Here is a 58,291-nt window from a genome sequence, read left to right on the forward strand (position 1 = left end):
CCAAGATCTACAAGAGTAAAGTCATCAAATTTGACGTTACGCTTGATATTATCAACCCACTTACACCGGAAAAGAGCAATCGTGAAGTCACAATAATCAAGCTCCCATATTTCTTGAATTCGACCGTAGTATGACAACTCTGCATCAACGGGTGATTTATCCTTAGCACTTGCAAACTCCCTTGACGATGCCACAACCGTTACACCACTGTTTTGGGTCGAGGATGATTTAAAATCTTGACGCTCAGTCCAAAATGTGTACCCATTTATGTCATATCCATCAAATGAGCGAACATCATCCCTAGGACCATAAGCAAGCCACCTTACTGTATCTGTGACATTCTCGTACTTTCCACCCATCACTCGATCACGAAACCAACTCACAAACTTCTTGTTGTGCAACTGCATCAGTGCCCTTTCACCTTTCGACGGAAACTCATCACGCAAACTAGCCATGTCTCGTCTAAATATGGGTGAACATCTGCAACATGGTGCAACACATAAAGGTGTGCTTGTAAGAACTGCTCTCGATCAGGTGACATTCGTTTCGACCCGATTGTGCCATGACCATCAAGTCTACCTTCATGTCGAGAAGTAGGAATACCAATAGGTTCAGCAACGGCTATATAGTCGGCAACAAAATTACCAATCTCCTCGGCCACGGTCCCTTGAATCATACTTCCTTCCGGGTGAGCCCGATTCCTAACTTTATCTTGCAATGTGCCCATGTGTCTTTCAAAAGGGTAGCACCACCTCATGAACACTGGACCGCACAACTTAATCTCACGCACCAAATGAAGAATCAAATGCACCATTATGTCGAAAAACGAGGGCGGGAAGTACATCTCAAATTTGCACAAAGTCACAACCACATCCGCCTGTAAAGCATCAAGGTTACAAGGATCAAGCACTTTGCTACATATTGTATTGAAAAACGAACAGAGGCTTGTAATAGCTTCCCTCACGTGCTTTGGCAAAATACCACGTATTGCAATTGGTAGAAAAACTTGCATCAGAACATGACAATCATGGGATTTCATACTTGTCAGCTTCAATTCTCCATTTAAGGATACAAATCTTTTCATGTTAGATGCGTACCCTGATGGAACCTTAATGCCATACAGACATTCACAAAACCTCCGTTTTTCTACCCTTGACAATGTGTAGCAAGCCGGAGGTAAATAGGCCTTCCCCTCTTTGGCTTTTCCCTCATTTTTCTTCTTCAACGCATCCGCGGCCTTTCCCTTTCCCTTGCTCTTCCCCTTTCCCTTTTTCGAACCCATTTCTTTTTCCTTTTCCTGTTCCTTTCCCTTACTAACCCTTTGCTGAACCCACAATTCTGGACGCACCCCCATCTTTTCCAAATCTAAACGAGCACCCTTTCCGTCCTTTGTCTTGTTTTGAATATTCATCAGCGTTCCCACAAGAGCGTCACACACATTCTTCTCTATATGCATTACATCAAGACAGTGCCTGACGTCATGTTCTTTCCAGTACGGGAGCAACCAAAAGATTGATTCTTTTTTAAACAGAGCAACTGATTCCGCCGCTTTTTCAGATTTCCCAAATACTGTTCGTACACCCTTGACCCGAGCGTAAACCTCCTCACCAGTCAGTGGCCTAGGAGCAGTCCCCTCCTCCACCGTCCCATCGAAAGCCTTTTTCTGCCGACAGTACGGGTGATCGCGCCTGAGCAACCTTCTTGTCCTCAAATACACCTGTTTGAAAGAATGATCAAGGCGTCTGCTTGGCGTATCATCAATACAAATGGGACATGCCTTTTTCCCTTTATTCTTATACCCAGACAAGTTGTCATATGCAGGAAAATCATTAACGGTCCACATAAGAGCTGCACGCAATGTGAACTTCTCATTCTTATGAGCATCAAACACGGAAACCCCTTCGTCCCACATCTTTCTCAAATCATCAACCAATGGCGCAAGATACACATTAATGTCGTTTCCAGGTTGCCTTGGCCCCGATATCAAGAGTGAAAGCATTACATATTTCCGTTTCATGCACAACCAAGGAGGCAAATTGTAGATCACTAAAAGTATCGGCCATGTGCTGTGCTGGGTACTAAGAGTGCCAAATGGATTCATCCCGTCCGTGCACAAACCAAGCCTTAAATTTCTGACTTCATCACCAAATTCCCCAAACTTCATATCAAGGTTCTTCCATTGCGGTGAGTCGGCTAGGTGCTTCAGCATTCTGTTTTTCTTTCTTCCCTCTGCATGCCACCTCAAGTTTTTAGCGTCTTTTGGTAAAGAGAACAGACGCTTAAACCTAGGAATTATGGGAAGATACCACAACACCTTAGCAGGAGGTCTCTTCGTACCAGCATTGCAACTCTTGCGCTTGTAGCGCGACTTCTTGCATCTTGGACACTCCTCCAAGTTTTCATATTCATTTCGGTAAAGAATACAATCATTAGGACATGCATGTATCTTCTTATACTCCAAACCAAATGGACACATGAGCTTCTTAGCGTAATAGTAAGACTTAGGAATTTCATTCCCATCTGGCAACATCCCACTTAACACGCTCAACAAGGAAGTAAAACTACTGTCCGTCCACCCATGCTTCGACTTAATGTTAAAAAGAGTTAGCAGCTGATAGTTTGGAGTATTTTTTGCACCCCGGATACAAAGGCTTTTTAGAAGCCTCCGATAATGACTCAAACACGTCACCTTCAAAACCACGCATCATCTCATCCACACCTTCATCCTCAACCTCATCCACATGATCATCCTCAAATCCCTCCTCAGCACCATCATCATCAATATGTTCATCATTCTTGTATTCCTCGTCCACATGGATATCATTGCTTCTATCATCATGCACATCATACCCAATAACATCCCCACTGTACTCTCCTTCTTCACCATGCCAAATCCACACATGATATTTAACCCTAAACCCACGACAAACTACATGATCTCTAATGATATCAACACTATTGACCACCTTCACATTATTACAATCAACACAAGGACAATAGAGGCACTCGAAACCCATTCTGCGCTGATAAGATGAAGCCGTCTCGCAGAACTCTTGAACCCCATTAAAGAATTCCAATGTATCACGTCTACCATACATCCATCCACGATCCCGCTCCATTAAGTAAATTGTCTCTAAACATGGCAACATATTACGAATAATGTATAATTGCTACATCTATTATATATACAAATCAAATTCAAACACACAACATGCATATAACATTCATATACATACAAAAATGCATATATGCTTCCAAAGGGTCCTTATCACTCCAACCTAACCCATCCTTGAACGTTTACTCTCACTAGTGAATGTATATCAGATTTCCAATTTTAAGGAAAATCCGGCAGCATTTCCCCCCAGTTCTCCAAGTACACGACGTAGGTAATTACTTACCCACATATGTACCCAGAGAACATGGTGATCGAGGAAATGCTAAGCCAAGATGTTCCTTAAAATCGAAAAAACTGACATACATTCACCACCTAAGTGAGAGTAAACGTTCAAGAACAGTCCCAACCGGGGACTATTCAAGACTTTCTCCTAATGAGAAAGCCTTGAACGGGTATCTAGGCATATGATGATACATGCAATCAATTAAAAACCACCACTTTAATCACACATCATGATAGAAGATGCACCAAAGTTATATCACACACCATCTCCACAAAATTGTGCAACCAAGAACTTATTTAAAGCACATAAAGTTATATATATATATATACCTGAGTACCTATAAAGGCTCAACACTCTCAAATAGAAGGTCAATGCCAAGGTCTATGCTTCGCCCAAAAATTCCTGATAATCTTTTTCAGTGTAACCTATATAGACACAAATAGAAAACCAGATTAAGGGAAAAGATAAGAATGATATTAGTGAGCAATGCAAGAACAAGGAAAGTCAGAGTAAGATACCATACCAGGATGTTTTCCGCCCACTCTCCAACCTGATGATCTTACCCTAGAAGCCCTTGACACCCATTTCTTAGCCTGAAACACGCATATATATAGTGAGAAGCAACTCATAAAGAAAAGTATATTCAAACCATAAACCCTAAACCCTAAACCCTTAACCCTAAACCCTAAACCCTTAACCCTTAACCCTTAACCATAAACCCTAAACCCTTAACCCTAAACCCTAAACTCTCAACCCTAAACCCTAAACCCTAAACCCTAAACCCTAAACTCTAAACCCTAAACTCTTAACCCTAAACCATAAACCCTAAACCCTAAACCCTAAACCCTAAACTCTCAACTTTGTTCTCTTAAATAAAAAGGACTAAATTATCCTATAAACAAAATAAAATTCTCAACTTTATTAGTGATGATAAATAAAGTTCTCATAACAATCTCATAACAATTTAGAAATATAGGTAAATGTAGCTTGTACTAAATACAATAACAACTGTTTTCTATCCATGTCTTTGGCTGAAATTCAGCAATGAAAGCAGCAACAAGGTTGAGGGCAGTTGGTGCATTGCTAAAATTTCATTCAATTCATTCGAAGCCAGTTTGACAGACACAATATCATCACAAACATCTGTCAAATTATAGTAATAAGATACAAGGGTATATCATCTTTTCAATACCAAGGAACTTCTAACTATAAATAACTCTATTCAAGTTCCAACATCACAGACCCAATTCATGCTAACACAAAAGACCAATTCTTGACAAACCCTAGTAATATTAACTAATTTAAAGACCAATTCTTCAAAAACCATAACAATGGAGGAGCGCTATTACGACTTACCTAGCAATAAGGAGCGCTATAACAATGGAGGAGCTGCTACATACTTCAATAATGGAGGAGCTGCTATATATGGAGGGAGGCAGAAGAGAAGACCTGAGTGCGTGCGTGCTTGAGGGGTGAAAGCAGAAGAACAGGGGAGTGCGTGCTTGAGGGAGGCAGAAGAACAGGGGAGTGCGTGCTTGAGGGAGGCAGAAGAACAAAGCCCTTCAATGGAAGCTTCAATTCAATGGAGGAATGGTTTGGGGAGAGGAAGGCGCGCGTTTTTGGAGGTGAAAGAAGAACGTTTGCACAGCTTGCTGTTTGTATTCAAAAATCCCGATTTTTTTTTTTAAATTGGCAACGGTTAACCGTTGCCAATCTACCCCTTTTAATTTTATTTTTTTTAAAATTTTATCAATTGGCAACGGTTAACCGTTGCCAAATAAAACCAAATTTTTTTTTAAAATGGCGCTCACAGCAAGTTGGCAACGGTTTTCATGAACCGTTGCCATAGGGGGGTTGCCTAATTCTTTTTTTCTACTAGTGCTATGTTATACTTTATAATAAATTTTGAATACAAAATATTAATATGTAGTGAATGACACATGAATAACAGTTTTAATTATAGGAAAATGAGTCATAAATTAACACATATTTTAATAATCAACCTCATGTCCCCATTAGTTTGTAATTTTAAAGAAGAGAATGAAAGTAAAATAGGAATAAGGATAAAATGGTACGCATACGTTCCCTCTAGGGTTACTCCTTGGGAGGGTTTTTTCTGGTTTCCTTTAAGGTTTCTCCCTTGGGAGGGTTTTTCTAGCCTCTACTGCTAGATTTTTTCTGTTTTTTTTTTTTTAAAAGGTTTTCCTTCACTCTTCTCCTTTTTTTCTCTTTCTCTTTCATCTATTTTCTTCTGGTCTCTTTTGTGAATCTTTGTAGGGGCTTCTATCGGTGTTTTTATCGATGGTAAGCCCCAAAAAACTTTTTATTTGCTTTCAATAAATGGATCCGATCTTTGAGATGGTGGTTATTCTATTAGGGTTAATTTCTTTTTCTGTTTGTCTGCCGAAGATTGAAGATTTAGGGTTTCATAATCTCCAAAAGTATCCATAAGACCATATGAGTATTTTTACTCAAACAAGTATTCATCAGTGGATCTCAAGCCGAATTAGTGCTAACTCACATATTGTATTGCTTTAGATGAAGTTTTTTATTAAGAGGATCGTTGATCGAATCTGCGATGTATCTAGTTTTAAGGTGATTTATACTTGTGTTGGAATTCTAATTTTCCTAGGAATTGTTTGTAAGTGCCGTTTGGCTATCTTTCATTAATGAAATCCTTTTTCTTCTTGTCAAAAAAAAAAAAGGAAAAAGAGAGTTAGTGGGGGTAAAAAATTAAAGGTGCTTAAACCAATATTATTTAGTGTGAAATCCATGAAACCTGCTGAATAGGAGGCGAAAAACCAATGAAGAAAAACTAGGCTACCATTACTAAGCTATCCAGTGAATATCTCACTCAAAGTTTCACTGGAGATCTCGAGGAGAAGGCAGAATCCAATGTGCAGCGAAATTAAGCTCAAAGCTTAGATCTATCTCCTGAGAATTTGCAAGCTTCTGTAGATAATTTGTATTTTTAACCGATTTGACCAGTTAATAGTGATACGTGTCTTGTTTTTGTTAGGTGTAATTCAAAAATTAAAGCTCCACCGACTCTTAACACTCACCTCCTCCCTTTACACCATTTTCATGTTTTTTTTTAAAACAGACCACTAAAAATTCAATACATGACAATTCTAACCAATTTACCCCGGTTATTATAAGCTAGGAATTGTTTTAATAAGGACACCCCCAAATTTGGGACCGCCATAAGTTAATCGATATAGTTGGACCATTTAAACAAGAATGTACATAGTTGAGACTAGTAACATCAATTTCTCTTTATTATTTTCCTCATTCCATTCATCACCAATGGCAAACCTTCTACGAGAAAGTATTAATGAAATTTTGTTAAGGAATTGTGTAAAATGGAAGTGCATTGGAATTAAATAAATGATTGGTGAAGTACACTTTCACTTTTTTTTTTCTTTTTTTTTTTTTACACAAAACGATCCTTTATTACTTAAGAAAATTAGCCAAGTCATTACCAAATGCCTCATGAATGGCATTCAGAAGTACAATTCACTTAAATAAAGAATGTTGCACAGATGGGGGGCAACTGTAATGAGAAAGAAAAAGCAAGGGGACTGATTCGTGCAAAATTGCAATTGAAAAACTAACCAATAATAATGCACACTGTTAATTTTTTTTTAACCAATCCGTTTATCTTACACAGATTGCTTACATAAGTAACAATTCAAAGTGCACTTAAAATTAATTACATGAACTTTAACTGTGCATCACTAAACATAATTTCATCGATTTGTAAAAAGTTCTTATCATCATGTATTTTGTACAGAAGATTCAAGTTTATAAGTCTGATTTGTAAACGGATACTGTAGTTATTTAATCTAATAAATTGGAAGTAGTTTTGTCAATTCATGCATTTTTCTTTTCACCTTTTTTTTTTTTTTTTTTTTTTTACATACAACGACATAGTTATTGATTTACAAATTTGTAAAGTAGTCCAATTAATGGAGGTTCACTCATTTTTTTCTTTCCCTTTTTTTTTTTTGGAAGGAATGGAGCCGAGGCTCGCTCGTTTGTATCATACTCCAACACTCCATTTTAAAAATAATTACAAAATATACAATTATACTCCCACAGACCACTCCACTAAAGTGATGACGATTGAAACCGTCCTACGACTAATAATAAATAAACTTGTCCCCATCATCCGAAATCAAATTGCTTGCTTATAGACATAGCAAGGAATAAATAACGTTAGCTTCACTACAAACACAAATAGAAAAGAGTATTTTCAACGCGATTATTCCCCACTCTATTTTCAATTGAAAACAACACAGTACTAAAGTACTATTTTAACAAAATAATGAAAGGAAACTTCCGATTACACTAACATCCAATTCTCCTTACACTTGTCTACTTGCTTCTACTGTTTCTTTTTTCAACACCTCCCGCCTGCCCGCCACCTCCACTTTCTTCTGCATTTTTTTTTTTTATCTTTCTCAATTCTCTCTCCTACTCCGATGTTTTTCCGGTGACGTTATCGTTGAAATTAGGGTTTTTCTCTCTCCATTTTTTGCCGACTATGGCGGAATCACGGCGGCAGTTGAAGGCGATGCTTCGTAAAAACTGGCTCCTTAAAATTCGGCATCCTTATGCTACTTTTGCTGAGGTTTTGATCCTTCGTTTTTTTTGTTGATATTTTGAATTTTTTAACTGAATTTTTGTTGTTTTCTACTTTTGATTGTTGCTTTCTGTTTGAGAATTTTGATCGTACTGTTGATTGTTGTTTTTGAGTGTCCTGTAATTCAGAAAATGAAAGCTTGATCATAGTTTAGTGTACTTTTTTTTTTTTTTTTTTTTTTTTTTTGAATTTTTAACTTAATTTTTGGTATCTTGCTTGAATTTGTGTTTTGAAGTATGAATATTGCCGTTTTTGGTTTATTTCTAGTGTTATAGTCTGAGCAGAGGAATGAATGAATGAAATGATTATAATTTTGTTTGGCAGTTAGATTGTGTTTACTTCTCGAATTAGGATTCCATGGAATGTTGCTAGAGGTGGATTAATGTTTAGAGTAGTTTGGGAGGGGACTACTAAGCGGATAGGAAAAAAATTAGTGTGCTACTAGAATTTTGGAAGTGATTATTGCTTAGTTTGCTCACCTTAACAACCTTGGTGTTTCAAGTTTGCGTTAAATGAGGCGTTTGGAGAGAACTGCCCTATTTCTTGCTTCCTTTAAGTGCTTCTCTGTTTCACTATGGTAGTTAGGTTGAGGACTAGGTTTTTATTTTTTTCAAAATATTTTTTAAAACAATTTTTTGGAGGTTTTTTAGTTTACATCTTAGATATTTAATTTATCTATCAATGGTCAAAGGTATGGTTCCTAGATACTTGAGTGACACAATGTGACGCTCAATTCTAATGCCATTTTACAATACATATGTGCTTCCTATATCTAATGTCTCCCATTGATTGTGGGTCATAGAATTTCCGAAAGAATAAAGCATCTAGTGGGACTTGGAGATGAAAATGTCTGATTTCTTGTGCAAAATTTGGATGATTATTTGTGAGTCACCTTTCTAGTAAGGCGCTAAGTAGCTAACTCTAAGCTGGAACAGGAACATTATTCTTGTCAAATGTAGGTAAACAATAGTTTTTTCATCCAGCATTAGCCTTTTGTTTGTAAATTTGGGGAATGTGCAAATTGCGATGATAATGTTTTCTGCAGACCAATACTAACTGTCGATTAATGTTAGATTGGTTTTTATTCTATGTATGCATTTATTTGACTACGGTTGATGTTCTGTGGTTTATGAATTATGTGATGACGGCAAGAAGCAGGAAATTTAAGATGTATTTTTTCATCTTTCTGAATTATTCATCATTTACATTTTCTTTTTCATGTAGATATTTCTTCCTACAGTTGTGATGCTGATGTTGATTGCTGTTCGAACTCAAGTTGATACACGCATTCACCCTGCCCAACCGTATGCTATCCTTAACTTTTGTTATTTTATTTTGATTTGTCATCTATTCTTTACATCAACATAAGATCATGCCATTTTCTGTTTGTATGGCTTAGCTCTTTTCTGATATATAAAATATTCAGAAAGAGCTAAATTAAAAGGACTAGAAACCAAATGGCTTGCAACATAAATGAATTGGAAGAGGGGAGCACTTTTCATCCCTTTGTTTTATCCAAATTAAAAGTTTTTGAGTGAAAACTTCTAATTTGAGGTACAATGTCCATGTTAAAAAGATAAGAAAAGAGAAAAAATACAAGATTAATTTTTTTAATCCAGACATGGTAGTAACTAATATCATTGATAATTTTTAGAGACCAGTATTGGAGCTAAGAGTTAGTTCCTTTGATCTGAACTCAGGAATTGAAAGATATTGGATATATCATTTTTTTCCTTATTGCTTATTTGTTGCAATTATGTTGGTTTAGTTTTTGGTAATTTTTATCCAAAGGAAATACTATGAATTGTATGTTAATATTAACATTTGTAGAAGTATAATGATACTTGACTTGCTAAATTGCTTATAGGAACATTCGGAAAGATATGCTCTTGGAGGTTGGTAAAGGCGATATATCTCGTCCCTTTGACCAAATTTTGGAGCTCTTAGTGGAAAAGAATGAGTATTTGGCTTTTACTCCCAATTCAAGTGAGACAAGAGCAATGATCAACATGCTGTCATTGCGGTTCCCCTTGCTGAAGGTTTGCATTGCTTGTCTCTACCGATTTTCCTTGGTTCATAAAATTTTCTTCAGCTTTTGCTAGTCTACCTTTTGCTCCAAATTTAAATTATTACATATTATGTATTCCTTTATGATTCACTGCTGCTGCAGTATTTGTGAGCTGAAACAAACTCTTTAGATATTAGCTGAATGAATATGGAGTTCTATTTTGGGAAGTTGGGGGATTTCTCTCTCTCTCTCTCTCTCTCTCTCTCTCTCTACCATACACTTTTGTCTTTATTCTTCTATGATGGCCCACATGGACACTCATTGTTGTAGATGAAAGCTTTGGGATTTAGGGGATGTGAGAAGTTGTTATGCACAATGATGGTGCTGTTGCTATTTCATGGTGGATGTGATAAGTTTGTGGGTCAATTTAGCTGGTTGGATAGGTCTCTCAGCAAGAAGAGGATTGGAAGAGTTTAGGATGGGGGGAAACTCAGGCTATGAAACTATTTTTGTGGGAAAATTCTTGAAATAGGGTTTTCTTGGAGGTAAAAATTAGTGGTGATCTATGTTCCAACCATGTTCTTGGGGGTTTGACCAGAGATTCATAGTTATTATTGGCGGCAATGAGAAGTTAAATCAGAGAAGGTGCCGGTGTGTCAATGATAAGATTGCTAGGAAAATTTTGGGTGATAGCTGCTAGTAGTCATCATTGAATTTCAAGGATATTGCAAAAACGTGACTTTTATATGCAATGTTATTTCTAGCACGTAGAATTCTACTTGTTGACTCGTTGAAGCATCACCAATGAAGTTTGTATCACGCACAAAATTTGAAATTCTTTATTTAATCAAAATCCATATTTTAGCTGAAACAAGGGTTCAAACCTTGGGAATGTTACCTATATAACAATGAAATTAAAACTAAAACTATTCAAACCATGATTTAGGTGGTCTACAAATCGTGAAATTAGATTGCAATCCCAATCAAATCCCAAAGATTCAAAACTAGATATTGAATTAAAGTTGTCTCATAACTAAGTCATTTATATAAACACTTCCTCACTCGTAGCCATATACCTTTACCAACCTAAAAACTTAAAGAGAAACAGGAAGAGAGATGGCTATTTAAAAATTAGAAGAACTGAGTGATTCCGAATTTTCAAATCCCATAACTATATATTTCCTTTGTTCTTTTTTACTTCACTTGTTTCTTTTATCACGCTTGCCAATGCAAAACTTTAATGATCAATATTTTTTATTCTCTATAAGTAAAAATTATAAAAGTTATATATTATGATAGTATTTATTGAGACGAATTTAAAAAGATCCCACATGAATATGTTTTTCCTTACATATTATTTACTAAAGACAGTCAAAGGAGGGGTGGTGAATAGTGTAAAAGTCAAAGCGGGTCAAGTAAAAAAGAACGGAGGAAGTATGTTTTTTCTTTGAGAACATTTTTGAGCATGTGAAACACGCAAGAACATAAACCAATTTAATAATTCCATTATTAAATAGTGACCACAAGGCATATAATTTATTACATTAAGATAGAGAAAGAGAATGGTAGTTGGATATATGCAATTTCACACCTGCTTACCTTCAGTAATTACTAATTAGTAATATAAAATATAACAAGTTTACAGAGTGTCCCTAGTGTTTAGTTTGCAACCGTGCATCAATAGTATTAGCAAGAAAGCTATAATGGAGTCAAATTGATAAATAAAAACTGTTATCTACTGGGTCTCCATGATAGTACACCAATAGAAAGACATCTAGCAAGGACATGGCCACATCCTAGAATATTGAAGGCAGAGTTATGTGGATTTTTGGGTTTAACTGGTTAAGTGAACATTCATAGCTAATTCTACTATAACGGAGCAACTTAAAAAGGATAGGGAAGGCTGATATATGTGGATTTTTGGGTTTAATTGGTCAACCAGGTGTTTATACTTTATAGCAAATTCTGCAACCTGCCTGTAACTAAACAATTTATGAAGGATAGTTTTGGGCCGAGTGTAGAAGTGACTCAAGCATTTGAGGAGCTCAAAGAGAGGCAATAGTGGCAGCCCCAATCTTTGCCGTGCCCAATTTTTCCAAACTATCCAAGCTGGCGTATCTAGTTATATTTTGTGTTTTTTTTAGTGATGGCAAGGCTGTTGTGGACCGAAGAAAGGAGAGGGGAGGGTTGTGGAAGGTGGTTATGGAAAGTTTATATTGAAATGTCATTATGCACACCCTAATTAAAGTTGAAACTTCCCTATACAGCCAACATAAAAGTTGGTGCAACTCAATACACTTGCTTTAGTTGGTGCTATTCTATCACTTCTATGAACCCCAAGCAATAATTGTTGTCATACTCCTCCGTTTGAAATAATGGTTACACTTCTCTTTTTTTAGCCGTTACAAATTAATGATTACACACTTATTCTAATTTGGAACATAGGATGTACAATATTTTATTCCTTCTTTCCAAAGGTTTACTCCACTTACCTTATATAGTAATTATTCTTTTCTTATGACATTCCCTAACTAAACATAATCTTATAATTTATCTCTTCACTTTTTTCTTTTCTTTTATTTTCCAATGATTGCCTTGGTTGTGATGAAAAGCAAATCGTAACCATTATTTCCAAATGAAGGGAGTACAAGACAAATTTTCCTTCTGAAAAAATGTTTCATCCCAAACCATGGAGCCAAGCCAAACCAGCAAACAAAATTAAGTCAGATAAGAACACTAAATATCCCATCACACAAGAAATTTCTTGGTTTGTATCTGGGCCATCTTGTTTTTCTAAACCTTCTTTGAAAATCTCTTCTACAAGTTTTCATTTACCAGATTTATATGAGCTTAAGATACTTCTAGAATCTTTATGAGCTTTTATTTATATTGATTTAATTTGTTCACAGTTAGTTGCTAGAGTCTACAAGGACGAATTGGAATTTGAAACCTACATTCGCTCAGATTTGTATGGTACCTGCAATCAAGAGAAGTGAGTATATTATATGTGTGTTTGATTAAACATTCCGTGAAGTTTTTGCTTACCCTTTTAGCATGTTCGGCTGATTAAATTTTGCAAATTTCCTGCGTCTCAGTACAGGAGATTTGACTATTGTAGGATTTAAAATGTGTGGGGTGCATGTGTGTGTGCCAAACCATGCCATGTAAACTCTTTTTATTCAGCTTGTTTTGCAGTGTGGACTCATGGTTTTTTTTTGTTTTGTTTTTTTTTTTTTTTTTTTTTTCAGGAATTGTCCAAATCCTAAAATCAGAGGGGCAGTGGTATTTCACAGTCAAGGTCCTAAGTTATATGACTACAGTATTCGCCTTAACCACACATGGGCTTTCTCTGGGTTTCCTGATGTTAAATCCATCATGGATGTTGATGGCCCTTATCTTAATGACTTGGAGCTGGGTGTGAACACCGTTCCAATTTTGCAGTATGGATTTAGTGGTTTCTTGACTGTATGATCTCTTCCCATTCCTATACAACCATTTTTGCACATTCTTTACCTGTTTGCCTGCCTCTTTGTAATCAGTCATGCAATTGTAATTAATTTTCTGGGAAAGAGCTTGAATGTAGGAATTACATGTGCAGTCCTGTGTTGGTATCAAGTATGGTAAATAGGAGAGAAAAAAAAAACACATTTTACAATTATGCATACTATATGCTTATAGAACAATGTATCTGAATTTATGTGAAACTTTTTCTTTCGTTTATGACCTTGGTGATATGGGTTAGTTATTGGACATGTGGGGGCCATGTATTAGTGTTTCATAGAGACATTGGTTCACTATTAGATTGTTAGTCTTTATGGTATTGGAATTGATAATGTGTGGCATTTAGTGATATAGAGTTCTACTGCACGATGTGAATATTTTTTTAGGCGAGTCTTAACAGTTGATCTGGAGAAACTCAAATCTTAGTTGCATTTGTCTCATAGGTCTCGTATTCATCAGAGAGACTAGGAGATCCTATAATGTAAAACATTGTTTAGAAACTTTAAGTATTAGTGTTGGTTATCACTTTTTTTTGTTAAAAGCAATGTCTTTCTACAGCTCCTTGCCACATGGAACCCCTTGTTTTTGGTTACAACATAGTGATTTGAGTTGGCACTTGATTAATTAATTGGTAGTGTCTTCTCATTATTATAATAGGATGATAGCTATGTTGAGACTTCAGATCTCTATCTTCCCAATTCTATGCTCTAAATTACTAAGCCGCATGAGCAGTTCGACAATTCTGTGACAAAATATATACTTACCTCCGTTTTTTTTTTAGTTGACATGTATTCCTTTTTAGGATGTTTTTTTTTAGTTGACACGTTTCCTTTTTGGGAAAGTTTTATACCTTGCATTTACTAGCTACCCCACTTGCTTTATCATTCTTTCTCACCCTCTCTCCTCTCCTTAATATGTGTGCCTAAATTGAACGCGTCAACTAAATAGAAACGGAGGAATTATTATTTTATTTATTATGTGGTGGGCAAAATGAACACGGAGCACACCACAACCTGTTAGCAATACAGTCATATTAAATAAAGGGAAAAATAGACATCCCATCTCCCTGAATCAAAGACATCATTTATACAACCACAAGTACTACTAACCATCTTTGATGGGTTTTTGGACCCTGAGTCTTGTATTGCTTCAGCATCATGGTAGAAGAGTGCTTTATCTTAGGTAAACATTGAAGTTTGGTTCAATGACAAACTCAATGGCTTTTGTATATTCTATAACAAACCAAATACCTGTAATTTTATAGTCCTCAACAAAATTTTACTTACTTTGTAGATCTAGGTTATATGACTTTAAAATTCTTTTATTGATTTATATGGAATTTCTGAAATTTGTGTGATTGTAGAGATTTCATGTATGCAGCTCATACTCTATATTCTGAAAATTTTCCTATTAAATGAAGAGTAATTGTTGACCTATAACAACAGAAATGGCGATTAGCATGATCGTATGTTAGAATGTGCTTTACATAAACAACTATGTTGAAAGTTATGACATCCCTTGCATTTCTTGGGCCTGGTTTGGGTTATTTGACTGTTGATTACGGTCCTCTTTTATAACTGTTGTGATTAAATCTTGCATATTGCTATCATCTATACCTGTAAACCCATTTGCCCCAAATTACTTTCATGTATAAACGTAGGACCGAGCTTCTATTTAATATTGAAGTTTATTACAATTCAAATAGCCAAATACCTAAGTGATTGCCAATGCTGTAAGTTAGGCCTCCAGCCGTGTTATGTTTCTATCTAGCATTTACTACAAGTTGCCTTCTTGGACTCTTCATTGTCGCCACTGTGTGCAGTATTCTTATGTTAATTATTATCACTGCAGGGTTTGATTTTTATTTATTTTAATTTAACTCTTGGTGCAGCTTCAACAAGTTCTCGATTCCTTCATAATATTTGCTGCTCAGGAATCTGATATTAGCAACATTTCTGATGGCTCTGAAGCTCATGTGTTTAATTCCTTTGACATACAATCCTCGCTGAAGTTTCCTTCAATGCAGTTCATTCCTTCAAACATACGGCTGGTTCCTTTTCCAACTCGTGATTACACTGATGATGAGTTCCAATTTATTATTAAGAAAGTGATGGGAGTATTGTATGTAACATTTATTTTCTCGTTATAAGCTTACATTTGCAGAATATAAGCCTTTAGTTGTTCACGTCTTTGTATTGTGATGCACAGGTACCTGCTGGGTTTTCTTTACCCAATATCTCGCCTAATAAGTTATTCTGTTTTTGAAAAGGTTGGATAATGAATGGGTGATACTTGAAACAAACAAATAATTATTTTGTATATCTAATACTTTTTAGTTTTGGCCTGAGCTTATTTTCATTCTTGTTATTCTAGGAGCAAAAAATCAAGGATGGGCTATATATGATGGGTCTTAAAAGTGATATTTTCCAAATCTCATGGTTTATAACTTACGTTATACAGGTATTTAATGCATTACACCTTCTGAAGTGCAACCATTAAATTTATTTTGCCGGAAGTGACCTGCTTGTTCTTTACTTGCTTCTAAATCTTTTTTCATCCTTTATAGTTTATGCATCTTTTCAAAACATCCTTATGGACGTCTCATAGAGTTGTGGATTTCATTTAATAGAATCTAAACATTGTATGCTATTGGGATAAATAATACTATAGTCCAACTATGCCCTATCTTCTTTAAACAATCTCAACTATTGATTAATTTGGGATAATCTCAACTTTGGGGGTTGTCTTTTCAAAGCAGTTCCTTATGACTTGAGGTCTGTTTAATAAGTTTAAGAAAAATTGACCTGATTGTTTGAATGACCTAATTTACTATTAAAATTTTCAAAGTACCCTAATACATCATTCAATTGAGGCAAAAAAAAAAAAGTGGTGTTATTTTGAGCCTTAATTTTCAGTTATGGTGAATTGTTAGGTTAGTTTTTGACTTGATGTCATTATGGTTTATTTGTATTTAGACAATTTTAATGGTTTCGTAATTACAAAAGTATTTAAAAAAAGATTTATAATTTTGATAATACATTTATACACAAACTCTTATATGTGGCTAGCCACACTGCGTGGCCGACCATCATGGGAATTACATCGTTAGTGTTACAAAGGTTACTTCATCAATGTTATAGAGAATGTTATAGAGGTTATTGGGGGGATTACTCACTCAGTAAGGATTACAAGGGTTACTCGCTCGTGTTATAATAGGGGTTACTTTGTTCTTTTACAAGCAACCACATGGTGTGGCTAGCTGCACACAAAACGTGATGTACATTTATATTAGATTATGGATATTTATAAAATAAATTCACATTGAAATATACCCAAACATTTGCCAAAATTTGAAAATGTAAAAGTGCTCTTAACTTGTAATTTAAAATTTTGTGTCGTGATATAGTATTCGCTATTCTCGACTTGTATTTGAAAATGACCCAATTTAAAATAAACCAAACTTGAAACCTACCCGATTGACAGTTTTGACAGATCTAGCTAGGAGCAGGGCAAGCTTAGGGTCTAATGCCCTCTATTTGGCTTGAATTGTTGTTAAGTTCTTTGAAAAGATTCGGCTTACAATTTTGTGAGTGATTTGGTTTGAGAAAAATGGGATTTTGTGGATCACTTGTCTAATGAGGTTGTAGAGAATTGATGGTATCTTGGGGGATCAAGTGTCTAATGAAGTGTAAATTTGGGGCAGATTGTGCTTAGCGTTTTTTTGGGCCCATTCTCATGGGCAATTCTTGGCATGTCTATTTCATATTTCATCCTGTTTATTATTTATTTATTTATTTTGAATTACAAATTCCAGACTTTACACCATTCATGCACTCTCCTTTGACCATTTTTGTGATTTATGCATAAGGAAAAAATACAGTCACAAAATGTTGCAATTATTGACGAACAAAGGAAGTATATAACTTGTGATTCGAATTGTTTTTCCTATATACTTAATCTTGGTGGGCTTTGGTCCTCCTCTGGCTGTAATTGATTTATGGATTATGTAGCCTGTAGTGGTTGCTTATTTTGCTTGTCTTCCATTTTTGGAATTTGATGAAATTTTAATTTGGTTTCTCTCCCAATATGCAGTTTGCAGTATCTTCCGGGATCATTACCGCTTTCACTATGTGCTCCCTGTTTGAGTACAGTGATAAGTCGCTGGTGTTTGTATACTTCTTTTTCTTTGGCCTTAGCGCTATAACACTTTCTTTCTTAATTTCTACATTTTTCACAAGAGCTAAAACAGCTGTGGCAGTTGGGACACTTGCATTTTTAGGAGCCTTCTTTCCTTATTACACTGTCAATGATCCAGGTGTACCAATGTCAGTATTGGAGTCTTTAATGATGGTGATAGTTTGTCAAATTTGTGTGCCTGTATCATTTCTCTAATTTTCTTTATTCCAGGGTATTGAAGGCTGCTGCATCGTTGCTGTCTCCTACAGCCTTTGCATTGGGATCAATAAACTTTGCCGATTATGAGAGAGCACATGTTGGATTGCGTTGGAGCAATATATGGCGTGTATGCTTACATTATTTATAAGATGCATTTTTCAGTCTGGCTTCCTACAATCATTAAAGTTTCTATGTTAATGGTTCATGTAGGAATCATCTGGGGTTAATTTTCTGGTCTGTCTGAGCATGATGGTGTTTGATGCACTGTTATACGGTGTGATTGGTAATTACTTGGATAAGGTATGATCATCAAAGCCTCATTGGATTCCCTTATCAAGGATGTAGGAATAAATGTGGTTGATAATTTATGCTTCTTGTTCCTTAGCTAACTTTTAATTGGCTAAATGCTTCTTAACTTGGAAGTACTCATTTGAAATACCAGCCTGACAATATTTTGATTTGTTTTCTTGAAAATGAAAATTGTTGCTTGCACAACGAGACTTTTCAGTTTTGTGCATCTTAAATGGATAATATTAGTCTGCCTTCATTACAAGATATTTTGCCACTTTGGTGGTCAAATAAATTGTGTTATAATGTAAAGATATCATGGTTAAGCTTGTATTAATGTTTCTTGCATTTGATATCGTTTTATAACTTAGTGGGCATGAGGGAACTAAATTACGGTCAAAAGCTTAACCGACACTTAGATCACAAAAGTAAGTTGTGAAATATGAAATATTGTTTTTTAAGAGAAGGCAGTACTAATGATTATTTGGAGATCTAAACCACTAGATAACTGTTGCACTTAATGTGTTGTCGTGTTTGCTGATATTGTCACGAGTCTTTCTCCTCCGGTTTAAGTAGAAATTTCATTGAACAGACATATGCAAGCTTGATGTAGAAAAGTGCCCTTTTCTTACCCTAGTTTCCCCCCTCCCGTTTTCTCACTTTCAACCTTTGTTAAGAAAAGAAAAACTATCGTTCAAGTATTAGTAAGTCTTTTTCTAAAGGCGTTGATCAAAAGTGTTTGTTGAATTATCTAGTAATTCTTCTTGGTTAAATGATTTTTGTATGGCTAATAACTTACAGATTTTTTTATTGTGTATTCAGGTATTACCAAAAGAAGATCATGCCAAATTTTCATGGAAGCTTATATTGCCTAAATGCCTCTGGAGAAATAAAGATAAAATTAAGCCTTATTCTTTTGAATCTGGATCGAAAGTTGAGGGTACTAGCTTGGAAATGAAACAGCAAGAAGTTGAAGGCCGGTAGGTTAGGTCATCCACGAAGCTATGTGACTAAAATTCCCTCCTTCCCCTTTACTTTTTTAAATTTAGCATGTTGATGTGCAGGTGCCTCCAAATAAGGAATCTTAATAAAGTATATGCTTCCAAAAAGGGGAATTGCTGCGCTGTGAACTCATTGCAGTTGACTTTGTATGAAAATCAGATTCTTGCTCTTCTAGGTATGCATGCAGGCAGCCCTTAACTCTATTTTTCACTGCTATTGTTAATTTGGATTGCTAGACTTTTAACAATCAAATATATGAAAATGTCTATTGATTATTGATGTTACTGGGAGATTTGTGATTAGAAGCTTAAGTATCCAGATACATTGCAATTTATTTACCAAATTAGTCATTACAGCCAGCTTTAGAATTGAAGAGGTCAGAATTCTTGTAGGATGGGTTGGGAGAGTTTTAAATTGCTGAACTATTAAGAGATGTGTCATCTGTGTATTATTGTTGACTTTAGTGATGTGCAAAGCAAACAAATATTTTCAAAAAATGATTTGAGAAAGCTAATGGCTTCCTAGTTCTCTGAGCCCAAATTGAGTACTCTGAAAACACATTGTTTTGTTTTATTTAAAGCAATGTTAAATACGAATATGAAGTAGACCACTTTATTTTATGTCATCTAGGAAGACTATGCATGATTTCTCTCTTTATAATATGTTTGTTTGTAGCTAAATTTCTACTTTATGTTATGTAGGACACAATGGGGCTGGTAAGAGCACAACCATATCTATGCTTGTTGGACTTATTCCTCCAACTTCTGGGGATGCTTTGGTTTTTGGAAAAAATATTTTGACAGATATGGTATGTGTTTCCTCAGAAGATTTTGTATAATTTAATTATAGGTGCTGTCCACATTTATTTTGTTATAATATATCTTCAATTAGGATTTCAGGTGGATAATGATGTCTGTTGATTTTGTGCTTTACGTATCAGTGTATGTACATCTATGTTTCATATAGTAATTTGCTTTCCAGAAAGGATGATTTTAATTTATCCGTCCAAATTTCTGTCTTTATACTGTAGCGACAAGATCACTCTTTGAAATTCTCTGAAAATATGAGCAATAGACTTGGGCATTCATAGATTTGGCTATTCTTGTAAAGACTTTCCACCCTTTGTTACTAGAGAATAGTAAAAGTTGTTTCATGATTAGATGTCATATTTTAACGCCGAGTGATTTGGTTTAAGGCCTCCCTCTTGGGTCAATACTCAATAGTGTACTTAAAAAAACGACCAATGTCCCTAGTAAAGGCATTGTACTTGTAAAATGTTTATGTTTTGATGAAAGAGGTTCAGATTTTCTGTGTATTGGTTATTTCATCATCCTCATATTAGTGGATATAGGAGGAACTCCTAGCTGCACATTTGTGTGAGATTTCCAAATAATTTTGGTATGAAAATTGCATATTTTGGTACCAACATACCAAGCAATCACATTTTTGTACCAAAATCAAAATTTTTTGTACCAAATTATGCGGGTTTTGTACCAAATTTTTTTGGTACCAAAATATGTAATTTTGGTACCAGAATTGTACTATGTGAGATTTGGTAATCTCACGCAGTGTGCTGCTGCGATCTACTCGTGGATATAGACAGAGTGAATGAGCTTATCCATTCTACATTTAGTGTTTCTTTTACTGGTTGTCTTACTTGGCTACATTGTTGTTTCTAAGTACTATTTTTCGTCTGATGCAGAATGACATACACAAGGATTTGGGAGTATGCCCTCAAAGTGATATTCTTTTTCCTGAACTCAGTGTAAGCATTTCAAGCAATTTGGATAGTATATTCCTTGAAAACTGTGTAAACATGAAAGTTCTTAAACTGATAGTCTAGTATGATGAAATATGGTGTATAGCTAGACCTCCTCAGAGCCGGCAACTGCACATTGGAGGTTTATTCTGCCTTTCAGAGGCGATAAGACTGTCATTGTTCTGTTATTTGGAGATGTGAAATGATTCGTCTCAAATCTAGTGATAGCTTCAAAATGTTTGTAGGCTAATGAGAACTATTTATGACCCTTTGAAGAGGGAACATGCACATCTTTGCATCCTAAATGAGGCAGAATAATTGAGATGGCCTTTGTGCTGGTGGTGACTGGTTCTGTATTGAGTCATTGCTAAGGAGTTGTAGGCTGATTTTCTGATGTCAATGTCTCTATTTGTTTGCTCTGTGATTTTAGCTTGAACACTTCCGCTGGTATGCTTTGACATGACTCAAATCTTTGTAGGTGAAAGAGCATTTGGAATTGTTTGGCGTACTGAAAGGTGTGAAGGAAGATGTTCTAGAAAGGGTTGTGACTGATATGATTGATGAGGTATTGATGTACTGATACTGTTCTGGGCTCCTGAATTATGCTTGCTGCTAATTTCTTCTTCTTCTTCTTTTTCTTTTTTCTTTTTTTTTTTTTTTTTTTTTTTTTTTTTTTAATATCTATTTTTTGGTTTCATCTGTTCATGATTTCTATCTCATTGATGAGGACTCACTGTCCCCATTTCTGCAGTATCTTTAGTTGTTTTAGTTATATCTAAAAGAACTCTATACAAAAGAGCCAGTAGAGTGCTGGCTAGCAGGATGATTTATCATAAATTGGTATAGTGGTTTCAATAAAATGCACTTTTGACTTTTGAGGCTATAACTTGATGTCATGAAGACAATTCATGTAGTGATTTAAACATTGAACTTGCAAATTGAAGGAATTTGTCTGGGCTAATGTCAGAGCTGTGCACTGATTCTTTCACATGTCAGTATTTTTCCGTCTGTTACATTTTTATGGATGGATTAATCTATTATGTTTCTTATAATTAGGGGCAATTAAGGGGCTGGAAGTTAGATAATTATTGATTTTAGACTGAAATTTTGTCATGTGTTTTAGACCCTTTTTAGAGGTTTCTATCTAGTTGGCTTCATGCACTTCCTTTTGAATTTTTGAGTATTCCTTGTCCTCTCTCCTGTAATTATTTCTCTTGGAGCATGCCTTTTGTTTCTCTTTATGGCCCTCTTTGTTTGTGCGGTCATTCTATGAGTTAAAATATGTTGATCTTTGCCTTTAAGCCTTTCTCCCATCACATTGCAATCCTTCGATAAAGATAATTTTTTTTTGGGAAATTCTACACTGTAACCCTCAGGTGTTCACTTTTCCACGCTGTACCCCCTCCTTTTAAAAATTCCACGCTGTAACCTCAAGGTCCATTTATTGATTACGCTGTAACCTTGTCGTTAACCCTCCGTTACATGTTGCCGTTAGTGGGGCCCACTTTACACCTATTTAATTTTTTTTCTTGATTTTCGTGCTAAAAAAAATGTTCCGTTAAAGGTTTTAGGGGTCATTTTAACCCTTAAGGATCCGAATTGAACTCGGATTTTGCTATAAAAGAACGTAGAAACCCCATTTTGTGAATTCGGATTTCCCTTAGTTAAATTTAGAATTCACAAAACAGGGCTTTTACGTTTTTTTTTGTCAAATCTGAGCTCAATTTGGACCGTTAAAGGCTAAAGTGACCCCTAAAACCTTTAACGGGATTTTTTTAAGCGCGCAACTCGAGAAAAAAAAATATTAAAAAGTGCAAAGTGGATCCCACTAATGGTGACTGTTACAGTAGGATAACGGCAAGGTCACTGGTGAGACATAATTGTAAGTTGAAGGTTACAGTGTGTAATTTTCAAAAGGAGGGGGCACGGCTTGAAAAAGTCAATACTTGAGGGTTATGGTGTAGAATTTCCCATTCTTTTTTGTGCAAAATAACCCTTCCTTAGACTTTGATGGTACTTTCTATTAGAAAACTTAGACTGAAGCTTTTCCATGAAATTTGCACAATATCAGGGTGGTTTTTCTTGAAGATGTAATATCCTTTTTAAAAAAAATTATCTTGATTCTTTTTCTGGACATTTTTCCGTGTTGGTAGTTATCTTTTCGCCTTGCTTATCATCTTTTGACAGGTTGGTCTCTCTGACAAAGCTAACACCCTCGTAAGCTGTTTATCTGGTGGTATGAAACGGAAACTCTCTCTGGGAATTGCTCTTATAGGAGACAGTAAGGTAGGGTATCCCTTTGTTAGGGTGATTTCCTTTTTTTTTTTTTTTTTTTTTTCGCGAATCTCTTTACAAGCTTGCTCATATGTTTTGCAGGTTATTATTCTGGACGAACCCACTAGTGGGATGGATCCTTATTCAATGCGCTTGACATGGCAGTTAATTAAGAAGATTAAGAAAGGAAGGATAGTTTTATTGACGACACATTCAATGGATGAGGCTGAAGCATTAGGAGATCGTATAGCTATAATGGCAAATGGCTCTTTGAAATGTTGTGGAAGGTTTCTTCTTATCTCGAGTCATCACTGTGAATAAAAAGTAGAACTAAAAAAAATGAGTAAATTGCTTTATATTTTTATTTTCCTTGTTCCGTTGGGTTCATGGTGTTGGTTATTACTTATTAGTGATGTTCTTCTCATGTGAAGAGGGAGAGGACTGAAATTTTTTCACCTAAATTACGGATTTATTTACGTTCACATAGTATGTTGCTATGTGTGTGTGTGTGTGTTTAAATGATTGGATTAGATTGTGAATCCCAGCTCCCTATTTATTCTATAATTGGATCTATTGTTGTTGCAGTTCCCTTTTCTTGAAGCATCAATATGGGGTCGGTTATACCCTTACCTTAGTGAAGGTTAGCCTCAGCTTTGTGCACATAAGGACAATCGTATTGCTTATTTTAACAAAAAAGTACATGGTTTCTCATTGCATCTTCTTTTTTACTAGCTTTGTGCACATATATATAATTTTGTTGCTTAGTTCCACAAAAAATTACATGAGATCGCTAGTCTCATTGCTGCTTCTTTTTTACAGACTGCGCCAGGCGCCTCTTTTGCTGCAGATATTGTTCATCGTCATATACCTGCAGCCACTGTAGTGAGTGAGGTACTTGATTATTTTCGTAAAATGTGGGAGAATAGCTTTTTGTGGCTTTGCACCTGAACACCACATAATGGAAAAACAGACTATAATAGTTGAATCCTTATTCTTGAAATTTGTGAAGATCTTGGACATAATCAATCAATCAATCAAAGCCTTAATCCCATAAGTGGGGTCGGCTACATGCCTACATGAACCAAAATCAATCAATCAATCAAAGCCTTAATCCCATAAGATCTTGGACATAATGATGTTTCTATTTTGTTATTTTTCATTCCATCCTGAACTACAGATGTAATATTCATATTTGTTGATAGGTTCTCCATATTAAGTGAAACTATTTTGGATCACATGGTTTAGTTTTTAAGGTTTAAGTACTTCATTGCATGCTGATATTGGGATTTATTTGATGTCTTAGGTGGGTACAGAGATATCATTTAAGCTCCCTTTGACATCATCATCTTGTTTTGAAGAAATGTTCAAGGAACTTGAAAGTTGTATGAAAAGGTCAACATCAAACTCTAAAGCTGGTGCATCTGAGGATGAATGTGTTGGTATTGAAAGTTATGGCATATCTGTGACAACTTTGGAAGAGGTATTTTTGAGGGTGGCTGGGTCTGACCTTGAAGAATTAGAGTCTGTAGAGCAGAAATCAACTCCCCATGATTCTCTGGTTACTTCAGCCTCTGAATATCAAACACCTAAAAAAAGCTTCTTTGCTAAGATTTGTGGAAGTTACATAGACTTTATGATGGTCATGTGTCTTATTGTGGGGAGGACCATGAGAGTGTTCTTTGCTGCAATCTGGTGTTTCATCAATTTTCTATGCATGCAATTTTGTTGTACTTCTGTAATTTCGAGGTCAGACTTTTGGCAACACTCAAAGGCATTGCTTAAAAAGAGAGCAGTATCTGCTAGGAGAGATCAGAAAACAATTGTTTTTCAGCTTCTAATTCCAGCAGTCTTCCTATTTTTTGGACTTCTTTTTCTTAAACTGAAGCCGCACCCTGACCAGAATTCTGTAACTTTTACAACTTCTAACTTTAATCCTCTGTTGAGCGGTGGTGGTGGTGCTCCAATTCCATTTGATCTAGCCTATCCTATCTCGGAAGAGGTTTGTTGATGAGGATTCTCTTTTAGATTTTTACAATTTCTTTTGTTTATTTTGTGAAGAAAATATGATGCATAAAAGCAAGTCAAAGTTTACTGTGAAGTTACTAGTAATAGAATTCATCAAACTACTTAATCAGAAAAGGAAGTCTATTTCAGATTGCATCACGCATAGATGGTGGCTGGATTCAGGAGTTCAAACCAAGTACATACAGATTTCCTGATTCAGAAAAGGCACTATCAGATGCCATTGAGGCTGCTGGGCCAAGTTTGGGACCACGCTTACTTTCTATGAGTGAATTTTTGATGTCTAGCTTAAATGAATCCTATCAGTCAAGGTATGAGCTCCACTCCTATGCCATCATACTTTTTGTTTCTATAATTCTGTTCTTGCTTTAGCACATTGGCTGCTCTACACGTGCAGTCAATTTCCTTTTATGGTTTACATGTATGCATTTCCGTAAATTTAGGTTATCTTACCTATTATCTCTATTAATAGAAGACAACTTAGGAATATCACTGCACTGCTTAGTTTCACCTCTGTTTGATGAATGTGAGGCCTTAACGTTCCTGTCCCTTGTACATTTACTTTTCTATGTGGGTGACCCTACTGCCTTTGTGTCCTTTATGTTTCATTCTTCTCTGTCTCTTCTATTGCTTGAACGCCTTAATCCCATAAGTGGGGTCGGCTACATGAACCAACATGAGGACTTCTCCGGAGGTCACCCATCTTAGTATTACTCTCAATCATTGTGGCTCATGTCACGCGTTACTTTTAAAAAGCATGAAGTTAAAACATACTCCTAGCACTAATGTTGATTGCTAAATTCTTGTCCTATCGATGGCATTATGTAAATAGTGTAATGAGTATCCATTTGCTTTCCACCTTCAATGCACATTTTTTTTTTTGTTATCAATATATTTAATTATGTATTGTTAAAATTATAAAAAGCTATTTTGAAACTACATGTCGAACGATTCTAACAAGACCCCACATGAGTTTGTTTTTTTCTTGCATTTCGGTGAATGTTCATGGTCAAAGTTTTGGCTGTTTTACCAAGACATTCTAAATGGGTTCATATAGTTCTTTAATTTGTGTATAATGATTTGCTTAATGATTTGTTTGGATTTATTATTGGTTGTATTACACCATGCAGATATGGAGCTGTTGTAATGGATAAGCCAAATGATGATGGAAGTCTAAGTTATACAGTGCTACACAACAGTACTTGCCAGCATGCTGCCCCAACTTATATTAATTTGATGAATACAGCAATCCTCAGGTTTGCTGTTTCTGATAGAAACATGACAATCCAAACACGTAATCATCCTCTACCAATGACAAAAAGCCAACACCTGCAGCACCATGTATGACCCCCAGATCCTACTCCAATGATAGTTTGTGCTCACTTATTCACCAATGATTAGTGACAAAGTTTGATTGGCTCAATTACCACAAATGTTCAAGTTTTCATATGCATGACTTCGTCTATGATAATTGTTTTTTAAGAGGTAGCTTAGGCGGCCGTTATGTTTCTTCAAAGTCTAAACGTGTTTAGCCTACCTTTGCTTGCCTGACTAGTTAGAGCTGGCTACAGAGGTTCTTATCGAAATCCTGACAGAAAGCTCGAGCTAGCCAACACCAGCCTATCTGAATGATTGACATATTAAAATTTTTGTATGAGATAAGATGCTTTGCAGTTAACAAAAATACTTCTGCACATGTACATATGGACTCTTTGTTATTGAACAAGTGTGGAAAAATCATCTCGCTATGCTAGTTCCGTTTGGTATTGAAAAAGTGTGGGAAAATCATTGTCCTAGTGGGATTTCCCCGTATGTGACTCTTTGTCCCTAAATTAATGAACTAGCTAGCTTTTTTTTTTTAAAAAAAAAGTTGCTTTTCAATTAACAATAATTTTTACAAATGATTTACCAAAACACGATGATCGAGGCTTGTTTCAAACAAGTTATATTTGTTACTACTCTATTTATCAACTGTTGTGTGACATATGGCATGCAACTCATTTGACATTCTCTAAGTGTCCTTAGATGCAACTGTGATTACATTGCATGCAACTCATGTTACACACTCTAAGTGTCCTTAGATGCAACTGTGATTACATGGCATGCAACTCATGTTACATTCTTGATTTGCAGGACTTGGATGCATTCTCTGCTGCAATTATTGTCACCATAGCTTTCTCTTTTATCCCTGCTTCATTTGCTGTTCCTATAGTAAAGGTATTTGTATTAGCTGTATTTAACAGGTTTTTATTATATTTTTATATAGTAAATGCTTATATTTTGGTTTACTGTCTTGATAATAATGAAACAGCTTATAGAGGCAATAGAGCTGTTTGTTGGTTACTGTACTTGATGGTGCTATGGACATTTAAATTAGTGTGCAGCGAATTAATTATTGCTGCCGTGTGATTATCCTTGCATTAGATGTGGCAGATATCTAGTATCTGTTCGAGATTTATTGTCTTTTTCTGAAAAGGCATTAGAGTACCATATCTGTACAGTTATATGACTCTAATGTGTTTTGTAAGTTTCTATTAATCTACCACTGAAATACTTCTGTGATAGCCTGTTTTATGTTTAGAGTAACCAAAATTAGACAACAGTTGGATGCATTTGTCAAACTGATGCCATTATAGATGATAGTCAAGGAGAAGTTTGTGATCAACTTTTACATATTTGGTTTTTTTTTAATTAAGTGATATGGAGCTCCTCTTCAGACAAAGTGGTACATTTAAGGACCATTTAAATGTCTGTTGTCATGATATATTTCCCAAGGGAGCTATTGAGTTGTTGCAGTTGTAACTTGGCACTTTGACCAAGTCCCTTCATCCTTTTTCCTCTACAACCCTACAAGTATTGTTATAAAGAAGGCATATATGAAATGTACTCTCTAAATGAGTAAATGAGTAATATGGTGAAGTTGGTGGACCAGCTCACCAAGTCACTTTAGTTCCTATGCATATTTTATAATGAGTTTTGCTAAATTCTTCATCAACTGCATGGGAATTTTTCTACATATACCAAGGAATTTTTTTCCTAAGGTCATTATCTACTTTCCTACTCACCCTTGTTTGACATACTACCTCTGTTTCACATTATGTGCAACAATTAGGTATTTTTTGTTAGATATAAAAAATTCAACTATTGCACATAATGTGAAACGGAGGTAGTAACTTTTTTTTTTATTACTCTACTATCTCTGCTTCTTAATGAACTTTAACATTTTCCATTTTGGTTCGTTTCTAAAATATGTCAACACTTTCACTTTAATTCATTTTTTGCAAACTCCTTTTACTACCTTACCCCTCTTACCCCACAATATTCACATTTATCTCTCTCTTACTTTATTCACCTTTTTCTTACACCCGCCCACTCTTGTACATTTTCTCTCGTTAACCATCATTTTCTTACACCCACCCACTCGCTCACTAATTTTCTTTTGTGCAAGTAGTAAATGTTAAGATCAAATGGAAATGGAGGTAGTATATAAGATTCTTTATCATTATTCTGTCCATATTTGTAAAAAAATGTGCGCATAAAAAAAAAAAAAAAAAAAAAAAAAAAAAAAAAAAAAAAAACCTTAAATATACAGAATGTAGCTCCTAAAATTAACTATATTATGTTGTGACTTGCTTGATTTGTTGCCTTTGCTTTCTTTTGTTTCTATGGTGAAGATTTTTATTTTACATGTTGGTATTGTTTGAGGATTGTCAATATTGGTCTTAAGAAGTTGAAATGTGTGATCTCAGGAACGTGAAGTAAAAGCTAAGCATCAGCAGTTACTGAGTGGGGTATGATTCATTTGGCCCTTTATATTCCTCTTGGAATTTAAATATTATGCTATTTAATGGGTGATTATTACTTTTCTTTTGGTGAAAGTCATGTAGCTATTCATTTTGCCTCAGGTATCTGTACTATCATATTGGGCTTCCACCTATATATGGGACTTTGTCAGCTTCCTTTTACCAACATCTTTTGCAGTTGTTCTTTTCTACATCTTTGGTATGAACCATTCCTTTAATTTCCAAAATTTGGGTTCATGTCTTCTATGGAACTCTGAGTCACATGGTGGTGCTATAGCATATCCAGTTTTTTTCTTATCATTTTTACATGTCAACTAAAGTGTAGAATTTGTTATTATAGGCTATACAAAGTGAGTCTTTTTCTTCAAATCTATCAAAATTTAATCTTTATGCTGTTATCCTCCTCTTCGTGGTCTCTGCCTATAGCAGCATACATACTGGTCCTTATCTTGAAAGTGCAAATAAGAGGAAACTGATATTTCTGACCTGAGAATCTTGACGGGGCAAATACAACTTTCTCTTTTCTTTTCTTATTGGTACTTCTTGTTTAACTCTTCATTTTCAGTGTTGTGCCTAAAAATTTAATATGTCATATTGATCTACAGGATTGGATCAGTTTGTGGGAACAGGCGGTTTTTTCCCAACAGTTGTTATCTTTCTGGAATACGGCCTAGCAGTTGCATCTTCAACATATTGCTTGACTTTTTTTTTCTCTGACCATAGTGTGGCACAGGTTTGGCCTCTTCTGGGTTGTTTAGCATGATGTTTATAGCATTATACTAAACAGATTTAATTCCCTGCTTAGCATAATGATATTTATTTTCTCACAGAATGTGGTTCTACTGGTCCACTTTTTTACCGGACTCATTCTTATGGTCATCTCCTTTGTAATGGGAGTTATGGAAACAACTGCTACAGCAAATTCTTATCTTAAGGTTTGGGCTCTTCTGTCGCTTTTTCTTGTTTCAGCTTTTGTACTTTGTTAACAATTGTATGCTTTTGTTTTTTCCTTAGTGCTATGGGAACGCAATTATATGGTCGTGGCACAAAAAAATTAATATTATCCACCAGCAATTTAGTAATTCATTCTGATATACCTCTGCTGGCTTAATCACTTGTACTCTTGTTCATGCTCTGATTTGGAAGTACACAACTTGTTTTAGAACCTTTTTAAAAGAAATTCACAATATCAGGATTGATCTCTCTATGATTTACATAGTACTTATGTTTTTCTTGCCAATTCTTCTGCCACTTCTTTTGTAAATCCTATTAAATCTATTACAGAAGACATGAATCACTTTTGTATATCTGTGTTACAAGGTATAGAGATGCGTAAACTAATCTTCAGTCTCCTCATCTCTTCTTTCACTGTGAGGTGGCAAGTGCATTGTGGAGCAGGCTTTTTTCCGTTAGAAATGATTAATTCTTTAATGTGTGATTTTTGGTGGAATAGGAAAAAGATAGTTGTGTGGAGATTTGTGCTTATGGTGATCATTTGGATCTTTAGGATAGGGTTTAATGACTATAATCTTCCATAATAATGCTAGTGGGTGTTGTTAAATTTGTAGTGTTGTTCTCAGAGCATCTCCTAGGGTTGTAGTTAGGGATTTGCTTGCAATTTTTAGAAGTTCACCAAACCCGAACAACCCGACTTTAACCTGATTTGAAACTATCATATATATTTTTTTAGCACAACTCGAAAGCGACCTAAAATCTGACCCAACCCAACCTGTTGACTTGAATTGCCACCCCTAGTTCTAAGCTACTAGCTTGACCATAAGAATTGAAATGGGAAATTAGCTTTTTCTTGGGCAAGCAAATTTCCTTGACAAAAAGTTGATTGACAAGTGAGGATTATATAATTAGCAAGCTAGTAGCTAATCGTTGAGGTAACATGGAATGGCAAGTTAGCTGCCATTGGAGATGCTCTATCTTACCATATCAGGTGCTTTTCTTCTTGCTCGTTCTTCTCAGATTAATTGCAACAGTTCTACAGGTGCAGAGTTTTGAGATTTTTAATTGAAATGTTATATTGTTGGTAATGCTTATTTTATGACATTTGCTTTTTGGGAGAATTGATTTGTTTATCAATTATCTGGATAATTAGACTAATAATCTTCTTTCTATGTTTTTTTTTTTTTTTTTTTCTTGCTGACAGTGCTGATAATAGTCCTGACATATGTTATTAATTTTGCAGGACATTTTCAGACTAGCACCTGGATTCTGCTTTGCAGATGGACTTGCATCATTAGCCCTTCTACGCCAAGGGATGAAAGATAAATCCAGTCATGGGGTTCTTGACTGGAATGTTACTGGTGCCTCTATTTGCTATTTAGGTTTTGAGGTTCTTTACTCATCTCAAATTATTCTTTAGAAATGCTTTCATTCAAGAATAACAATCACACTTATGTTTGTTGTAATGCTCATCAATATTGTGATTGCCAACTTCTGCCTTTTTTTCTTCTAAACTTCAAATCACCGTCACATATATTATATGTAAAACCAGTTCAAAACCCGTGCTATGCACGGTTTTACAATAATATTTCATTATTCGTTTATTTGAAACTGTACAAAACGAAGTCATTGTAAGTAAAAAAACATTAAAAAAAAGGTACAATAATAAGCATTGTGATATACCATAAGATTAATCTCAATGTCTAATTTTATAGTACAATTAATGTGAGATGGAAGGAGTAATAATATTTTAGTATTCGTAGTATGAAAGCATACTATTGTTCTTAATTAAAAAGTACTCACTATTCATGTTATTCTTGTTGATAACAAAAAATCTAAAATAATAATAATGCTTTTTGATGATATCCTAAGTAGTATTTTATAATATTACGATACATTTCTTATTCTTTATCACTATATTTTTTAATTTTATTTAAATTATTATTGTTGGGCATCATTCCTTAAATATAAGGCCAAAACTTCTTAGATATAGTAAAAGTAACAAATTTTTTTGGCGGGAAATTTTTTTATGACGTGATGACACGTGTACTTAGGGGATAATTATGGGGATTACTTTAGTATATAAGTATAGATTCTCCAGGAAATACCTGTTGTGTATTTCATTTTCATAGTGCTTCTGAATTATTCTTTTCTTTGATGCTGATTGTTTGTGGATAAGTTGGGAGTAGAATGGTCTTTTGGTTCCCTTTTGGTTTATCACCAACTTTGTTTTTTGGGCGATGAATGCCCACATGGAAAAAAAAAAATAGCAGATTTCTTATTGTGAAGTTCTGTTTTGCCAAATGATGTACTGTAGCACTACATTTATTTTCTTTACTCTGTGAAATGTTACATGATATCTTGCATGAGCAATAATTGCTCTGGTTTTCCTTTCTAATTGGGTGTCGGTGTGTCGCACTGTCACCCCCATGGTATTCAATTTATTTGCAAGTTATGTGGGTTTTTTTTTTTTTTTTTTTTTTTGAGGGAAAGTTATGTGGTTTCTTTGTCAAAATATCTTATTAATTTTCTTTATTATTTCAATCTTTTGTTTTTGAAAGAAAATCATAGCACAATAGTACTCGAATTGTATGTACGTGTTTCATCTTTTGATATTAGAACATTGTATGTACATGTTTCATTGTAATTGCTCTAAAATTATTAAAAGCAATTGGACTTACTTGATTGATTGAACATTTTTACTTGTACTACTAGGAGGATCGCAAAGGTCTCTGAAAAGGTTTTTTTTTATATTTGCAGAGCATCTTCTTTTTCCTATTAACGCTTGGTCTTGAAGCTCTATCTCTTCGCAAAATAACTCCCATTACAATTAATTTGTGCTGGAGTAGAATTAAGAGTTTGTGCTGTGTGAACAGTCCGAGCACCAACAATATATTAGAACCTCTATTGGGTTCATCTTCTGATGCTGTGGCTCTTGACCTTGATGAGGATATTGATGTAAAAGCAGAAAGAAATAGGGTGGTTTCTGGTGCTGCTGATAGAGCTATTATATACTTGCGTAACCTGCGGAAGGTATGCCTTTTTCTGTTTCAGTTTTTGTTGTTTTATCTTACTGTGGTAGTATTGACATGAATCAGTGGAAATTTTAGGTTTACCCTGGTGGAGAAGTTCAAAACCCAAAAGTTGCAGTTCATTCATTAACTTTTGCTGTCCATGAAGGAGAATGTTTTGGCTTTCTGGGGACAAATGGAGCGGGAAAGACAACCACATTGTCAATGTTATCTGGTATTGTATCATAAATTTCAAATAGATATCTTGACAATGCCCCCACTGCCTTTGTTTACAAAGATTCTAGATAATTTATTCTAATTCATTGCAAATCACTATATATGGTTCCTGAGAAAACATTTGCATTCTGTTTTAACCTCAAGCGCAACAGGGACTGCCATAAAAGCTTTAGGCTGCATTATGCTTTACATCACAACTTTTTCTTTCCTGGCTCTTTAAGCCCACAAAACTAACTCTGGGTAGCAATGGGTGATGTATTGATTGATGTATTAGTAAAACACTACTAGGCAAATCATGCGAGGTATTCTTTTTCAATTTATGTTCCAAATTGATGCCTAATTTATCAGTTATGTGAGCAGAAACATTTTGTTATTGTTTGTGTGGGAGAGAATGGAATTTCTTATCTAAGTGAGACATTGAAAAAAAGGAGTAGAGGATGAATTTCTTAAGGGAAATCATGGGGATAGTTTGTTTGGGAACCTTAGTAATGTGATAACCATTGAAAATTAAAGTTGTGAAATCATGTTGGAAAAGTGTTACGTAACTAATATGTTTGCTTAGTTTTCCACTGTTTGGTTCCTAATTGTTCTTCTCTCTATTTGTTATTACTGTAGATGCTATTGAAAAGTGTTACGTAGTTTTGTACCTAATTGTTCTTCTATATTTGTGAGTACAGTAGATGCTACAGATTTCTGTGTATATTAAAATTTGTCATATAGTTAACATTAATGAAATTTTCTCTGGCTTTCTACGTTTCTTCTACGAAGTGTTTCCTTTTTATTTTTTTCCTGTATAAGACCAGATGACCTTACTTGGAAGTTGATATGCTATCTCTGAGTATTTAACTTAATTTTATACTTGGAGCGTTTCGAAGTAAGGTCATTTCAACAGATTATGATTTTTGAGTATACTGGATTGATAATCTATTCTAACCTTCATATGCAGGCGAAGAATTCCCTTCAGAAGGAACTGCTTTTATATTTGGAAAAGATATACGCTCAGATCCCAAGGCTGCTCGTCAGCATGTGTGTCTTTCTTTCTTTCTCGTAATTAATCACCTACACACATGTTTACATACTGAATAGTAATTTGTTGTTTTACAGATAGGTTACTGCCCCCAGTTCGATGCTTTGTTAGAACATTTGACCGTTTGGGAACATCTTGAACTGTATGCAAGGATTAAAAGAGTATCAGATGATCGGATTGAAGAGGTATGAAATGCTGTGGAGCAAATTATATCCGTTGTTTATGGTATATTTGTTAAATATTCTATCTGCACCCATTAAGATTCTCATTCTTGCTTCCTATTATTCCCTTACTAAGCAACTCAATTGTTCCATTGAATGTACAGAATGCTAAACATTACTTTGTTTTCAGATCCACAATTTTATCATTTTGGAATGGCAAAAGAGCCTAGTATCTTGGATAATTGAGTACAGTTAACTCTAAGTTTACTCTTGGTGTTTCTTGTCTTGGCTCTGAAAAAGTGTCCTTTTGATCATCAGTCATGACCAGCTTACATAATTATATTATGTTGTTTTTTGTCTTATTTTTAGGTTGTATCACTATAGATCTGTTTAATTATTAATTGATTCTTTAAGCTAATCAAATATTTTATAGGTAGTTATGGAGAAGATAGTTGAATTTGACTTGTTGAAGCACGCCAATAAACCGTCTTTTTCCCTTAGCGGGGGTAACAAGCGCAAGTTATCTGTGGCAATTGCAATGATTGGAGATCCTCCCATAGTCATACTTGATGAGCCATCTACAGGTAATATTAATTGATAAAGCATCACTGTTTCTGATAATTCTCCACATTCTTCTGTTGAAATGTTTTCATTTTGTGCCCTTCCTTGATCTTGCTATTGATCTTGACGAATGACTGGTAATAAATTTTGAGCTAGGTATGAGAGTGTGAGTGAATTAACATTCTTATGCCAGATTCATTTTGCCATCTGCTATGTATTTTTTCTGTAGTCTACATTGGATGGTGAATGAAACCAACCCTCAACCCTCTTAGATAGCTATAATTTTTTTTTGATATTCTTCTAATTAATTATGTCTTATTCTTAATCTATACCTTACTTTATCAAAAAAAAAAAAATGTCTTATTCTTAATCTAATGATCTTGTGAGAATCATAAAATATTATGAACTCTCAATTGGTAGTGCTCTTAGCTAATGGTGTGCAGACTGTGATCTGATCTGGTTCTCTCCACACACCCCCCCCCCCAAACCTGGCCATTCCCCTCCTCTTTCAAAATGTGTGAAGGCTCAACTAAAGATAAATCTATTCTGTGTAATTAATTATCCCTGTAGGCATGGATCCTATAGCAAAAAGATTCATGTGGGATGTCATTTCCCACCTGTCTACAAGACGAGGGAGAACAGCAGTTATACTCACTACACACAGCATGAATGAAGCTCAGGCACTGTGCACCAGGATGGGAATAATGGTATGAAGAATATTATTCATAATCTTTTTTAGGGTCCCTTTTAATTTGCAGCTTCTAGTGACCATATAATTTAATTATTGTGATTTAAGGTTGGGGGACGTTTAAGATGTATTGGAAGTCCGCAGCATTTGAAGACACGATTTGGAAATCATCTTGAGCTGGAGGTACTAATCATATTTTCAACTCCAATCCCTCTGGAAAGAAAATTGTATATTGCTCAAGAAATTAGGAAAGAGAGAACATGTGACTGGGAATATCTAATAACTTTACCTCTATTTTTCAGATAAAACCAACGGAAGTAAAGTCTGAGCAACTAGAAGCTCTATCGCAGATGATTCAAGAGAAGCTCGCTGAAGTTCCATCTCATCCTAAAAGCTTACTAGGGGATTTGGAGACTTGCATTGGGACTGCTGATGATATCACAGCTGACAGTATACCAGTAGCTGAAATCAGCTTGTCAAGAGACTTGATAGTGATGATAGCTCGTTGGCTTGGCAATGAAGAACGAGTTGGTACTCTAATAAATTCAAGTATGGCATCTGATAAGATATTAAGTGAACAGTTATCAGATCAACTGATCCGTGACGGTATGGCCTCTTACCTCCATCTCTGCTTTCTCTTGATGTATATGTACTTGATTATGGCTTTTCTTTTCATTTAAAGTGATTGGATCATATATATATAGTTGAAGCTTGCATGTTGGATAGAATGAAACCTGCTAATTTCATGTCTTGGTTAAAAATTTGGATTCGTAATTTTAATTTCAATATATTTATAATTGAGATATAATCTGGATTATGAAGGGCCAACCAGTGTATGCACTTGGTCCGGCAGCTTAGCAATAATTGTAGAAATTAAGTGAGAAAATGAAGTAAATTTTTTTTTTTCAGACAAATTCTCAGTGTTTTTCGTGCATGTGTCCTCCTGCTAACTTCTTTGCCAACTAATTAATATATGTAGATGGTCTGCATTATGGATTAATATTAGTAATGAAATTCATTGCCTTTTAAATCAAGGTAATTAGAACTTGGTGCCTTGGTTTCACAATGTCATGATACCCATGATTGATGGACTAAAGAGAATCAATGATCCTTTTTAAAATTTTGATTTAATTAGCTTGGCCCCTATGATATTTTGTTAATTTACTCTGTTTCACTGTGATTGTCAATGTTATGTAGTATGAAAAACTGAAAACCTTCTTAGAACTAATCCACCAAAAATGCTTGTGATATTTGTTAACTTCTTGAGCGCATCGGCTTGTATGACAAATTCTCATCATCTATTGGTGCAAGAACACAATATAAACTAGATGAGTAGATTTAATGTCAAATTTTTATTTCCCAAAGTGAGATAGAACTCATGCAAGCTATTTTACTACCGGTGTAGTAGGGTTGTAACTATTGTTCTAATTAAGCTATTTTTTCTTGCTCTGATCCTTCCAAATATTCATGAGTATTTCGTTGTAGTACTGCTTGTTGAAAGTATTTTGAGCTTTCCTTTCATAGGAAGCTATTTTGTGCTTCTAGCTATAAGAATATAAGTGATGCATTTTTTGACTTGATTATGCTTTTGTAGGTGGCATCCCATTACCTGTTTTCACTGAATGGTGGTTGACAAAGGACAAGTTCAGTGTAATAGAGTCCTTTATTCTATCATCATTTCCTGGTTCTACTTTTCAGGGGTGCAATGGATTGAGTGCCAGATACCAGGTACTGAAAATTTTTGCTGTTTTTCTTCTCTTTTTCTTGATTTTTTTTTTTTTTTTTTTTTTTTTTTTTTTCCATTTGCTACCTGCAATCCATTGTATCAATTTTGTAATTATAGGGCAAAGAAAGTGGTAAAAATTTGTGCAAATACTTTGGTTATAGATTTTGAGATTAGCTTGTGGATATTGTCACTTAAAATGTCTGGAATAATGATCTGTCTTGTTGGCTTATCGTGATTGGAGTAGAAATACCACAGTTGCACTCTGATCTCAAACTAATGTGTGAAGGAAAACTGATACCCATGACTTTTTCTGCTTTGTCAGTAAGCCTTTTTGCTTTTCATCCCTTATGTCCAATTTGTCTATCTATGGAATGATTTCAGTGGCTTGTGATCTAGTCTGTGCAATTGCCTTATTATAACCCTCATAGTATCCGTATTGTAATTCTCTAGCATTATTGCATTTAGACATTCAATTCTGTCCCCCTAATTAGTGTTTCTGATATTTGGGTACACCGGCACAGCTTTGCATCATAGGTTGTTTGCTCCATGTGAGTTTTAATCTTTGGTCAATGTGAGGGTAAAGTGATCGTCCCCGTGGTTATTATAGTATGGGGCAAACTTAAAAGGACAAACTCATAAGGAAATTGGTGCAAACAACGGGATAGAGGGAGTAATCTGCAGCTTAACGAAATTGGTGCAAATAACAGGATGGAGGGGGCAAACCTTAGGTCCACTGCTGTTGTGTCTTGTGTATCTGTTTCTCTTTTCCTTCTGTAACCCCCACCATAAAAGGATCTGCGTGTGGTACTCAAACCAACATGGATGTGCCACTGTAGCTTGCAAATGTACATTTATGATCAATGAAGTTCTTTTCCGGCCAATTTGAACCATAATTTGACATTTAAATACCCTAGTAGAAAGTCATTGATGTTCATCTGTTCCTTGGTGGTCTGCTTCATATCAAGTTAGTATGTAATAAACTTTTTCGTTGCAGTTACCATTTGGCGAGGATCTATCATTGGCAGATGCTTTTGGTCACATCGAACGGAACAGGTAAAGAATTACTCAAATTTGTTATTTGTCCTGCCCCTCTTTTTGTTTATAACTTGTATGGAAAATACTCTTTCAGGACTTTTGTTGGCATAGCAGAATATAGCATCAGTCAATCCACTTTGGAGACCATTTTTAATCACTTTGCAGCTAACTCGTGATGATATTTGCAAACTTGAATATCTAGGAGGCTTCTGTATCTTGTTGAGGCGAACTCAAGGTTAGTGTCACTGACGTGCCTGCAATAGGTAGAAACCACAATAGTTTGTTCATATAAACTCATAATTATAGACAGTGATTGAGCGCAAATTTTGATTTTGTCTATCTTGTATAACCAACGTATTGAATGAATATTTATGTGTATAATTAACAAATTAGATGTGAATCCATCTAATTGAAATCATGATATGAATTTCACATCTAATTGGTATTGTAAAGATGAAGATATCGAATAGCATATATGGTAGTAGAAGCCATGGATGAAGTAGAGAGCTTAGTACAATTGCAGAAGTGCTCAAGAAGTGATGTTGTTTTGGCTACTTTGCTTGCTTGGGTTAACTCTTTCCTTTCCCTTGACAAACGCAACAAATAATTTAAGGGATTAACTTTTTGTTAACCCGAGGGACTAACATTTGAACTTAAGGAACCATGTGGGAAATTGTTTGATTTTGATTAGCAATGTGACTTCAGTCCCTAGAAGATTTTTTTTTTTTTAAAAAAAATGGTGTCTCCAAACGGTGAAAAACGAAAAGTTAGTGCCCAAGTGTTAGCTTAACACAAACTTAAAAATTGAGACTCATTGCCCTTATAATCAGTATCCAATATATAAGATTAAGACACAAAAATTGCGACCCATTGTCCAATATACTAGAAGTAATTTCTAAATCCCAAGATTCCAAATTTAAACTATTGTCCAACAACTAAGACTCATTGGCCCTATGATTCTATGACTCATTGCCAATATCAGACTCATTGTGTGTCGTCATACCAACATTAAATAAATGAAAAAAATGACAGCGTTGATAGATGTCCTGTAAATAATCGTTGATCTAGCTTAATATTCCCACATTTACCGCCTTATTTGCTACCTCAAGTGTTATATGTATCATTTTCTGAATTAACATAAATAAAAAATATATATACCAATGCAGCAATCTATGTTTATGAACTGTCATTTTCTTAGCCAGAAACTTGCTTAAGTGACAGCCGACTTAGTATAGTTTTTATAAGACAAATACTAGTATGTCATTTTCTATTGTAAAAGATGTTTATTTATGGCTTGTGGCTAGGGTTAGTCCAAATAAATTTTTGGTTCATACAGGCAGAAAATCCATCCTTTGAACAGATGATCTAGACTGAAAAGTAAGAGGTTATACAGGAAATTCAACTGAGTAAAATCCGATAGTGTGATTTGATGGTTATTTTGCCTTCAATTCTCTTGATCGCATTCTAAAGTGTGGAACAAGTACCTTTCTATTTATTGGTTCACAATCATATCGTTTAGAGTGAAAGAAAGACTAATAAGCCAAAATAAACTATATCATATGTCAACCTTTATTCATAATTTCTAGTTACTTGTGAACTAGAACAAACATTTATCTACAATTATGTTCCTGAATTCATCACTAATTAAAGTTCAATAATCATACTTGTAATTTACTGAACTGTAGTTTTCAGGATAAATTTCTAAGACAGACAGCTAAATTAAACCAAGTTCTAATAATGGACTTGTATTTATATTTGCAGCTAGCCTTGTTACTTGCATGACTGAGATAACAAAAGTCTTGCCGTCTCATAAACTTCTTCTGACCTCTTCCTCTTTCTCTCTTTTTCACTTTGGACTTCTAATCTTACCCCAAACAGCTTTGGCTGTTTTTCGTACTTTTCGTCATCGTCATTGTTGTTGCTGCCTTGGCTTTGATCTTCCTTTCGGTTTGTGTAGACCGCGACCAAGTCAAGTAGCTCCTTGCACTTGTTCTTCATGTTTGTGAGTTCTGAGCTTAGCACCCCGTTTTCCTTCTTTAGTCTCTTGTTTTCATCCACTAGAATGTTGAGCTCAGAGGATGATGAAGTTGATGAGGACCTTTGATCTTCATCATGATTATTTGGAGGAGCTTCGGAGTTTGTCGGGTTGGCTGCAACCGTTCCTGGTTGTGGACGGTGGGCCCAGGCTTTCCGACGTCGAATTTGGCCGATCAATTCTTTCTTGCCTCTTTGGAACATGTCGTTGCAAAACTCCCATCTGCTTGTTGCCACTTTCCTGAACCCCTGAGTATGAAAACAGGAAATAAATTATCATTAGTATTATATAATCTGAGTATATTAAAATAATGCGCGTATTAAAGAGATAATTGAAGTCAATAATACGATTATTGATTAGAAATTATATCACCTCGTAGTATATCTTGCACTTAAAATGCTTTATTGACATTATTATTTTACTGTTAAAATATGCATTGAATCTCTTTCAAAAAAAAAAAAATATATATATATGCATTGAATATGTTTGTCTCTCACAATGACCCAATATAAAAAATCTTATTTACACTTGTAATCTATGATTCTATGTTCCTCGAATTCCTCAACTGTATTGGTACTTATGGAGCATTAGGTTACTACTACGAAAAATTTAAGAATATTAATTATTATTAAGCATATACTAATTTCTTTCTTTCTTTAAAAAAGGGATAGATGAAAAAAAAAATAAAAAAAATTATTGTTTTATCGTTGTTGAGAGAATTAAGGTTTTAATGTAATATCTCATGAATTATGTGTAATTTTTTAAAAAGTTTCAAATTTGCACATGAAAATTAACAAATATAATATTATATATTAAGGAGAAAGATACATAAGCATCTCAAACCATAAACTCAACGTATTCCACCACCTACTACATAATTCGATCAATATGAGGGCAGCCCATGGAATTAAAAACTAAAATAAATAAAGTTTTCAACTTTGTTCTTTTCTATACAATTTTCTAAAGATGTTACCAATTCCACAATTTAAAAAACTGACACCTTATTAAGAAAATAAGGAAAGAAAACGTGTAGAATACAAAACCTACCAACCCCTCTCTTTATTTTTCCTATTTTCTTCGTCAAATTTTCCCTTTATTTTTCTCTGAAAAAAAATGACTATTAGAAAAAGACAAATGTCAAGTGACTTTAATGCTGCAAAAAATAAAAAATAAAAAAAAATTAAAAAAATTGTCGAGTGGCTATTCCACATTCTCCAGCTCAATCTAGAACAAATCTTAAAAAAGAGATGATTGATACTTCCAATTTCCAAATTTCTCGTTGAGAGTTTGACTCATCCAGCCCCATCATATTCACAGTATTTGACCATTTACTTTGTAAGCAGATTGTACAAAACTAGTAGTACTATACACATGACAAATTGGATAATCTTATATGTATCGGGTCAATTCAGGTGCACATACTTCTATATATACTCGAATATATATACAAATTTCTTATCGATTATGTTTTATGTATCAAGGGTGTCATTATAGAATTTAGATAGAGAGTTTATCTTGTGATCTTGAGGTTAGGAGCTTGGTCCTTAGCATGATTTATGGGTCCATGAGTCTCGGAATCTAGCATATATAGGGCTTATTTATTTTTATTTTTAATTTTTTGAAAAAAGGCTTTTTTATTGAAAACATAGCAAATAAGTGTTAAGTCAATCAGTTGATGAATAGTTTAATTACTTGAAACTTTCATTATTTGACTTGGATTAATTAAGCTATTTTTTATTATTGGAATAATTAAATGCTTATGGTTAATTAATCCATATATATCTTATCAATACTGTTAATGATATGTAGGACTAATGAGAGTCCTTAATTCAACATCTCATTACTCAACCTAGCTATGTTAAATTTCATTAAAATCATTTTAAAAAAATTCAACTTATTCCATCCTATTCCTATAAAGGGGAGATGTATGTCTACAAATTTGCAATTATTATTTGTATATCAATTACAATCTTTTAAAAAATTGGAAAGAAAATTAATAAAATTAATTATGCTGATGTGGATTTTATAATTACTACTCGTAGTTAGTTCTATTTTGAGCGAAGTGTTACATACGTTAGATAAACCGTTACTTTAGTACTTTTATTATATTTAAAAAGATTTGAATGTATTTGGTCTAGTAAGTATCATTAGGTAACCATTTAATTATATTTTAAATTTGTTCGATTCAATTCAAGATTACAACTTATAAATCATTACGAAGTATACTCCGTACAATATTATAGCATGACGAACTTTAATTTGCGCATCAGAGTCTTAATATCCTAAAATATTACATGTGACACCTTACTCAACTTTTCAAGACAAATGAAATACAAAATATTTACATTGTTGTTTACATGAAGTAAATCTATAGAATTGTAATTACCCAAGTAAACGTAACTTAAAGGATTAATTAACTTATATCTTAGTTACAAACAGACAAATACCAACTACAATCATAATCAACTTGTTGACAATAGCTTTTAACCTTTTATCCTTTTCCCATTTGCTAATCATGATTAAATAAACTTGGCAAACCCGCAACAGCAAACAACAATATTAAGATCAACATAATCATAATTAAAGATCAAAATGATGTTCCTAATTTTGATTAATTTTTCTAATAAAATTTATGCTTATATACCTTTAGAAATAGACTACACATTTTTTAAACAATATTTACTATATGACTAGTCAATTTTTAAATGTTACAAAATTGCTCAAAGTGTACATAAAATTATGTTTTAAAATTAACCATTAAAGTTGACTAAAGCAATAGTAGTTTAGCAAAACTTACGTAGGTATTGAGTTGTCTAACAAAGCTAGAGAAGTTGCAATGCTTGAAGAAAGTAGGGAGCAAGTCCCGGGCAAACTCGGCCGGCTGCCACACAACGAAGGCGGTACCGCCTTCGTTCCATGATACAACGGTGTCGGTCTCGGGATCATCCACAAGCATGTAGGTCTTCAACAAAAAGGGTGGTGGATTTGATTTCCTTATTATTCCGTACTCAAACAACCCCTTCTCACAAACACCTTCCATTAAAAATCTTTTTTTTTAATGTTTTTGTGCTTTACTAAAAATACTAATTTATTTTCTTAACCCTTTTTTATGTAATAAAAGAAATAAAAATCTTAGAAAATTTGAAAAAAAAAAAAAAAAAGAAGAAAAAAAATGATTAAAAAGAAGAATAAAAAAGGGTTGAGAAAAGAAGAAGGGCAGTTAAGAACTCCCAACCCCAGCAGTAGAAACCCAAGACGACACCACAGTTCATGAGATTTGCAAGGAAGCTTTTCTTAGATGATGTTTTGTATTTCTTTAATTTCTTCCCTTTGTTATATTTCTCTCTCTAAATATTGTATTTATTTATTTGATTTTCTCTCGCTACATTTCTGAGTTTGGAAGAATTATGTAATGTGAAGTTGTTGAAACGTATGTTCAATGTTGGACCTTCTTTATATAGTCCGTACTAACTAGAAACAACAGTTAGTTTCATGCTTTTCATATTAGGTACACGTATATATTTTGTTTTGTTTTTTTTCTTTTTCTCGTATAAAGTCCTCGTTTCTTTTCGGATTTAGTACCCCTTCCATTTTTTATTTTTTTTTTAAAATGTTACAATTTGTTTTTTTGCATTATTTATATAATCTATTTTCACTGATATTAGTAATTTATACATTAGAAAGAGAAATATGTATGTTGTCCTGCCGATACTTCGCTTGTTGAAATCATCTCAATGTATCAAAATAATCTATGTAAAATTGATTTCCATTATTTCCGAAAGAGTTTGTACTAAAATGCTTCGTAATATCTTAAGTGATATCTTTGAAATCTTTTATATTTGGTAAACTGTAATATTATTGACCAAAAATTATGATCAAATTAATCCGTATTAAATTGGTACGGAGAACCGACTCTACTCACTGTAATCCATGGAACATATCTCTATTATATCAATGAAGGGCGAGGTTGTGGTATCCACCTAAAATGACAATAACATCCCAATTTTTTTAAATTTGGAAAAGAAAATTAAAATAAAGGAAATATTAATCAATCAGTAAATAAAAAGGAAAGATTAATCAATCAGCAAATATAAAAGGAAATAAAGGTTAATCAATCAACATATATAAAAGGAAATATTAATCAATCAGCAAATAAAAAGGAAATATTAATCAATTATCTCCGTCAAAAAAAAAATTAATCAATTATCAAATAAAAAGGAAAGATTAATCATTTAGCAAATATAAAGGAAAGATTAATCCATCAGCAAATAAAAATTAAAGATTAATCAATTTTTATGTCTATACAATCAATCAATAAATACTCTCTCCGTTTCTAAATAATTGACACGTTTGACTTTTTCACTATTTATAATACTAACTTGGACTATAGTTTTTAGTAACATATAAAAATAAAAATAAAAAAAAACAAACAAATTTTATAATGAAATTTTTTGTTAAATAAGTATTAAGATAAGAGTAATGTTGTATGTAGCCCTTAGGGATATAAATAAGCATGTAATAACTTTTCTTATTTGGTACTCGGTATTAATTTAGGAATGCATAACAAAATCACGCGCAAATCAGTGTAATTAATTAATGATATTTTCATAATTTTTTCCATTTTTAGCTTCTTATATGTAGGCCTAAGGGCTATGTATAGCATTTTTATTAATATAATGCTTCATATATCAAGTTTTTTTTATATGTTTTACTAATATTTAATCATATATATCTAAGGTCAAACTAGTGCATTTGCAGGTGTACCAAGTTGACCGTGTTAATTAAGCCCTGTTCACTTCACCTTAAAAAAATAACATTCAGTAAAAATAATTTCATTTCAGCAAAAATAATTTCAGTTCAGTAAAAATAAGTTCAGTTCAATAAAAATAATTTCAGTTCAGTAAAAATCAGTAACTATAAAGAAGAAATATAACAGAGAATCAATCAAAATAATTTCAGTTCAGCAAAAATAATTAATCAAAATAATTTTAGTTCAGCAAAATTAATTTCAGTTCAGTAAAAATAATTTAAGTTCCGCAAAAATAATTTCAGTTCAGTAAAAATAATTTCAGTTCAGCAAAAATAAGGTGAAGTGAACGAGGCCATTTAAGAATAGAGGGAGTACATGGTTCTAAATTTTTAATCAATTAATTAATTAATATACAATCAAAATCATCTTTCATATATAATCAACTTAATTTATGATCATATATTAGTAAATTTGATAGTATTGTTTTATACGGCGCATTAGTATTAAATTTCATATATTTCATATATTGACAATGAAATAATGTATGTCAATCAAACTCATACGAGTCATACCATCTTGTTAGTTGAGTACTAAACCCAATTGTCTACCTTTATCCATATTCGCGAATTAATATAATTATTTTCATGTAATATTTTATCTTTAATATTTTTTTCCCTTATATATGTGACAAAATTGTAATATACAGTTAAAATAAATAATTTTTAAAGTATCGCGTGCATATAATACTAGTATTAAAGGAGCGTTTAGTTTGGGGGTTTCAAGGAGGTATGAGTTTGACTTAATTTGGAATGAGCGAGTAAACCCCACCCCTAATGTTTGTTTATGAAAATTTCAAATTCTAAAGTCATACCTCAAAACTCAAACCCACCACAAGGTATATGGGACCAGATTTAGAAACTCGAGGAGGGGTATGGCTCATACGACACCTCTATGTATTAAATTAAATAAAAAGAAAAAAACTCACTCCTAAACAACAACCAAATATAGTAATTCCAACCCTTTTCACCCTAGTTTTATTCTTTATTCCAAACCGACTACACCATTTTGTGAACTAAACGCCTCATACCTCTTTGTGAATCAAACACCCCCTATAGTAATTCCCACCATCTCCATCAAACATTGCATGCTTGATTATATATAATATAGTACAATGTATTTGATATCTAAAACGTATACGTCAAAGTGATTTATGAATAGTTGTTCTGATCAAAGGTCTGATCTTGCAGAATATTTTGTTTCTACATGAAAATTAATAAGAATTGATCTCAGAATCTCCTAAAACAGAGAGACTACCTAAGCTATTCCTACCTCTCTAGTTTGCAAGTATTGTCCTAGCCATCTAATATTAATGTTCAAAACTCAAAATTGTACATTAAGATTGCGCAAATTACAAACAAGTACTCCGTAAACCCTTAAAAAAAAGAATGGAGTACGTGTATATATTAGCAATATGCCAATATGTACTACGCCTATTAAACTATCTTTGAGGTACAACACCGTAACGTTAATGACCTCAAGTTGATCCATCGTTAGGTGAGCTTGGAATATTCTAAATATGGAGTGCATAATTAATAAACTCCTTGGCTATTTGTAATTAAATAGAGAGTATTTTAGTTTCCAATCAACCAAGGATTCAAAGAGAATACATACACACATATATATATATAATAAAGGCGGGGCTACAAATGCTAACAATGAAAATGGCCCGGTGTAATTTTGTTAAATTAGGCCTTAAAATCATTTTTTGAGGAAAAATATGTTACTAAATTCAAAATTGGGGCCTTTTTATAGTAGTTTCACTTAGGAGGTCCTGTGCGATCAACCACATTGCACATGCTCAGAACCACCCCTATATATATATATATATATATAGCGCTTGGCATTCCAGTTATTCACCAAGTGTCGAGCCAAATAAATATTATTCTAATTAGATTAGATGCCACATGGTCCACATTAGATTAGATTGGATAGATTTGTTTAAGATAAAAAAGTATACATAAAATAATTTTAATTAATATGAATATCCAATTAACAATATAATTTTACCCTATACGAATAACCACGTAATTATAATTATATATAAATATGACCACGTATTATTAATTTTTTTTTAGTCTACCATAGATTTACCATTAAAGCTTTTGAATCATGTATTTTTCATATTTGATTGTAATATTTTTGTTTATGTTTGTGATTTGTTATTGAAATTAAAGAAGTAAAAAACTACTAAAATTAGGAAACAGAAACGGTACAATGTAGGGAAATCTTGAAGTGAAGTCTTAGGGGGCGTTTGGTTGGGGGGTTTAAACAAAGGGAAAGGGAATGAATCCCTTTGTTGTCGTTTATTAGCGACATTCTTTCATTCCCTTTCCCCTTTTTTATTCTTGGGTTTACCCAAAATTAGTCCACCCCTATTCCCCATCCCCCCCTACCTTTATCATTCCCTTTCCCCAACCACCACCATACCCACATCACACCAACCTCGCCGGACTGCAGTCACACCTCGTCGGATGGTCGTCGCTCTCCCCGACCTTCGCTCCACCTTTGCCGGCTCTCCCCGACCTTCGCTCCACCTTCGCCGGCTCTACACCGACCTCGCTCCACCTTCGCCGGCTCTCCCCCGACCTCGATCCACCCTCCCCCGACCTCGCTGGTCGCCGCCGGAATTCCAAACAACCAAATTCCAGAAAAAAAAAGTCAAAAAATACCCTAAATGGTGGTGCTATGGTGGTGGTTTTATGGAATCATTCCCTTTGTTTTTTTTAACAAACAACACCCTAAATTTCAAGGGTTTCATTCCATTCTCCTCCATACCCTTTCCCCATTCCATTCCGATTCCACTTCGCGAACCAAACGGCCCCTTAGAACTTTACGGGTTTTACAGAGCCTCCGTAGCCCATTTACCAGCCATATATTACATATGGTCCAATTAAGCCAATAATATAATATGTTGATTTTACGTGTTAAAAAAATAATTATTATTTTTTACTTTTTATTTATTTTATTATATTTGTAACCAACACACACTTCTTTTCACAAAATTATACTCCCTCTATTACTTTAGTGTCCCATTGAAATTTAGCACGTATGTCGACATAGAACTTTGATAAACAATATCTTACTTATATATTCTTGTATGTATAATTACAGCCTTGTAAGAAGATATTGTTAATTTCCTCCTGTATCTTACTTTGAAAAAAATAAAATATAAATAAAAGTCTTTTCCTTAAACTTTCCATCAGTTTCATTCTCTTAGGTCTTATAAATTTGGAATACTTTAGCCTCTAAACCCACAAATTTTATATGCATGTTAGGATGTTACCAAACCTATCAATATTTTAAGGATATTGCTAACGAATGTTCCGCAGCGTTAGATAATTATATTCTTACCTAAAGTATTATTAATTTGGGAATACATGACAAAATCACCCGTCGATCGATGTAATTAATGTTCATTTTAATACGGAATATAATCTTTCTACTTTTATTTATCTTATCCAACGCCATCGGGACGTTCGTTAGCTTTTGCTTTATTTCAATTCCCCGTAGAAGAATTTCATTTTTACTCGAATCCATATGTAAAGAAAATCGTCCATTTGATCAATAGGGTCATATTCTTTTTCTTCTTTTTTTTTTTCTTTTTTTTTAAAAAAAAAAAAAAATTAAAGGATACATGCATTTTTCTATTTCCAAAAATTCCATAGACGATTTTGACTTAGAATGATGCTGAATCTCTAACCAATTAAAAAGCTTAGGGATTTGGTCATAACTAAATAACTAATACAAGAATATAATGCATCATCAAAGACTTAATTACTCCTCAAATATAAAGTCAATTGAGGATAACTAGCAAAGAACTTGAAAATTACAGCACCAAATTAAAGAACACATATGTCAATAGATAAATTTATTTATGTGTTCCAAAGTACACCGTATTACGTTAATATGGAAATTACATTAGCTCACTTCCCTCAAACGAAACATATAATATGTTGACCTTCCTATCAATCTTCCAATGTGAAACAATTATTTGAACGGTGACAGAAAAAACATGTCCCTACTTTTTAAAAAGTTTGAGATAATACGTATGATGTTTAGACAAATGTACCGTCTAAAATGTTTGTTTATTTAATTTAATTGCCCTCATTAATATTAATTCTCTGTTTTAATCTCTTAAAAATAATGTGCGGACACTTATCCCCCTCAAAATATTAGTTTACATATTTCCCTCATTCAAGCTGTCAACAACTAAAATTATAACATAAGACTAAATCGAAATAGCTTCCCATACATGGCTAGCTATGACGCGTACATATTATGTACAGAGTATATAAGTTTTGCAATTCCAAACTTCAGAAAAGATAACTTAGGAACCCTTCCCTTCCATACTGTTTGATGGTAGTGTTTACCGCTTTGACCAAGTCAAACACTACTAGAAAAAATAAGGGTATTTGGCAAGATGGGATGTTTGAGGTTGCGGTTAATAGTAGAGGTAACATTTGGGTAAATTTTTTTTTTTTCAAATGGTAAAATATTAGTGTTTCAAGGGCAGTCGGTAGTGTTTGTCTAATTTGGTTACTTTTTAAACAATATGTAAAGATTATAGTGCATTTTAATATTTAAACCACTAATTTATTCTAAACCGTTACTTTGACAGTTAATCACTACCCACTACTAAATAACAACTAATTACTACTACTCAACCACTAAAAGTCATCCGCTACTAATTTGTCAAACAGGGCCATAGTAGAGATCGGATTTGATCATTTGGGTTCTTTTCTATTTGTTTTCAAATATACAAGCATTTCTCGTTTTTCAAATGCTCCATAGTAGATAATTATTCAATTTTTTTTTATTTTTTTTTTTTATGCTAAAGAGGGGCTAAGCCCCGAAAGAAAACAGAATAAGATGATTATTCATATTGATTGCTTTAAATCAAATGATGCTGAATTTCTAACCAATTAAAAACATAGGGAATTTCTTGTCAAATAACTAATATCATACATCATCTAAGACTTTCTCCTCAAATAACAAGTCAAAAAGAGGATAATTAGCATAGAATATCGAGCAATAATTCAAAGTGTTAAGAATTACCCCATAACACAATATGCAATTACATATATGTAATTGATTGTAATTTATAAGTGATATTCCTAAAGATTAATTAATGTAATATAGGACTTAATCTAAAATTTTCAAATTGAAAGTGTGATGTGTGTATGAACATACAATATTAAATATTGTTATATGCCGCGTTTAACGAAGTCAAATTCTTAAATATGGAAATATGTGATCATGGTAGTTGAAAATTCTATACTAATCCGAAGTGTGTAGTCTACTTATTCCAAAGTTATGCATGCATTTTAGTATTGTAGATCCAAAGTCATGACTTTTGTTAATTGCACAAACAATCTAGAATCATACTCAAGTTATTAGCCTATTACTATTTACTACTTGACTACTAGTTAGAAACTTAGAATTATTTATCAATCAAAAGTTTGTCTCCCACTGAAAACTTGAAAAGTGGACAATCTATTCTCGTGAAAAGGAGATTAATTTACTGCTTCCGTTTCTTTTTAATTGTAATAAAAGGGTATTATTTATGAGACATATAAAAGTATTTTATTACAATTAAAATGAAACAAAAGTAGTAACGTACTTTCTTTTCTAGAGTTTGGATTTAGTCAGTTAAGATTTGGGTTATACTTTGATATTCCTTAAATTTGTAAAATCTCATGTATTTTACACCGATTGGAAAGTGTCAATAACGTATGCATTTTAACCTTCTAACATTCTTCTCCTTTTGTGTAGTTGAAATGTTGATATTCTTTATTATAATTTGATTTTGATGATTAATCTTTGGAGTATCAACTGTCGTGGTCTTACATTTGCTTTGGATCCTTCGGAAGAAACCAGCTCTCTTCCTTTTTAAATGTTCGGTTGGTGAAGTGACTTTTTCCTTTCCTTTCCAGTGTTATTATCAAGTTTATATTATACTTCCTCTGTTTTATTTAGTTGCAACATAGTCTTGTGACACACGTTTTGAGACTGAAATTATATAATGTAAACGGATAAATTACTTAAAATAACTTTTACACATGATACCTAATCCTACTCTAATCCTCGTGTTAAAAATTTTTGATAAAATTGCTCGTTTACCTTAACAAATCATCTCTTAGAATTGCATGTCTAAAAGGTATGTTGCAAGTAAAAAGAAACGGAGAAAGTATGTCTTAAATTATTATCTTTCAATAAATATTGTATTGGTATCACTAAATAGCTAGGGTCGTCAGGCAAATACATACAAAGTAGGGCAGCCGTAGGGGTGTAAACAAGCTGATTGACTCTAGCTTGAGCTCATAATCCAGATGAGTTACAAGAAAGAAAGAAAGAAAGAATAAAAAAAAAAAAGACTTTTCAATAGGCTATGAATTTAAAGTTTTTAACTCTATTATTAGTATTTAATTTAACGTTATCATTTTCTCTGTTTCTTTTTGTTCTTTTTTCCATTTGTAATTTGGGGAGAAACCAAGAAGGATGAGAGGGAAAGTATATTAATATTATGACGGGAATCATTAAAAATAAACAAGTATTTCGTAAATAAATACAAGGGTGGTTGTCTATACTTGGTTGCAAGAAGCTAGTCACCTAAATTGCTAACCGTCTTCTCTTTCACTATTTTTAGTTCTTTCTTATAAGATTTTTCTTTAAAATTTGACAGCAAAACCACAAAATGGAATTTTTTTTAATTTCTCTCGTCAAAAACACTGGTTATCAATGTAATATTGTTATATTGTGCAATCGTATCATAATCCCTTTATTGCATAATCTCACATATTTCATACTTGAATTTTATTTTGAAAATTAGGGGAAAATGACTAACAATTAAAGGAATTGAAGAGTAATAAAAATTTATATGTATGTTTGTTTTAACAAAATGTATTCGACAGCCACTAAATTTGAAAATTAAAAAAGATGAATTGCAAAAGTAGAAAGAAAGGAAAAAGATGAAATGCATGCTACCAGCCTTTATGGTGGGACCTTGCATGCTACTAAGCTTACTCTTTGCATCATGCATGCACGAATGAATGTGTGGGAAAAAAAAGTTGGAATTAATAAGGTTTCATACAAATTTGGACGGAGAATCATGCTCCAATTGATTGAGCAGAGGTTTACCGGTTGATCGAGCTAGAAAAACATATACTTGCTCCATTGTTTTTGTAACTGTGAAATATCGGGACTTTGATTGAAATTGAACTATTTTAAAACACTGCAAGTTGTATTGAGAAAGCAGTTAAAATTCATAATTAAATAACACAGGAGATTTATAGTGATTTACTCAAAGCTACATCCACTTGAGAGGGAGGGAGGAAGGAATAACAAAGATGGAACTTGTTGTGCTTAATTGTTTAAGCTCTCAATGTGTTTCTCCCTCTAAAAATTTTAAATTCAAGCTCATAACCTAGCAGAACAGTTAGAAACAAAACATATACCCGAACACCAAAATAGGCATTGATGAATGATGATGACTGAGAACATGTATCTTATCCATATCCCTCTCACCAATTCCTTATCCTTATCCCACACTCTTATCCCTACCTCTGACACTAAACACTCTATTAGTTCTTCTTGTTGATGAAATCTCATTGCATTCTCAATGAGCATATAGTATATCAATCTGAGCCCTAAAACCAAAGTCTATCAAGCAATCTAAACTCATTAGTCTTTAACAATCTCATGCTTCGTCCATTTCTTTTTAAACGCTTTGTTTAACATTTTGCCCTATTTACCTACTTCCTCCGTTTATTTTAGTTGCTACACTTTCTAATAATGGAAGTTTTAAATTAGTTGCATTATTCCACCCCTCCCTACTTCCCTAGTAGTGTTTAAGATATTTAAGATATGTTCCCCATGCCTGGATTCCTGAACAAAAGGGATTAAAATCCAATGGGGCAAAATTTATCGGAGGATCCATTACGGGGTAAAACTTTCTTAAACAGCTAATCTTAGCTTGAGATTCAGGTGATAATTAGACAACTACAACAATGCAATTCATTGGGTGATACCAACACAAAGTTCCCTCCATCAGATAAACAATCAAGCATTTGAGAACAAACAGAAAAACACCATTAACTTGGGGCAATAACTCTTTCGCCATTGAACAAAACCAGCGGTATGTTTCAGAACCAAATGAATCATCCTAACACAAAAATGTTGACTCAAACAAAAAACTATCTTACTACAAACTAGATAAAATAGAAAATGGTTCGGCATGAAACTCCAGTGAACAGCTCTAGTCCAATAATTCCTCACTTCACCATCTTGCATCTCCAACTTTCTGCAAGAGGACATTTGGCAATCAGTTAGTCCTTGAATTACGTTTAAAAATCATTAGCTCAAACCAACCCAGCAAGCCCAGATGGTGCAATCACACAAAAAGATCATACTATTGTCTAATTTACTTATCTTCATACAAACAAAAACATACGGAGTATATTGGTAAATCATACAAGAGATTGTAAAGCATGAAGAAAAGTGAATTGTTTTTAGAAAATTTAAGTAACCCAACAGCTCAAGAAACGAGTAAGACATAGCAAAAAGGAAGTTTTAACATCTAAAATGACAAGGATAAGGATATATAACAATCCATTCAATGCCCAACCAAAGAATCGAATCCAAAAGAGAGCTGAATTACTATTTGTTATGTTGTCAAAAGAATGACACCATTATAAAGACAATAATAAGCTGAACAACACTATACAAACACATTCATCCTCCAATTCAAACAATCACAAAGAGTACCATATAACAACATAGAATGCAATAAATAATATCATGTATTAATCACTCTTTTGGACCCAAGCAACATGTTCCCAATGTATAACCTTCTAATCGTGAAATGGCAACATAAATTCACTTCTGTACAACCATTCCATAATATCCAATAAACTATATCCCTTTTGTTCTGTTTTCAAAGTTATAATTATAAAGTAGTAACATTGTTAGGGTGAAAAATCGCATTGGCACAAAAGGTTGAACTTGCTAATTAACTAATAGTCACGGCATGGCAATATATAACACATATATCCAAGTATCCAAAAACTGCTAAACCTTTACTAGCATTCGAATCTTTACATTCCTTTGTCACTCCAAATTCCAACCAAACACTAAAGGATCCATAATTACCTTTGATTAATTAAGAAAGCACTGACAAAAACATTACTAATCAACAATAAAAGCTAATTTTAATGACTTGATGAGCACTGTCCCAAACAGCCTCACATGATATGCTTAATTTCAGAAGTATAACTTAGACCATTGCCCGCAGTGAGGAGAAAAAAAACCTCTCAATCTCTCTCTACCCACTTTCTCACTCTTCCCATCCAATTCCTCTCATGAGAGGTTTTTTTTACCACACCAATGCTTAAAAAAAAAAAAAACTCCTCATCACTCTTTCCTCCACTATTTTCTATACCCCACCATAATCCACATCAACTTATTTATTCTCTATATATTTTTTTAATAATGTTTATACTACATATTTAAGTTTCCAACTAAATTAAAATTGCTTAAAATTAATAATTTTTTATTTTTAGTCTAACTAATTACGTTTTAAATATAATTTAATAATTTTAATAAATCAGAAATTACTTAAAACAATAATAATAATAATAATAATAATAATAATAATAATAATAATTTAAGAAATTAGTGAATGTATGGAGATTTTTTGGGTATATGAAAGTATATCAAAATAGATGTCTATTTATAGAGGATAAAATTTTATGACCGTTGGTGAATTTTTTTTTTTTTTTTAATAGTTTAAACGGTAATAATACCGTTTAAATAAGCAGAAAATTGTCATTGGTCAATTAATCTGGCAGGGACACGTGTCGCCAGCCGGCTGACGCGTCCTGCCAGCATGCAATTTAATTTTTTTAAAAAAGCAAAGAGTTAAAAAAATAAATAAATAAAATAAAAGCTGTGAACCGATCGGGGCCGACCAGCTCTACTGTTCACAATTAAATGTCCTGAACTAATGCGCGGATTCCGAATCTCTCACGGGTGAGGGATTTACCTCACTGGTGTAGACCTCGGGTATTTATTTTATACCATTACTTTCACTCGTGAGGGGTTTCTCCCTCACTGGTAGGAGTGCTCTTAATGTTGTTTTTACTTGTAACTGTGAAGCTGATGCCTCATCAGCCCCTTTTTGATGAGAGTAGCAAAAGCTTAGAAGGATGAAGTGAATAGTTATTATGCTTCATGTTAAGATTCTTTTGAATAGATATCAGCTTCGTGTAAACATTCTTCAGACTCAGTAGATATTTTTTGTTGGGTGTAAGACATATGATCGAAACTTGAAAGTTGAAACTCTGCATCTTTAAGAGCACTTCCACCAGTGTGGGAAAAATCCCTCACGAGTGAAAGTAACGGTATAAAACAAAAATACCCGAGGTCTACACCAGTGAGAGGAAAATCCCTCACCCGTGAGAGATTCGGAATCCGCACATCAGTTGAGGACATTTAATTGTAAACAGTAGAGCTGGTGGGCCCCGGTCAGTTGACAGCTTTTGTTTTTTTTTTTAACTTTTTGCTTTTTTTTTTAAAAAAAAAAAAAAAAAATTCAATGGCATGCTGGCAGGGGCACTTCAGGCCCAACTGGCTGGCGACACGTGTCCTTCCCAGATTAATTGACCAATGACAATTTTTTGCTTATTTGCAACGGTAATACATATTTAAACGGTATAATCACCGTTTAAACTATAAAAAAAAATAAAAAATTCCACCAACGGTCATAAAATTTTATTCTCTATAAATAGAGATCCATTTTGATATACTTTCATATACCCAAAAAATCTCCTACATTCACTAATTTCTCAATTTCTTAAATTATTTTAAGTAATTTCTGATTTATTAAAATTATTAAATTATATTTAAAACGTAATTAGTTAGACTAAAAATAAAAAGTTATTAATTTTAAGCAATTTTAATTTAGTTGGAAACTTAAATATGTAGTAAAAACATTATTAATAAAATATACAGAGAATAAATAAGGTGATGTGGATTATGGTGGGGTATAAAAAATAGTGGAGAAAAGAGTGATAAGGAGTTTTTTTTTTTTAAGCATTGGTGTGGTAAAAAAAACCTCTCATGAGAGGAATTGGATGGGAAGAGTGAGAAAGTGGGTAGAGAAAGATTGAGAGGTTTTTTTTTCTCCTCCGGGCAATGGTCTAGCAACACATTAAGCACAACATTTATTTCTACTCCCCTTCCCCCATCACATCAAGCACAACAATTCAAACATCAGTAAAAATGGTGCAGTAAATTTTCTTTCATAACATTCATACAATTACACATTTTATCACCCAAATAAAATACATACTAATCTATAAAACTGATCAACGGTATCAAAAAAAAAAAAATAACATCACAAATGACAATTGAAGTAACAATTACCTTCTTCTTAGATGTTGCTGGGATACATCATAACTCTAACCTTGTCTCCCTACAATAGTATTAAAAAAACAAATCAATAATTTCACCCAAAATATGAAAAGTTGGATTAAAAAAGAGAGAAAGAAATATACCATAGATTTAGGGGGAAGGTTGGAAGTGAACTTAGCCCGAACAACACCACTGTTACCATGAGGCCTGCAAACCTTACCCCAAATGCAACGGTAGTGGGATCCATTCTTCTTAGTTTCAGCCTTGTAGATGTAAGCAATCCTCTTTCCCAAATACCATGCTACTTCTTCTTGTGTGTTCACTCCTTCGATCTGTACTAAGGATGTGTTTGGGTACTGGTTCGATTTCGACCTATTTTACATTCAAATAACCCAATTACAATTTAAGCAAACCAAACAATACCCAGCAAGCCAGGATTTACAGGGGCGGGGGGTCAAGTTGGATAAATTATAGCTTGTTAATGTAAAGAAAGTCTTCTTCCTCACAATGCCGCCCCATTTCCCAGTGAGAAAATTAACAGCTTTCCACATCAACCAAATGAAACTCTTCAAATTCTCTCCTCCAATTTTCCATGTTTTGATAACCAAAAGCATATTGTAGTAGATACTCAATCATTCTCAGATATTCTCTTAAAACCTCTTTAGTCAATTACATCTTTGACTAACTGAAAAATCTCCTCTATACCCTTTCAAATTCAACTTCTCAAAAAACCCACCTAAAATTAAAGTTTTCAATGGCCAAACTTCAATATATTTATACCAGTATCAAAATCTCTCAATCACAAACTCTCACATTCTACAATCCCGTTTCAATTCATTAAAAAAGGCGAAACAAATCAGTGCAGTTCAATTAAATTTCCAGGTTTTATCTATTATGATTTCAAATAAAGATCAAAACTTTTGATAGATTTCTGTCGAAAACTACAACGATGTAACAATATATCTAAACTTTAGTATAATGTAGATTATATAATTGTTCTTTACAAAAATAAAATCGGAATTAATTGAAAAGATAAGAGAAAATTTAGTGGGTATACCTCTTGTATCCTAGGATTGAACCTCTGACATAGAGCCTAACACGCTCACCTTGACGTCCCTTCACCATTTTTGCGCAGCTATCTGAAGGTGTGTGAAGAGAAGATTTTAGTTGCAGGAAAATGAGGAAGGCGATAGAGAAAAACCCTAGAAAACCTGTTTTTATAATCTTATTTATAATACGGGTATGGGTTTGGTTTGTTTGAACTTGGTTTTAACCCATCTTTTTACTGGATTTGGGTATGAAGTAGTAGTGTATTACCGTCCACTTTTTTTTTTTTTTTTAAACCCTCTACTCTTAATAAAAAAAATTTAAATTAAAAAAATAAACTTTATTTTATTCCCGACCTTTTAAAAAAAAAAAAAAAAATCAATTTATTTTTTTTTTAAGAAAATTGATTCATTAATAGAAGAGTCATACGACATCTATAATATAAATCAAAACTAGCAAATACAATATAAACTGAATCAAATAATATTATAATTT

The 58,291-nt window shown here is 33.7% G+C and overlaps 3 protein-coding genes across 4 annotated transcripts; 1 reads left to right on the plus strand and 2 right to left on the minus strand.

The window, feature by feature from the left end:
- Positions 1-7,652: 7,652 nt before the first annotated feature.
- On the plus strand, positions 7,653-39,049 carry LOC110707297 (ABC transporter A family member 1-like). Of its 2 annotated transcripts, XM_021885315.1 has the most exons (40): positions 7,653-8,031; positions 9,268-9,347; positions 9,911-10,082; positions 12,961-13,043; positions 13,300-13,516; positions 15,444-15,673; positions 15,761-15,821; positions 15,926-16,012; positions 17,645-17,877; positions 17,960-18,074; positions 18,158-18,247; positions 19,058-19,215; positions 19,300-19,412; positions 19,939-20,045; positions 20,940-21,002; positions 21,475-21,561; positions 23,184-23,282; positions 23,373-23,557; positions 23,856-23,910; positions 24,090-24,161; positions 24,574-25,269; positions 25,425-25,603; positions 26,423-26,633; positions 27,426-27,509; positions 29,042-29,083; positions 29,198-29,294; positions 29,701-29,828; positions 29,926-30,030; positions 31,293-31,439; positions 32,810-33,082; positions 33,160-33,295; positions 34,244-34,323; positions 34,402-34,509; positions 34,919-35,069; positions 35,617-35,753; positions 35,843-35,917; positions 36,037-36,340; positions 37,329-37,462; positions 38,455-38,513; positions 38,590-39,049. In XM_021885315.1, the coding sequence occupies exons 1-40, from the start codon at positions 7,945-7,947 to the stop codon at positions 38,669-38,671; spliced, it is 5,622 nt and encodes a 1,873-aa protein (XP_021741007.1). In that variant the 5' UTR covers positions 7,653-7,944; the 3' UTR covers positions 38,672-39,049. The 2 variants fall into 2 exon arrangements, with proteins under 2 accessions (XP_021741007.1, XP_021741008.1); XM_021885316.1 differs by lacking the exons at positions 7,653-8,031; positions 9,268-9,347; positions 12,961-13,043 and having other exon boundaries at positions 10,001-10,082.
- Positions 39,050-40,041: 992 nt separating this feature from the next.
- Positions 40,042-44,876, minus strand: LOC110707299 (heat stress transcription factor B-3-like). The gene is made up of 2 exons (XM_021885317.1): positions 43,328-44,876; positions 40,042-40,778 (listed from the first exon to the last, which is right to left on the minus strand). Exons 1-2 carry the CDS (start codon positions 43,568-43,570, stop codon positions 40,266-40,268), a joined length of 756 nt encoding a protein of 251 aa, XP_021741009.1. The 5' UTR covers positions 43,571-44,876; the 3' UTR covers positions 40,042-40,265.
- Positions 44,877-53,330: 8,454 nt separating this feature from the next.
- On the minus strand, positions 53,331-57,961 carry LOC110707300 (60S ribosomal protein L35a-3). The gene is made up of 4 exons (XM_021885318.1): positions 57,807-57,961; positions 56,893-57,121; positions 56,762-56,810; positions 53,331-53,639 (listed from the first exon to the last, which is right to left on the minus strand). Exons 1-3 carry the CDS (start codon positions 57,872-57,874, stop codon positions 56,769-56,771), a joined length of 339 nt encoding a protein of 112 aa, XP_021741010.1. The 5' UTR covers positions 57,875-57,961; the 3' UTR covers positions 53,331-53,639; positions 56,762-56,768.
- Positions 57,962-58,291: the final 330 nt, after the last annotated feature.

The sequence above is a fragment of the Chenopodium quinoa genome, unplaced genomic scaffold, assembly GCF_001683475.1.
Source record: "Chenopodium quinoa cultivar QQ74 unplaced genomic scaffold, ASM168347v1, whole genome shotgun sequence".
NCBI lineage: Eukaryota > Viridiplantae > Streptophyta > Magnoliopsida > Caryophyllales > Amaranthaceae > Chenopodium > Chenopodium quinoa.

Excerpts from the sequence above, each read along its gene's own strand:
- LOC110707300 (XM_021885318.1), bottom strand. The coding sequence starts at position 57,874 with ATGGTGAAGGGACGTCAAGGTGAGCGTGTTAGGCTCTATGTCAGAGGT. Across the intron at positions 57,122-57,806 it reads TCAATCCTAGGATACAAGAG|GTCGAAATCGAACCAGTACC; the intron begins GTATACCCACTA and ends AATGTAAAATAG. Across the intron at positions 56,811-56,892 it reads ACCTTCCCCCTAAATCTATG|GGAGACAAGGTTAGAGTTAT; the intron begins GTATATTTCTTT and ends ATACTATTGTAG.
- LOC110707299 (XM_021885317.1), bottom strand. The coding sequence starts at position 43,570 with ATGGAAGGTGTTTGTGAGAAGGGGTTGTTTGAGTACGGAATAATAAGG. Across the intron at positions 40,779-43,327 it reads TTAGACAACTCAATACCTAC|GGGTTCAGGAAAGTGGCAAC; the intron begins GTAAGTTTTGCT and ends TTTCATACTCAG.
- LOC110707297 (XM_021885315.1), top strand. The coding sequence starts at position 7,945 with ATGGCGGAATCACGGCGGCAGTTGAAGGCGATGCTTCGTAAAAACTGG. Across the intron at positions 13,517-15,443 it reads GATTTAGTGGTTTCTTGACT|CTTCAACAAGTTCTCGATTC; the intron begins GTATGATCTCTT and ends CTCTTGGTGCAG. Across the intron at positions 20,046-20,939 it reads AAAATATTTTGACAGATATG|AATGACATACACAAGGATTT; the intron begins GTATGTGTTTCC and ends CGTCTGATGCAG.